Source organism: Acinonyx jubatus, chromosome D3 (assembly GCF_027475565.1).
Source record: "Acinonyx jubatus isolate Ajub_Pintada_27869175 chromosome D3, VMU_Ajub_asm_v1.0, whole genome shotgun sequence".
Lineage (NCBI taxonomy): Eukaryota > Metazoa > Chordata > Mammalia > Carnivora > Felidae > Acinonyx > Acinonyx jubatus.
This window is the reverse complement of record NC_069392.1, coordinates 21,858,286-21,925,556: the sequence shown is the minus strand read 5'-3', so window position 1 is coordinate 21,925,556 and position 67,271 is coordinate 21,858,286. Positions and strand designations below refer to the sequence as shown.

Genomic DNA, 67,271 nt, shown 5'->3' with positions numbered 1-67,271 from the left:
TCGGACAAATCTGCAAGCCATATGTATTATCTAATAAAAAGAGCAAGTTGCAGAATAATTCTTATAATATATTAAGTCATGTGTTCTTGGTATTTCTATTTTATTATATTGTTGATATTCTATCTATACTCTTAAAAAATCTTTTAATGTTTATTTATTTTTTTTTGAAAGAGAGATAGAGTGCGAGTGGGGGAGGGGCAGAGAGAGAGGGAGACACAGATTAGAGGCAGGCTCCAGGCTCCGAGCTGTCAGCACAGAGCCTGACACGGAACTCAAACTCACGAACCACGAGATCATGACCTGAGCTGAAATCAGATGCTTAACCAACTGAACCACCCAGGTACTCCTATTCTATATTATATTTTGTATATTTATATGCATATTTCTGTGTGTATGCATGGAAATGTATTGAAAAGAGTATGCAAGATACACAGAAACTGGTGACAATGGTTATTTTGAGGGGCTCAGGAGGCTTCAATATTATCAGAAAGGTTTGGATTTTTTATAATGAGAATATTTTCAGATATTCCCTGTATAATTAAACTTTATTTTTTTAAAAATGGTTTTTTTAAATGTTTATTTTTGACAGAGAGACAGAGCATGAGTGGGGAGGGGCAGAGAGAGAGGGAGACACAGAATCCGAAGCAGGCTCCAGGCTCTGAGCTGGCAGCACAGAGCCCGACGCAGGGCTCGAACTCACAGACTGCGAGATCATGACCTGAGCCGAAGTTGGACGCTCAACCAACTGAGCCATCCAGGTGCCCCATAAACTTAAAAAAAATAATAATAACGTGACAATAGAGCACTTCACCATTGCCAGCCACTCTTCAGTTGTCAAATTTATAATTCAAGAGGTTCATGGAGCAGATGGAACCAGTTCTGTCCAACTGAAAGTCGGGCTTCCAGGAAGGGAGCATTTAAATCAATCACATAGAGTCACCCACTGGAACATTCTGCAGCCTTATAACTATACTAGAGAAGAAATATTTTTTAAAATTAAAAAAAAGGGTTTTTTTAAGAGAGAGAGAGAGAAAGAGGGAGGGAGGGGAGCAGAGAGAGAGAGAGAATCCCAAACAGGCTTCATGCTGGCAGATGCAGAGCCCGATGCAGGGCTCGATCTCACAAACCCTGAGATCATGACCTGAGCTGAAATCAAGAGTCAGACTCTCAACAGACTGAGCCACCCAGGTGCCCTGGGAAGAAGAAATTTTTTAATGACTTGGAGAGAGGTTCCTGAAATTAGCAGTGAACAAAACAGTATATAATATAGGAACTCAATTGTGTGAAAAAATAATTATATGTAAATATATAATGGTGATGGTGGGATTACAGGTTATTTCTATAACCCTCATGGTGCTTCTCTTTATCTACACTTTCCAGATTTTCCATGATAAGCATGCCCTGATATTATAATCAGAAAAACATGGATGTTAGAAACAAATGCAAATCAGGTCTTACTTAGCAGTCCCTATAGGCTGGCAACCCAGGTCTTCGCCCCAGGGCCAACCCCAGCTGCTGCAGTGATCCCCTGGCTCTCTTGGCCCAGAATTGTTCCTCTGGGCTCACACTCCTGCTTCTGCAGCACTTCCACTAAGTGCCCCTGCCTGATGAGAACTGAGTGGTTTCACTTGGTCTGCAGAGCCCCAGCATTGATCACTGCATTGACTTCACATGGACCTGGTGGGCAGACAAGAGAGTCTAGTTTCTCATGAACAGACAAGGAAACTGAGGCGTCAGTCACCTGTCCTGGGTTCCACCCAGCTAGTAAGAGGCATGGATGGGATTAGACTGGGTCTTTAGGACTCCAGGAGGGATTCTTTTCTGATTTGGTGGCCGTCTGAGGGGCATTGTGGGTGGAGGGAACTGTCCGAGCAAAGGCTTTGCGCTGAGAAAGTGTCATAACTTGGATAAACTAGACTACATTCAGAGGCAAGTGGCCCTCAAAGATTTACAAAAGCTGTTCATCACATATTAAGTATTCCATGCATGCTTGCTCCATTAAGGGATGGGAATTTTTGTGTACTCAGCAATAGTTGGGGTATGTGTGACCATCAACATGGCTTATATTGGCTTCCTCACAGAAGCCAAAAGTGATTCCAGCCCTATCCTATGGAGAAGGAGTCCAAGAACTCCTGCCCCATTCTCAGGGCCAAGGACAAGGGGTTTCCTTTGTGTGCATTCAGATTCCTGGGATTCCAATGTATATCTCAAGAGCAAACCTCTTCCCTATCCTTTTCTCCAAACTCTTTCTCTGGGAGGATGTTAAACAATTGGCCTCTAACATCAGACTGACCTGGCTTTGCCACTTGCTGGCTGAGTGACTTTAATCAAGTGGTTTAACATCTCTGAGCCAGTTACCTCCAATGAAAAATGGGGCTGATAATAGTATCTTCCTCACTGGGTTGTTGTGCAAAAAAAAACAACAACAAACAAACAAAACCAAAACCAGAACCAAAACAATACAAAACAACAATATGACAATAAACAAAAATTATCTTCCTCAGTGCCTGGCACAGAATAAGTCCTCAAAAGATAGCAGTAATTATTATTACTCCTTGCGGTAGCCACCTCCAAAATGGTTCCCAATGATCCACAACTCCTGGTTTTCATGGCCTTGTTCAACCCCCTCTGACACCAAGCAGGGCTGACCTGTGTAATCAAGAGGATATTGCAGGAATGATGTTGACCCTTCAGACGACTGCAGTGCTGGCTGACATCTCACCTGTAACAATGGAGACCCTGAGCCGGAACAAGTCAGCTCTACCATAATTCCTGACCACAGACACTGGGAGATAAGAAATATTTATGGTTGTTTTAAATAAATGGCTATGTTTTGGAGTAACTTGTCATAACAGATGTAGATATAGCAATAGATACACAATACACTCCTCTTTTTACCCTTGACCTCATCCCACTCCACCCTCCATCCTCACTTTGAGCCAGAGTAGGAAGGAGTAGTCATCAGGGTGGGCAGGACAGATAGCACATCCTGGATATTATCCTAGAATGAGGGACAGATTGGGAAAGACCAAGGCCAGAGGGGCTCTGTAGTGCCAGCACCCCTCAGGCCTTCAGATCTCACCTGCCCTTAGGAGAGGACCCATTCCTGCTGGAGGAGCCAAGGCTTGGGTCAAGTCAGGCATTAGCTTTCTCCTTCTGTGAAATGGGATAATAACAAGCCAGTTTCCCAAAGCTTCAGAAAGGATTAAATGTGGATTAAATGCAGTTTGGAGTTATGTGACAGACTCTTCCCTCAGGTCTATAGGGGCAGGGAGGGGCCCTCTTTACACCTGTAATCCACATCTTCAGAGCAGATTGTGGTGCTACATGGAATCTGAGGCTCAGAGAGGTCATGCAATTTGCCCGACCATCATCACACAGCCAGCAAGTAGCAGAGTTGGGAGCCAGATCACACATCTGGCCCAGAGCCCATTGTCCAGGCCTGAGTGAAGGGCAGTTTGACCTAGCCTGGGAGAGGATCTTCCACAGGCAAGCCCAAGAGTTGGTTGCTGACTGTGGGCCAAAGACAAACTTCAATAGTGATGAATCTGGTGGTGAAAGAGCACTGGACAAGAAGTCAGCAGCTCCAGTGTGGCCTTGATTGGGTCACTTCCTCTCTCTCCGGGTCCCAGTTTCCTCAGCTTCTAAAAGAGCGTTCAAAGGACTTTCTCTGGGCCCCCTACCCCAAATAAGCTGTTAACCTTTGTCTTCAAGGACACAAAGGAGTGTTTGGCTCTGGACTAAGCATTAAATTAACCCTGACATGATACTGCTTTTATACCTGTTCCCCAGGTGAGGAAACTGAGGCTTGAACTTGTGACTTGATTTGCTCAGATGAGATCTGGACCCAATTCTTGACCCCAGCTGTCTTGTAACAGGATTTATTCCTGTCCTGGGAGGAATATGCCCTCTTTCTGATGGAACACTTCGAAGGCAGGAGTCGGGACCTCCACTGCCCAGTCACTCCCTCAATGTTCATGAAAGTGTGTGAATTTCACTGGAGCCCACACTTGCCATTAACAACCACAAGGGAAGGACCCTAAGATCCTATGAGATACTCCTCCCAGTCTAGAGACGAAAACTCACACCTGCTCCTGCTTCCTAGTCACAGCTAAAGGTCGTGACCTGCCATGCCAGGCTCCCCTCACAGGGCTAGCAGTCCTTACCTGTGCCATCCAATATGAGCCACTCGATGTGGCTGGTCCAAACTGAAATCTGCTGTGAGTATGACATACACAAAATACACATAGGATTCCAAAGACTTGGTACCCACCCCCCAAAAAATCTCAGTAATAATTTCTATATTGATTACATATTGAAATGATAATAATTTGACTGTATCAGGTTAAATAAAATATATTATTGAATTTATGTCACTGGTTTCTTTTTACTTTTTTGAATGTGGCTACTAGAAAATTTGAAATGACACATGTGTCTTGCATTTGTGATTTGTGTTATATTTCTAATGGATAGCACTGGTGTGGCCTCTGGCCACCAAGACTCTCAGAGTTGGGAAGAAACCCAGAGCTATAGAGCTCAGAGTGACTTCAGGGGCCTTGGGTGCTGCCTTTTCTGGGACAGAAGAAGAAACTGAGGACAGTGTAGGCCAGAAGAAGAAACCAACTTACCTGGCCTAAAGTCTTCTCCCGTAACACAAGGTGGCCAGGCTGGTGTCTGAGTCTCTGGTCTGGGGTCCAGGTCCTGCCCTGTGACCTCCTCCAGACCTCCTTTCTTTTACCCAGTGGCAGCCCGCCATGCCTACCCCTCCCCAGAGAGACAGCTCCTTCCTGCCGGGCCTCTATTCTCTACCTCAAGGTGACTTGTAGGGCCCATTCCTTGCTAGATGCCTGAGGCACTGGCCCCTAGACTTGCTGCCCTGGGTTCAAAAAGTCATTTGTAAAATGAGGACAGTGGTGCTTTCCCCACGGTGTTGATGTGGGTGTGTTGGAAGGACACCATCTGTTGTCACACACATACATAGGGGCTGCTGTCCATCCTGCCTCAGTTCCCCACTCTCTACTCCTGTGGTCCCATCAGATGCCTCCTTGAGCTGGGTTGGCCTCTGCTCACCCCCAACAAAGGCCTGGAACCCATTGTCATTGTGTCCCAAATTGTCCCAGGCTCCATCTACCATCTGATGTGTCAGGTGCAACTGTCCATGATTCAAACAGCACGTGGCTTCAGGGCGAGGAGAGACGTCCCAGGTCCAGACCCAGCAGGTGAATGTACAGCCTGACCTTTGGGTGAGGGGTGATGGGGGACTCCTGGCTATAGTCTGCCTCCATACCCTCTGGACAAGCAGAAAGCCAGAGCCCAAGACAAGGACACATGACACTGTTACTGGCAAGACCCCCTGACTCCCTAAACTCAGGAAATTCCTGGAAGCTTCTGCCTAACTGTCAATTTCATCTTTTGGAAACTAACTGACAAATTTCTGGAACAGGAAAAGACACATCTGAGGACCATGCCTATGCAGGTGATTAAATGCCCAACAGATAGCCTCATTATAATGTTAAAATCTCTTTCTGAATATTCACCCCAAACCCTAATAAAAGGAGCCTGTTTACTCCTGTTCAGGGAGTCACTGCTTTGGGAATTATTCCCTGTGATCTTCTTATTAAAAATAACTTTGAGGGGCGCCTGGGTGGCTTGGTCGGTTAAGCGTCCGACTTCGGGACTTCGGCTCAGGTCATGATCTCACGGCCCGAGAGTTCGAGCCCCACGTCGGGCTCTGTGCTGACCGCTCAGAGCCTGCAGCCTGTTTCCGATTCTGTGTCTCCCTCTGTCTCTGCCCCTCCCCTGTTCATGCTTTGTCTCTCTCTGTCTCAAAAATAAATAAACGTTGAAAAAAAAATTAAAAAAACCCCAAAACTTTGAGAAGCAAGGCCACCTGGTGTAGTCTCTTCCTATAGCTCACCAAGGAGCGGACCTACTTCGGTCAGGTAAAAAGATCATGCTGTGTGCAGGGGGTCTTGCACACAGTAGGTACTTGTCTTAGTCTTGTTCACCCAGAGGCAGACCCTGAGACAAGGGTTCCAGTGTAGGGAGTTTATTCCAGAGGTGATCCTGGAAAACCCAAGTAGGGCAGTGGAGGTAGTGAGACCAAACATGGGAGGCAGGTATACAGGGAGGGTAACCAAGGATATAAAGCAGAGCTCAGTCCCAGCGGGGACTAACGTGAGTGAGGGGCAGAGAGAGAGGGAGAGAGAGTGAGGAGCTTGGAGCGGAGCTCTCCTGAAGCGGGGCTTGAACTCACAAAATCATGAGATCATGACCTGTGCCAAAGTCAGACACTTAACCAACTGAGCCACCCAGGCACTCCCTGCCCTCCCTTTTCTGCTCTTCTCTTCCACCTTCCCTCCTTTCCTTCTTTCCTCTCTTCCTTCCTTCTTTCCTTTATCGCTACGTTCTTTCTTTCCTCCTTTCTTTCTCTTTCTTTCTTTCTTTCTTTCTTTTTTTCCTCTTTCAATATTTATTGAAAACCAACTGTGTGCCAGGCAATGGACTGGGCACTAGAGGCTGATTGTGTTAAGACAAACAAAGATCCTGTCCTGGAGGAGCATACCATCGGGGCCTCGCAGACAAACGTATCCATAGTTGTGGCCCTGAGTGAGCAGGACTGAGATGGGGGAGCCCAGAAGCCCCAGGCTAGCTTGAGGGCTAGGCTGTCAGAGAATGTCCAGAGGAGGCAGCAGAGCTTGCTTTGAAAACACTCAGCAGTGTTAGACCTGCAATGGGAAAGGGGCCTTATAGTAGAGGGAACAGCACGTGCAAAGCCGCAGATGCTTGCAGTTGCATGGCTTCTCCCCGAGGGAAAGGGGGACCATGGAGGGCTCGGAGCAGAGGATGGCCTCTGGTTGCAGGTGAAGGGTGGATCACAGGAGCAAGCCTGGGGGAGGGAGCCGGGGAAGGAGTCCAGGTAAGGGGCAGAGGCTTGACCTAGAGCAGGGCCCTGGGCACAGAGAATGTATTTGTGTCCTGAGGCTGCTGTAACAAAGTACACAAACTGGATGGCTTAGAACAACAGAAATTTATTCTTGCACAGTTCCGCAGGCTGGGAGTCCAAAATCAAAGTGTCAGCAGGGCCTTGTTCCCTCTGAGACTCTGGGTAGAATCCTTCATTGCCTCTTCTTAGCTTCTGGAGGTCACCATCAGCCTTTGGCTTATAACTGCATCATGCCAATCTCTGCCTGTCTTCACGTGGCACTGTCCCTGTGGTCTGTATCTTCACATGACATTGCCACTTCTTTTAAGGACACCAGCTATGGCCATATTGGATTAGCCCCCACCCTAATGACTTCATCTTAACTTGATTACATGTACAAAGACCTTATTTCCAAATAAGATCAGTCATAGAGAACTGGGGGTTAGGACTTCAACATATCTTTTTAGGGGATACAATTCATCCTATAACAGAGAGGAACAGGGAGTTCCACTGAATTTCTCCCAGGGAACAGCACCCTCACCCTGGCTTTCGCTTGTAGGCTCAGCCCTAACTGTGGGTGCCCTCAGCCCCCACTGCTGGGAATGTCTTGACAGGCTGAGACCAAATTTGGCACCATGGCGCCCTCTGCTGCCAGGTGTGGCTAGAGCAGGCTGGTTCCTGCGAGCTATGAGCTGCAGAGCCCCTCGGAGACCTCATACATTTTCAACCATGGAAAAAACCTCGGTCCTGAGGCTGAGATGGCTGGCTGGAATGGCACTGAAGGTCTGGAGCCTGCAAACACCAGCCTTGGTGTCTGACAGACCTGGGTTTGCATCCTGCCTCTATGGCTGCCTGGCTGAGTGACCGTAGGGCTTGTTACTCAGCTTCTCTGAGTCTTGGCTGCCTCCTCAGGAGAGCAAAGGGAATTGTCCATGTTCCTGTATGGTTCAGAGTGCTTGTTCAGTACCACGCAACTACGTATTGTTAAATATTAATTATGTTAATAAATGAGTTAATAACTATAATGTTCGTAAAACAAATCAGGCAGATAGTAAATGCTAATGGGACAATTTATATTCTTGGCATCTATTATTTGCCAGATTTATTCTCCTTGGATCCCTAAGGGCTTAGAAGTGCCAGTATTAATAATAAATAATTTGATGACATATAATATTATTATTGGCAGTTTTAGGCCCCTAAAGATCCAATGAAATAAAATTATAGGGTTCCACAAACCCAAGATACTATCATATTGCACTAAGTCACATCTCTTTTTGATTACTAAAAAGGGAGGGGGATTATCTCATGAATTTGGAGTCAATAATAACTTTTCTTTCTTTCTTTCTTTCTTTCTTTCTTTCTTTCTTTCTTTCTTCTTCTGCTTAGTTTTCTCCATATGATTTAAAGCCCTCAAAGATGTGCTTATTGCTTGCTGCAAAGAAACTTTAAGAAGGTATAGACAGTAGCTCCTGGGGGCTGGTGGGGTCAAAACTGTTCCAGGCTGAGCAACCATCCTGGTTGCCCAGGACTGAGGAGTTTCCTGGGATGTGAGACCTTTTGGTGCAAAAACTGGGACAGTCCGAGGAAATTGAGACAGCTGGTCACCCTAACTTCTTCCCAGCCTGTTTGGGCCAGAAACTTGCTCCCAGGAGAAACAGTGACTCAAACTCAGGGAGGGCTTAAGATAAGAGCTGACTAATCTGGCTTTGAAATGTGGTACTGGCACTAATTAGATGTGTGGCCTTGGGTAGGTCACTTAACCTCTCTGAGCTTTGGTTTATAAAGCTGGGATGTTGTAGATACTCAGATAAGGTGTGCAAGCATGTGGTTTGGAGCCTGGTACAGACAGGTCTCCAATAAAGTCACTAGGCTGTGGTTTCTGCCTTTTGTGTCTGGCTGCTGGCTCTTAGTTAGAGATCTAAGAGTCCCGTGCCCCAGAAAGGGCTGTTGTCCCCCTGGGGAGGCCGAGGGAGACAGATGGTTAGAACTGACGCATCCCCACCTTGGTTGGTCATACTCAATGTGACTTGATTGCTTGGCCTCTATCTTTGTCTCTGGACCTGAGCTCCAGGAGGGCAGGGATCAACTTGCTGACTGTTGTATGCTCAGGGCCAGCTCAGGGCTGGGGGGCACAGCAGCTATCTGATAAATGCCAAATTTTTTTGGATTAATTAAACTGAACCCCAGGGTGGAAGGGGGAAACCCAGAGCCTGGGCAGGGTGGAGTACAAGCAGATGGTGAGGCAGCCTGGAGTGGTCAGTGGAGAGATGGGGTAAACAGGGACAGGGTGCACAGGCATTGAGGCAAGGCATCTGGGGTCCCAGGGAGAAGAAGGTTTAGTTTTGGGTCTAATGTGTACCTGCAAGATCTCGGGAAAGTCCCTTTTGCTGTCACTCAGAATGTCAATTCCCACATCTGTAACATGGGATGGTAACTGTGCCTACTGCAAAGGGTGATTGTGAGGATTAATGAGATTACACAAGGAACTCAGCCTGGGCCCGGGGCTTGCTGCTCAGCGCTACACCAAGTACTCCCTGTCACACACACACACACACACACACACACACACACACACCACTTGGACGGTCTCAAATCTGGCTGCACACACCATCCTTCCCGGCCTCTGTTCCAGTCCTACCACTTACTTGCTGTGTGATCTTGGCCAAACGACTTTCTCTCTCTGAGCTCCCTTCCTCATCTCTGGCATGAGAAAGTAACAGTTCCCACGATGCTAAGTTTTGACGAAGATGAACTGAGATAACCAACCCACTTAGCCCAACGCTGGGCACATAACCAATGTTCAGTTGGAGTAAGTGACTGGAATAGTCCCAGGATGATCACACACACACACGCTCTTCCAGGTCTTGGTAAATCATGGGAGTCCTTCAACCACTCAGGGCTTCAGCATGTAACAGGTGCACATCAAACCCCGTCACGTCAAATGGGCTCTGTCCCACAGACACTCTCAGGTACCCGCCATGCTCTCTTGCGGGTCCCCCCATCCTCAGTCACCTCCCACCCAGGGCCCCATCAGTCAGCACCACTGAGGCTGATTAACAAAAAACACAACATCAAATTCTTTTACTTCTCAAGTCTCCCCTTTAAGAGGAGGCAGGAAACAGAACATTCGTTTTTGGAGGGGAGGAGATTTAACTTTTAAAAAAGCTATAACTAGTCAAATACTGATCTCAGGCCCTGTGTGCCTGGGCCCAGTCCTGGCTGGCTGCGCCCCTGCAGCAGCCCCACCTTACCCCCAGAGCCGGGGTGGCACCAGGAGGGCATAGGGGAGGCCAGCAGGCCCCTGCCCGGCCCCTCCTCAGCGATGCAGCGGGCAGAGGGGGCTGCCGGTGGGCCGGATGTCACCACTTGAGAAAGTCCCGGATGAGCTTCCAGAGCTTAGTGACCCACAGGTTGACACCGAGGTCCATCAGGTACTGGATCTCAGGCGTGAGCATGCGACGGCAAAGCTCCGCGTGCCGCTGCCCGATGCTCTTCTTGAGGTTGTAGCCCAGGATGGACTTGGCGCCCAGCGGCTGCCAGGGTTGCATGGCCGAGTCCTGGATGGCGGCGGCATCCACGGCTCGGCCCCCGTCGATACAGATGTGCCGCATGCGCTCGTTGGCGCGCCGCAGGGCGGCCACCTCGCGGGCCATGCGCTCCCTCCCGAACGCCTCCACCTTGCGCCAGAAGCTGGCGTTGAAGTGGCGGTAGAGGCGGGCGTCCAGCACATTCCAGGCCGTGGCGCGCTGGTACAGCTCCCCGGAGAGGCGCGGCACGGCTGAGGCGCGGCGGGCATTGAGCTTGAAGTAGAGCACATCCTCCAGCTCCCAGCACAGCAGGTCCTTGAGCAGCACCAGGGACTCGTCGAAGTACTCCTGCAGGAGCACCAGGTGGAAGCGGCGCTCCACCTCCAGGATGTGCTCCTGCACCTGCGGGTTGCCCGGGTCCAGGCCACTGTCGTAGCCCAGGTCGAAGAAGAGCAGGTTGCGGAGGTAGTGGGCGTTGTAGCCGTTGGGGTCATAGTAGCGGTCTGGGTCCTGCAGGAACTCGGCCAGCTTGTCATGGCCCGAGAGCTTCCACGTGAAGGGCACCACTGAGCCGAAGTAGTGGAAGGAGGACTCGAAGAGGCGGGCTGGGTCACGGAGCACAGTGATGAAGGTGGCGTTGGGGGGCACCAGGCCCCGGACCTCGTCGTAGTGGAAGCGCATGTGGTTGCAGATGATGTTGAAGCAGGCCCCGGGCCGGTAGTCCTGCACCAGGCTGCGGGCGAAGAAAGCCGGGTAGTCGAAGTCGTTGCGGCCGTTGGGGAAGGCGAACTTGAGTCCGTGCTTCTGGCCAAAGCGGAACAGGATGTTGAGCAGCGTGCTGCTGGCCGTCTTGTGCGTCTTCATGAACACGATGTCGCGCCGAGGCTGGCACCCTCCTGCAGAGCCGTTGGCGAGGGTGGGCACCTCTGGCTCACCCGGGGCTGGGGAGCAGGGTGCTGTGCCCTCTGGGGTCCTGCTGTGGATGAAATGGTGGGGAGAGCCTCAGGGTCTGCTGGGGCCCTCAGGACTCAGCACCCCCTGCCCACTGGTATCTAAAGATCAGGGTTGTTGAGGATGGTGATAGCAGGAGAGGCAGGCCAGGGGACCAGACAGGCCTGTGTCCAGGCTGTGATGCGTGGGCAGGTGGTGTGGTCTCTTGGGCCTCACTTTCCTTATCTATGAAATGGGGAAAATAACAGGCCCCATTTGCGGTGTTGGTGTGAGGTCAAGCTTGCTGGTTCTTGTCTCATCCATGGCCACCACATCCTACATTTATCATGAACTAGGATTAGGTTGAACCACATATTTTGTAGGTCAGTTTTTGACCAGAAAGTCAATAATCGGTAATTTCCTCTAGTTCAACTTAATACCACCAACTAAGAGCACAAGCCATGCCAGGCCTGGCTGAGCAGCCCCACGAGGAGGTGGGAGAGCCTCATGGCTAAGAGCCAGGCTTGGAGGCAGACAGACCGCAGTCTGAATCTCGGCCCTGTGCCAGTGAGTTCTCTTGGACAAGTCACCCCCGCCTCCCAGTCCCATTGCAACCTCAGATGATAATCCCAGCCCTGTACACAGACAGTGTTATTTTCTTCACATGATCCACGAGGCAGGCTCTATTATGCCCACTTCACAGATGAGGACACTGAGGCCCAGGATTACACAGCAAGCTCTGCCCTCAGTACAGTTTCTGCCCAGCACAGCATGGTGCAGGGTACAGGGTGCCCCCTCACCCCAACCCTCCCACCCCTTGGCCCTCCAGGAGGGCCACTCACGTGGAGGCCAGGCCAGCGTGCAGCGGGGGGACAGCATAGGAGTACAGCAGCAGCAGGAAGCTAGTGAAGAGTGCTCCTAGCACCAGCCCCTTGGCCATGGACACCCAGCGCTTCTTCTGCGGCAGCGGCATCTCAGACAACTGAGGGAGCAGAGAACAGGGCAAGCATTAGGAGACCGGCCCCAGGGAGCCTCCACTGCTACCCCAGGCCTGGCTGGGTTGAGGGGAAGCCTTTGACATTGGGACTGGCCTCTGCCAGCTCTGTGGCCCCAGCAAGGTCTATACAGGGACAGAGTGACAAACACATGGAGAGGGAGAAACAGGGTTGCAGATAGAGACAGTGGGCAAAGCCAATGCAGACAGAGACCCGGGAATGGGACAGGGAGAAGGGAGAAGGTTCTACTGTCTGGTTTGGTTTTAAAAATTTTTTTAGGGGCGCCTGGGTGGCTCAGTTGGTCAAGCGTCCAACTTCAGCTCAGGTCACGATCTCGCGGTCCATGAGTTCGAGCCCCACGTCGGGCTCTGTGCAGACAGCTCAGAGCCTGGAGCCTGCTTCCGATTCTGTGTCTCCCTCTTTCTCTGCCCCTCCCCCGTTCATGCTCTGTCTCTCTCTGTCTCAACAATAAATAAACGTTAAAAAAATTTTTTAATAAAAAAAATTTTTTTTTAAATTGATGACTGCCTGGGTGGCTCAGTTGGTTAAGTGCAGACTTCAGCTCAAGTCATGTTCTCCCAGTTGTGGGTTCGAGCCCCATATCGGGCTCTGTGCTGACAGCTCAGAGCCTGAAGCCTGCTTCGGATCTGTGTCTCCCTCTCTCTCTGACCCTCCCCCACTCCTGCTCTGTCTCTCTCTCTCTCTCTCTCAAAATTAAATAAACATTAAAAAATTTTAATAAAATAAATATTTTAATTGATTAATTAATTAATTTTCATTTTTGGGGGGGAGAGAGAGGGTGAGAGTAAGCAAGGGGTCGAGAGAGAGAATCCCACACAGGCTCCACACTGTCAGTGAGGAGCCTGAAGCAGGGCTCGAGCTCACCTGATGTGGGACTTGAACTCGTGAACTGCAAGATCATGACCTGAGCTGAAGTCGGATGCTTAACTGACTGAGCCACCAAGGTGCCCCTTGGTTTTAATTTTTAAGCTGAGGGGTAGGGTGGTGGATACCTGGGTGTTCATCAGTGTATTTCTTATACATTTTTGTGCTTCATAATGAAATCATTTTCTAAGATGGAGAAGAAGACCGTCTCCCAACGCCCTGTCCCCCCAGGCCTGGGGCCAGGGACCTCCCAGGGCCTGGATGTCTCACCTTTCAAAGGACCTAACCAGTCCCACCTGTTCCCTGTGCCACCCTTCCCAGCTGCCTGGTGAAGAGTTAAGGCTCTTCTGCTCCTTTCGCTGGCCCCTATGTCCCTGCATCTGTAGGGCAGGCAGATGGAGAAACTGAGGCTCAGAGCGAGGAAGGAGAGGGTTCAAGTCACACAGCACAGCCTCTGCCCACATGCCTACCTCTTCTCTAATTTCCAGCAGGCAGGTTTGCCCAGGTAATCCTGAATTTCAGATAAACAATGAATAAAATTTAATTTTAATATTATATAGGACACAATAAAAATTATTCAATGTCTATCTGAAAATTAAATTTAGTTTGGTGTCCTGGTTTTTTTTTTGGGGGGGGGCGGCGGGCTTGGGGAAAGTTTTCAGTCTAGTTTTGGTCTAATTGTGCCAACCCTAATAGCAGAGGAATGAGGCATGAACTGTAATGGAGGTAGTTCATGCTGAGGGATGGGAGTCCAGGAGAGAGCTGGGGCTCAGGATGCCTTCCTACCTCCCTTTAGCTATAAGCCCAGGGCATGAAACTTTCCACTCCTGTTCTGACACAAGCTGCATGGGGGCCTTGGGCCCCTGAGGCCACAAGAAGTCATGCATGCTGCCCCATGACCACACGCATGGCACGTTCCCACCATCCCTGGGGCAGAGGCTAAATAACCAGCCTGGAGGGGGACCCCACACTCCCCTCTGGGAAAGTTACCCAAGGCACCCATAAACGCTTCTCAGAGAAGGAGCACTCCAGGCCAACCCCACCAGCCAGCACCCATCCCTGAGTCTTCTGCTTATCTAGAAATTTCTCGTCACCGGAAAGGACATGAAGAAACAAGTTGCAGAGGAAGAAACTATGTGAGAGGGAATTTGGCTTCCCTCATGACAATGACATATCCCTGTTCACTCTCAGGTGGGCAAGGTGGACAGGTCAGGAGTAAATGAGAATGGGGGAGAATGTTTCCAGAGAGCCATTTATTCTATCAAAGGAGGAAGGTATAAGCTCTCCAAATTCCAACTATTCTACAGAAACACTTGGACAAAGTCACACATGTAACGGTGTTCATAGAAGCTTAGTCAGAAATTTGAAAAACTAGAAACAATCTGTGTCCATGGGGGGGGAGGGGGAGGACTGTTACACAAACCAAGGCCTTTTCCCAGATGGAGTCATCTGTACCAAATAACAAAACAAGGCAGAGCTAAGTGGACTGACTCAAAAAACATCATGATCTGGGGCACCTGGGTGGCTCAGTCAGTTAAGTGACTGACTCTTGATCTCAGCTCAGGTCACGATCTCACGTGAGATTGAGCCCCAAGTTGGGCTCTGCACTGACAGCAAAGGGCCTGCTTGGGATTCTCTCTCTCTCTTTCTCAAAATGAATAAATTTTTTTTTTAATACTAGAAAAAAAAAAAGCACATGATCTATTAATGTGAAAAAAGAAAGTTCCAGAACTTTATGCCCCCACATCCATATGCATATATAGGTAAATATACATGCAGGCCCAGAAACAACTGGAGGGCAGTATTCTCAATTTGAGCCATAGTATCCTCTACATAGCTTGGAAAGGGGTACATAATGGAATATTTTTCAATATTATGCATTTCTGTAACAATTACTTTTTTAAAAAGGAGTTATATATTTTTTTAAGTTTATTTTGAGAGGGAGAGCACACATGTGCAGGGGAGGGGCAGAAAGGGAGAGAGAGAATCCCAAGCAGGCAACCAGTGGTTGGGGGATGGAGGTTGACTCCACAAACCATGAGACCATGACCTGACCCGAAATCAAGAGTCAGACGCTTAACTGACTGAGCCACCCAGGTGCCCCAAAAGGGAATATGGATTTTTTAATAAAAAGGCAATAAAATATATTTAATATGTTTAAATAATAGGTCATAAAGCTTGCCAGGTGGGGTAAGGTCATAAAGCTTGCCAGGTGGGGTAAGGTGACTAGACAGTATGGTAATGGAGGGGGAGGTGCCGACCTCAGGCTCTGGAAGCCCCAGGCCTGTGTTTCAATCACAGGAACCTGAGAGCCTCAGTTTCTCATCTCTGAAATTGGGAAGCTGATAGACCCCCTCACTGGCTCTTCCAGAGATGGGAGTAGGCAAAGCAATTAACACATAGGTCTCTCTCAAAGAGTATTAGCTGTTTCCCTCCTGAGCTCCTGGGGACCTGCTCCTGGTCTCTGTCAGGGTGAGCTCTCCTGAACAAGGAGTGGCTGCTAGCCCCCCGCCGTCTCCCCCCCCTTTCCCTGTCCCCCACCAAGCACAAACTGGCCCCATGCATCAAGTGCCCCATTTGGCCTCCCGCTCCCTGGGGGCCCAGCGAGGAGGTGGTTAGGGGGGAACAGGGCAGAACCCTGGGCCAGGCCAGAGCCTCAGACTCGGGCCCAAACCCTGAATGAGGCCCTAGGCCTCAGGTTCTCTGACTTTAAAACAGGGAAGGGTAAAATTCTTGCCCTCCCTAGATCCCAAGGGCCCACCCTTGTCCCAGCAGCGCAACTCACCAGGGCACTTTCCAGAAATCTGGAAGCTGAAGGCACAGGCTCTGGGGTGGAGGCCCAGCAGTAGGGGGCAGACCAGCTTCCCAAAACCACCAATCAGGCTCTGCCTAGACTTGCCCAGGACAGCGCCCCCAACCCTCCCATCACTGCGTCACTACTTCACTCCACCACTTGGGCTTCCTCAAACCATGCCGGCCCTCAGGTTTCACTTTTGAGCCCCTGCTATGAGGCAGGCCCTGGACAGGGGTTTCTCTAGAGCATCTCATGGGTTCTGCTCAGCTATCCTGCCAGGCAGACCCCACTGTCACCCCCATTTTGCAGATGGGGAAACTGGGGCTCCAGGAGGTGATGTGACTTGCCCAGGTAAGGCAGGGGGCAGGGCCGGGATTGAAGCCCAAGTCTGTCGGCCTCCAATATGCAGTTTCCAGCTCTGTCCATGACAGCCTCTGCCTGGCACGTCCCAGGCCTGGTCCCAAGCCTGCAGGAAGTGAGTGTGCAGCCAGAAGATCCACTGCAGGAGGCCACAGTGTGGCTAATGGGGCTCTCTCTCAGCAGCACAGCAGATTCTGGCCTCTGTGGGCTGGGCTAGGGCAGCCAGGATGAAGAGTGGACAGACGGGGGGCCTTGGTGGCTGGTCCCTACTGTGTCAGCCTGAAGCATTCAAGGCTAGTGGTTTCCTTCCTGCCTGGCCTCTGTGAACTTAGGCATGTCGCTCACCCTCTCAAGAGTCTCAGTCTCCTCACATGTACAATGGACACACAACAGCAAGATAGGGGCAAACAGGGCCCTTGGTAATCACAGGCAGAGCCCCTGGGTAGACCGAGGCCCAGAGAGGGGCTGGCTGGCAGCCAGGAGCCTGGCAGAAAGGAAATAGTCATGAGACTGAGATTTGAATGAGAGAATGCATGCACACGAATGGAGATCAATCCACATTAATTATTATTATCACTATTGACCAGGGCCCAGTCCTGGTTCGCAGTCCCAGGCTTATGGAAGGAGAGATCTCCTCTGTGCCCAGCCACACGCAAGCCTGAAGCTAACTCATCCCTGAGCTCTTGGAGCCTGGCACCTGGTAAATGTTTGATGAATGACCCCCCTGACCTTCAGAGCAGAGCATGGCCAGGGCTAATACAAGTGTGAGAGCCACATATGTGAGTCACACATATGAGAGGCACCTGGAGCCAGCACCTTGGGGCCAAGGTCCTGGATTTGAAACCCAGTTGTGCTGCTTCCTTTCTGTGTGTGTGCCCTAGGCAAGGCTGTGTCTCTCTCTGGTTCTCAGTTTCTCCTCCAAAATGATGCCACCAACTCTCCATCACAGGGTGCTCTGCAGAAAGCATCCCACAAGGAAAGTGCCCAGCACAGGGCTGGCACAGAGCAGACACTCCCTGTGCAGGAGCTGCCACCATTATTATTATTATCATCATTATTATTACCCTCCCAGGTCCCAGTCACAGGTGCTTCAAGGTGTGTGCTCACTGGCCCGTGATGGAGGCTTGCAGTCAGCTAAAAGCCCCAGGTCCAAGGCCATGGGGTACCAGGCACAATTTCAGTGTGGCCCAAGCCTCACAGCTTCCAATCTGGAAGACAGACGGCAGAGAGGCTAAGGCTCAGAGAGGACAGGGCCACCCTCAAGGTCACACAGCACAGCCATAGCAGAGACAGAACTAGAACCTGGGTCTCTCTTCCTCTGCCTATGGTCGTGACAGTTCCAGGCACTCAGGGTAGATGGCACCCCCTCCCTAGTCCACCCCATCTATTCCTGTCCTTCTTGGTTACCCTAGCCACATCACCTTCCATCTGTGCTGACAGCTGGCTCCAGGCCAGGCCCAGCAATCCTCCTGTTTGGTTGGACCAGCATCCTCTAGAGAATGAAGGAGAAACAGGACTCATCCCCACAGTGTGCACATAGGGAAACCGAGCCCAGGATGGTAAACCTTCTGTCCTACAGCATCACTACTGGCAGGCCTTGGTTCCAGGTGTCCTGCTCTCCCAGGGACCTAAATGCAGGAGTGGAGGAAGACACACTCACCTCGGGCCGTAGCTGGTTGCCCCTTTCCTCTCCCTGTATGAGCCACGTCTGACTCTCAGGCTGCCTCTGCGGTCACTGGGAAACAGGAACGCTCCAATGACACCCAGCAGTATTCTGGCTGGCTCCCTCACGCTCCAGCCGGTGTGAATATTCATGAGCTCCCTCCCTGGGGATAGCAGGTGGCATGTGTCTATACCTTGCAGGTGCTGCCTTGGCCCTCTGCCAGGAGCACCCTCTGGGTGGTCCCTGACTGTCTCTAGACCTCAGCAGCCAGGCAGCTCCTTCATCCAAGGGCTCAGCAAGGTCTCAGGTGTCCTTGGATAAAGGACACAAGCAGCCGCAGAGCCCTGCAGAGAGTCTGGGATAGGCTCAAAGGCCATGGAAGGGACAGGAAGGCAAGTGGGGCAGGGAGGTTAATTGCTCCTCAAGCTGCACCTCATTTAAGTTGCACGCCTGCCCTAGGCAGGAAGCACCAGGATTAGCCCACTCACAAGGTGAAGAAACCAAGGCTCAGAGAGGTGAACTCATCTGTCCACGGTCACACAGTTAGCAGGGGGCAGTCAGAGCCAGAGTCCAAATGCAGACTTGCCAAACTCCAAGGCTTCAAGATTCTAAGACACAACCAGAGACCAAGGTTTGTCTAAAATCTCTGGGAGCCCAGAGAGCAAGTAACCCAGCCTGGGAGGCCTCCTGGAGGCGGAAAACCTGACCAGCTCTGGGAGGAGGTATCTGATGAGATTTCACCTCTCTGAGCTCCAAGTCCTTCATCAAAGAGGCAGTATGGATCATGCCTGTCCTGACTGCAGTTGCCAATACTTCCCAAGGTCTTGACAGGAAGAGGCAGTTCTAGGGGCCCTAGTCCCAAACCCCAGTGGCCCTCAGGCTCAGCCCAGGCACTGAAATCTCTTATACCTCGCTCTTAGCTGGGTTCAGGTCTGTCTTCAGGTCTGGATTCAGCCTTGCCCATGAACAGAGAATGCCCAGAAAAGCACCTCACACCCTTCCTTCAGGCATGGGGGGCTCTAGGGACCAAGGTGTCACTCTCAGCTAATAGTAACCATTATTGTGACAATCATGTATCCCACACTGAGCACTGTCATAAGTTGAGCGGCTGCCAGCTCCTCCCAGGGAACAGCAGGCATCTGACACTGCTCTGACATTTTGCTCTTTCCCCCAGAGCCCCACACAGCCTGGGAGCAACCCTCAAGTACCCATGAAATACCAGAGTTTAAACAGCCACTGGGGAGGCTGAGAGTCCTTATATCTGTGAGTGCTGGATTGGTCCAGGGCATGGAGTAGAGTTGTTTTATCTGTCCTGGACCAAGCTAGTCTGAAGACAGATAAATGTATGGGCGTGAGTCAGGGCAGAGCGGGCATCAAACAGCAGAGAGGTGGTTTGTGAGTGTGGACTTTTGACCAAACACAGTCTGGTGCCTGGGACTTCCCATGCATCACACACACCCCTAATCCTTGCCACTGGGAGGCCCTGTTACCACCTCTAGTTTATAGAGGAGGGAGCTGAGTCTCAAGGACCAGATATGACACACAAGGTTAAGGACCTCAGGCAGGTGGGAGTGGAGCTCAGGCTCCTGAACCAAAGGTGAGGTCATGGGTGGGGTGGGAAGGCCAGTAAAGAAGAGCCTCATGAAGGAAAGCTTTCTAGAGTAGGAAGCATTGATAGCAGAACCTATGCTTCCAGCCCTGCCAGAGGCTTCTCTTCTCAGAATATTGATAGTGACACCATCTCTGGCCAGTTCAACCCCTAAACCCTGGCAAAATTTATTTTAATCATAAAAGCAGTGCATGCTCACTGAAAAAAAAAAAACAGACAATTACAGAAAAATGTAAGGAAGACCATTAAAGGAGGCCACTGTCCTTAAAACTTTAGCACAAGCCTCCCCGTATTTTTTCTGTCTATATTAACCCATACAGATGACAGAAGGGTCTCTTCAGGGAAGCACATTTTGTTTTTAACTTGCTCCCCAGGCTCCTCCCACATATCAATAGATTGTGGATATCTTTTTCATGACCACAATGAGTTTTAAATTGATCTGTTCCACAGATACTTAGGGAGCACCTGCACCATGCCCAGTGCTGGGGTTCATGTTGTCCTGTGCCAGAGCTCTGGCTCACATTCCTGGGGGTGAGAGGAGCAGACAGCTGCAGGTTGTGATGGAGGACACATTGGTGGGCCTTGCTGGAACACAAACACCTGATCCAGCCTGGGGAGCAGGAAAAGCATCGTCAGGGAAGCTTCCTGGGCTTACAGGGCCCTGGTAGCAGAAGCTGCTGCATGTTTTCCAATTTAAAGGCAGTTAGTTCCCTTTTCTCCTGGAGTACATGGCCAAACTACATCTCCCATCCTCCCTTGCAGTTCAGTGTCCTTATGTGACGGAATTCTGGCCAATGGAATGTAAGCAGAATAATAACTGTTGATGTTAAGCGGACAGGCCTTCTCTGTGGTCTCCTTTCCCATAGGCTGGATGAATGAGGTGGTCTTTAAGGATCTGGAAGTGGGCAGGGCTACGAATGGGAGGAGCCTGGTATTCGCTTGACCACTCTCCTAACACCCATTTCAAAATGACAACTAAACTTCCAGTGTGTCAAGCCTTTTGGAACTTGGGGCTTGTCTGTTACAGCAGCTAGCATTAATTAATGCACTTGTTACCCTAGAATGAGCCAGGAGGCAGACAGAAAAGCATGTGCAAAGACCCAGGGGACTCGAGAAACTAACAAATGTTCAGCTTGGCTGGCCTGTCCAGTATGTGTGTATGTCAGAGGTTGGGTGTACAGGGGAGACTGGAGGCACAGCCAGAAAGGGGGCAGGGGCAGGCAGGAGATGCAAGACTTTGGGAGGCATGCTAAGGAATCTGGGCTGGATCCTGTGGGCAATGGGGAACCCTGGGAAGGTCTTCAGCAGAGGAGTGAGGAGATGGGATTCCCATCAGGCTGCTGGATGGAAAACAAACAGTAGAGGTGGGGAAGGACTGGGAGAAGCCAGCAGACCTTGACAATGGTTGTTATAGCTGTCCAGGTGTGAAATGACCTGGACCAAGGAAAGCACTGGGAATAAACTGGGACCATCTGTAGGCCATGGAATAGACAACATTTGGTGAGTGATAGGGTGTGGAAGAGGGGAAGGAAGAACTCCTATTGGGTGACTGGCTGGCTGGGGGTGGAGCTAGTCCCTGAGTGGGGGGCAGATAAGAGAGCCGTATGTTTACTATTGGAGTTGTGTTTCAATTTTCAGTTTCCATTTAGGACCAGTTAAGTCTGGGGTGTGTGGGGGATGCTTGTAGAATGTGCAAAGAGCAATAGGATCCCTTGCCTGGAGCATAAGAGGGAGACCTCAGGAGAAAGAGGTTGGGGGTCATGGGCACAGAGGTGGGGACTGAGGTCGGAGGGGCAGATGGGATCATCAAAGAAAGGGTGAGGAAGGTGAAGAGCCCTGAACTTAAGAGAGCAGGGAGGGGAAGAGCCCCCCAAGGAGATAAAGATAAAGGTTGCCTCTAGAGCCACTTCCTGTAGAACATTCTGTGGAACACTGCTCCCCATGAACCATTCCCTGACTGTTGGTCATCAATGCTGTTTGCTCAGTGTGCATAGCAACAGGGCTCTGGCAGAGAAGCTGAACGGGTGAGGGTGTCCTAGGGTTGTTTCTTGTAGCTGGAAGGGAATCTCATGGGGAGGACACTTCAAAAGTGGAGCAAAAAAACTCTCCCTACAGTGCTCGGACTGCAGGTTTGACAGCAACTTATTACAGTTCTAAAAGTGTCCAATCTCAGACCCAGCAATACCATCTGTGGTAATTTGTTCACAGAAGATAATCTAACAGGAGATCTGAGATGGGTGCAAAAGTTTAGCAAAGAGGAGAGAAACAACTTAAATGTCCAATGATAGGGGATGGTTAAAAATATTACGTGCCATTAACCCCATGGTTTGTTATGTATTCATTTAAGTGGTGTCCACAATACATAATGAAGTGAAAATATATATACACACATATATAATTTTGTTTTACCAAGAGTCTGTATTACTTGGGGAAAAAATTAAAATGAAAAATAAAGATATTTCCATTTTGAAAAACTAGTCTGACTGGTGAAGGAGGGAGAAGTGGCTAGTCTGAACCATACGCCACCTTGCTGTGTGACCATAGCCCTCTCTGAGCCTCAGTGTCCTACAGTGGGGAAAAGGCAGCAGGGGCATGGGACAGAGAATCTGGGAAGTGTGGGCTGCACAGTTAAAGGTGCAGATGGGAGAGGTTGGCCCTCCACCCGGGAGTCCTGGGGCAGTGACCTGCAAGGACCCAGAAGCTTCCTCACTCTGTCCCTCTGGAGTGGGGTGCTGGAGTAGAGATGGGTAGGATCGCCCAGAGAGGCACTTAAGCTGAACCCCAACTTGCTGGCTTGCAGGATCCCCCCCAAACTGTCAGCCCTGACATCTTGCTCCTACTGCCCCCTTGGCTGGGGGAATGGCTGCCAGTTGGGTACCAGGCCTGGCAGCTGACTGAAAAGAGGGCAATGTCTTTGATGACTCAGAAAGCAGTTTTTGAACTTGCAGGGTCACCTGTCTTTACTGTTTCAAATGGCACCCATACCTGGGACCTCAACAGGTTTCCCAGTGTCACCTGCTGGCCCATGTGACAGGTGGGAAAACTGAGGCCCAGAAACTTGTGGAGGGGCTAAATGGGCAAAGTCAGAACTACAGGCAAGCTCTTCCTGCTACACTGCCTTGCCTGGGCAAAATCACCACCAGACTGGAGTTGCCCCAAAGTAGCTTCAGAGTGGCAAAGAACAGGTTAACCAAGAAGTCAGTCATTTCTTTATTGGCACCAAAATTACTGAGAACACCAGAGGTGAGTATGTGGAGGTTGGTAATATCATTCTCTGTATCTTCTAGCATGACTGAACTGTTTTCACTTACTTATTTTTTTTTAATATTTGAGAGAGAGAGAGAGAGAGAGAGAGAGCATGAACAGGGGAGGGACAGGGAGAGAGAGGGGGCCGGAGGATCCGAAGCAGGCTCTGTGTTGACAACAGTGAGCCTGATTCGGGACTCAACCTCAGGAACCACAAGATCACGACCTGAGCCAAAGTGGGACGCTCAACTGAATGAGCCACCCAGGCACTCTGACTGAAATGTTTTTTAAAGGAATGCCATGCACTTGTTTGCATAAAAATATGTAACAATATAAAGGTTTTTCCAAAGTGCTGAGCAGTTGCTCTGCACCACGTCCTAGGTCCGCCCACCTGCCTCTCCCCTCCTGGAGAGGCTGAGATGCTCTGGCTATGAAGTCTGGCTCCATCACTCCCCAGCTGGGCAGTCTTGGGCAGGTGACTTCACCTCTCTGAGCCTCACCTCTTAAAAATGGGAATACTTTGACCCTCTCAAGGGCTTGCTGTGAGGATCAAATGAGACGGACGAGGCATGCAGAGCCCTTTGCTCATAACTCAGATTATTATCATGACCCTTCTAGACCCACTTGGCAGGAAAAACAGAACCCACCAGTGCAGACTTCTGGGAGGCTACCCTCCTCATCCAAACACCCGTACTTCCCATGCTCCAAACCCAAGTTCCCTAACCCCCAGGTTTCACATCGGGGGAAGCTGAGGCACAGATAAGAAAAGACTTGCCTAAGGTCCCATGACAAGTCAGGGCACTGTTGGGACCAGGCCTGGGAGTGCCCAAGCCACCTGGAACTGGCAGGTGGGAAAGAAGGTATTGTCTGGGACGCCAGTTCTTTCCAACCATCACTCCTCACCTGGGGATTCCTCCAGCCCCCAGCCCACTGATCCCCATGGGCACCTCTGCTCAATCCTGCCCTTCCCGTCTGGAGTAGAATAAGGCTCACAAAAGGGGTTGTTCTTCATATTCCTCACTCAAAGTGAAGCAAGAAGCCCTTCACAAGCCTGCTGCCATGCCTGGAATTCTACCATCTGTGTCTCATTCTCCCAGGTTAATCACTGCCTCTCACTGGGGTGACACAGTCTGTTAGGGCCCAGAGTGGGGACTGTCAGGGATACACCCCTTTCTTGCGGGGTGACAAGAGGGCCTCCAACCCATGCTCTCAAACAGCAGACCCATGTCCATTGGACAAGGGGATATGTGGGAAGCAGGCAGGCTTCTTTGTCCACAGGGAGCTTCCTTCAGGCAGGGCTCTGCCTGAGTGAGAAGCAGGGAATGAAGCAGCCCGAGGTGGCAGCTGGGAACAGGGCTCTGTTGTCTCTGCTCCCAGGGTAGCAGCCTGCCCACCCCCTGAGTGTCAGGCAGAGCTGGGAGCTAGGAAGGCAAGGAGGGGGAGGGGTCCTGAGCTAGGGGTTTGGGGCAGCACAGGCAGATCCAAGAGCCCAGGACCCCAGAGCAGCAGAGAGGTCTTGAGCAGGGCTTTGGTCCTGAGATGCAGGCTGGGACAGGACTCCTGTGATCTGTAGTCAACTCAGCCACCTTTGAACTATGTGACCTTGGGCAAGTCACTGAATTGCCTGGAGCCTCAGTTTCTCCATAAGGATAATGGGGATGGTAGCAATGTCTCCGCTGCAGGGCAAAATACAGTGCAGCAGTATTGGGGCTGCTCTGGCCCAGGCCTGCTCGTGCCTTACCCTCCCTGGACCTTGGGTCACCCCCTTGGTAAAGGAAGAGGTTGGATTCTCCCAACGGGATTGTCCTCCTGAGGATTTTCATGGCACCTGTCACCTTGGCAACACAGGCGATCAGGTGTCAGGTCTGCAGCCCTCTCTCCCTCCCCCCCACTGGTGTGGGTTACTGCAGCCAGATGTGTGATCATACCCTCTCCTGCTCAAGACAGGTGGGGAGAAGGGCTCCACTGGGAAGAGACCACAGTCTTGCTCTGTGCTGTGACCAAATACTGGCTTGATACTGAGGGGACAGACCAAGCTGGACCCCCTCCTGGGCACTGGTGCTGGAAACTCAACTGGCTGGATTTCCTGTGGGCCCTTCCTGGATATCAAGGTTTGTCCTACTCCCACATGCCTCTCTTTGGTGGCCTTGCCCCCTCTGTGGTTTAGGACAGGGCCTTCCCCAAGCAGAGGGGACCCATCCCTTCTCCTGGCCCCTAGCCCCTGGTCGGATGCCCCTCCTCCTTGGGGAGAGTGCTGGTGGGAACAGGGGAGATCCCTGCCCTTCCTCCTCCAGAGCTCAGGCTGCTGTGTCCAAGATTAATCATTAATGGACTTCCAGCTCCAACCCAGCTCCACCCACCCCACATCCAAGGACTGGGAAAACCCTGGACAGGGGTCTACGAGGAAGAAATCAAGGGCAGGGCACACACCAACCTGCCCCCTCCCTGCCCCCACCTGCCCACCCTCTGTCAGCAGCAGGGGCACTGGGACCCTGGAGCAGTTGTGCAGCACTCCCCAAACACTCAGCTGAGTCTGAGTCTGACTGCGGTCCCAGTTTGGAGGTTTGGGGAGTACCGGCCGAGACCCCCGGCAGGGCACAAGCTGGCGGTGGGTCCTGGGCCCCCAGAACATACCTTGGCCCCGTTCTCCTCGGGCTTGGCGTGGCTGGTTCGTCCCGGGCCGCGCCGCCCGGGGCCCTTACTAGGCGGCGGGGCGTACCCGCCCGGGCCCCCGACTCCACCGGGCCTGGACCATGCTCCCGCCTCCGCCGCCGCCGCACTTACTCCGGCCAGGTGCGGCCGCCTGGCCCGTCCCCCCGTGCTGCGGCCAATAGGCGCCCTGGCCCCGGCCCCCTCCCAGCCCCTCCGCGCCCGCCCGGAACGCACAGAAGCCGCATTCAGCGTCCCAGAGCGCAGCGCCGCGCCCCCGCCGCCGGCTCAACAAGGCGCGTTTGTCTCGGAAGCGCCAACGGGGCCATTGTCCCACCGCCGGACCCTGAGGCTGGGCTGAGCTCCCAGCCCCGGAAGGGGATTCGAGGGTGCCTGGGAAACGGGGTGGCGTGGTGGTGGTGATGAGGGCAGCCCAGCTCTGGGAAAAGGGAGGTGGCTAGACCAATTGGTGAACTTTTATTGGGGGTTCCGGAGCCCTAAAGATCCAATGTAAGGTATGGGCTCCTGGTTCAGGAGTCAGGGCAAGCTGGGGACATATTTTTGGGGTCCAAAATGTGGATGAGAGGGGTGGGGGTCGTGCCAGAATCCCTTGAGGGAAGCTCAGACAAGGGACCTATCTGCAACCAGTCATGCCTCTAGGAGGTCTCAGCTGTCACACCTCTCCAGGGTGCCCATAAGGGTTGAGCATAGCACAGGCTGCAGGTGCCCCATCCCCATCCACCCTTTTTCAGTTCCTGGCTTCCCTCCTCACCCTAGAGGACCAAGGATAGGAAGTAATGCCCGCCTGAGTTGGGAAGGCACAGCTCCAGCTGTGGGCAGTGCAAAACCAGCTGGCCACTCAGTGGGGCATGGGCCACGTCAGAGCCCCACTGCCCCCACCATTATGGGCGACTCTGGAATGGGGAAAATTCCACATCATCATGGCTGCCGGGGATTTTTCCATATCTGATGGGCTTGCTTTCCAGCCTTGCCCTGGCACTCTTGCCATGGTCCTGGGATGCACATGCACCGAGGCAGGCCCAAGGCATTCCCTAGGGCAGCAGGCTTTGGCTCCAGAGGCCCTGACCCCATTCCTGCCTCTGCACGGACATATACCACCCTATCCCCATGAGCATGCCAGAGTAGAACATAACCCTCCCCACCCACAGCAAGACCCAGCCAAGAGGGGGGCCCTGGGTTCTTTGGTCCCTCTGCCAGAGCCTGCCAAACTCTGGTCTTCCCCCCTGCACACGGTGAGCCTGCAGCCACTGCCCAAAACACTTTGAGAGAGCCTGGGCACAGGCCAAGGCCCTCAGGTGCCGATTGGGGGGACATGGAACCCCAGTCCAAAGCCACACTCCACCACCCTGGCCCCAGCTCCTGATAGCCTTGAGCACCGTCCTGAGCCCTGGTTTCTGGCCCTGGCTCTGCTGTGGGGTCCTAGCAGTCTAGGCAAAGGCATGTTTCTCCAGGCCTCAGCAAGGGCACTGTCAGGGTCAGGTGGGAAGCTGTAAGGCTGTCCCAGCAAGGGTCACAAGTCAGACTGGTGGCAATGCCCACACTGGGGGTTACTGGGTAGTTCTGACCATGAGCCAACAAGGTAAAGCTAGGTACCCCTCAACTCAAGCCTCACAAGTCCTTTAGGCACTGGCTTTCACCTCTGGTCTTACTCCAGCAGAAAGCTATGACAATCACAGTTGGTATTTATAGAGTACCTTACTTTCTAGACCTTGATACTAAGTCTGCATAACATTATCACTGAACCTTCCTCACCTACAGCACTCCTGGCTCCCCAGAGAGGCTCCAGAATTTCTACCCCTAATTTACACACAAGGAAACAATGTTTATAGGGGGAAAGTACCTGGGCTGGAATGTGAACAAAGGGTAGACTCCACGTCACTAGGCGTCCCTTCTCCAACCCCAAGAAGGCTAATGGGACACAGAATTCAATCGTTCCAAAACTCCAGCTGTTTAATAACAAATGCTTCCTCACCCTCACCCCATCACAGCAGGAGGAAAATCACCAGTCCAACCTTGGAGGGAGGGGTGCGCTGCAGAAAACCAGAGAACAGGGAGCAACTGGTGAGGGGCTGGTCCTGCCCCCCATGTCACAGATTCCTGGGAGCATCAAGTTGGGCTGGGCACAAAGGCCTCTCCTCTGCCCAGCCACCAGCAGGGAGCTCCATCCAAGGGAGGCTGGGGATCCAGCCAGAGAGCTTGAGAGGAAGCCAGGGCTGGCAGGGGGAGGAAGGGGATGAAAAGAGAAGAGACTCTGGTCTGCCACCGAGCCTGGGTCCTCTGGCCTGCCTGTGCCAAGTCCAGCTGCCAGGAGCGGGCCTCGCCCATCAAGAGGCTGCCACCACTCACACGGGCCTGGCCTTCTTGGCTTTCTTCTGAGACCTCACAGCGTCGTCGTGGGCTTTCCGCTTCGCTGCCAATTTGGTGGCCTGTGAGGAGGAAAGGGGGATCAAGCTGTGATTGTAGGGTACTTCTCCTACTCAAGGCCATCCCTTAAAAGCAGAGCTTCCGCAGAAACTAAAAAAGCAAATTACCAGGAGAAAAAACAATTATTTGAACACCTCAGGTCATTAAACATGCCTTTACCTTTGCCTTTATGACTCTATTATGTTATGGGCCCACAGCAAGTTAGTAGGATCCCACGTTCCTAGAGCCGGAGGCAACTGCCCCATTTACCCTTCTCCTTGGGAAAGCTGAGTGCCAATCAAACCTTCACCAGGCTGCTGGGGAGGTGTCAACCTGGAACAGTAGTCTTTTCCCCTGGGGAACATTTGGCAATACCTACTACAAAACACACATAGGCCTCTCAACCTGGCAATGACATGCCTAAGAATTTACCCTGCAGAGACTTCAAAGGGATGTGCTCAAGGATATTTTCTAAGAATGCCTCAAAATGAAAAACAATCCAATCCTATCAGCAGGTAACAGGCCACTTGTATAAGCTACAAAAGGGATGGAATCAGCACAGAGGAGAGCAAGCTGGCCCCAGAGTTCACATGTGCAGCCACATCTGGTGGCCATACCTGGAGTCTCAGGCAGATGGCAGGGACTCACCTCTCGGATTTTGCGCCTCTTGCCAAACATGATCTTGTTATAAAGATACTTCTCCCGCTTCTTCATCATCATGATGGCCAGGCGCTTGGCTTCATTCTCCTCCTCCTGGGCCAGCCGCTGCTTGTCCTCCAGCTTCACAGTGCCTGCCATCACTCTGGGCTTCTGGGGACACAGGGTCAACACTTGCGGATGCCCCACCCCCACCAGTCCCCTGGCTCTTGCCCTTCTGGCCCAGGGCTGGTACCAAAGATGGCCAGTGGAGCTGCTTTCCAGACTGCACCCCCAGTCAGCTTCCCAGTACCTTCCCCTCCATCCTCTCCTCCTCCAGGGCTGTCAGTCGGGCCTCTTCTTCCTTTTCTGAAATAGCCTCCACATCTTCTTCCTCCTCCTCTTCGTTTTCTCCCCCTTCATCACCATCACTATCATTGTCTTCCTCTTCATCCTTCTCTTCAGATTCATCCATACTTCCTGCAAATAACCAACGACTTCTGAGCTTGCTCTTCTCCTTGCAGGGTGAGAACTGGGGCCAGGCACCACATTCCTCAGCCACGAAGACATTCCAGAGACGGTGCAGCGCTGCCCCAACCACAGCTCCTTCCGGCACCTCTCCCCACAGCCCCCAACACCTTCAGAGGAAACTCAAGGCGCCTCCTCCTGAGCTCTGCCACCTCCTATATAAATACTGATGACAACTTCCAAACCACTCGTGCTCAGTTACTCTCAACATCAACAGGTGATCATAGAATGCAAACGTTGCCTTCTCCTAAGCCTTACTCCAAAGGTAGGCTTAAAGGGCTTTGTGCCCCTGCTGCCCACTCTCAGGAGTTTGCTATCTTTGTAGCCAAGAAGGGAAACAACCAGGTGGGGCTGAGGCCAAAACCAGCCTGGAGGCACCCATCCACCCCATCTCCTGGCCCACTCACCTGGGTGCTCTCCCCGCTGCAGGGCCAGCAGCTTCAGCTTCTCAGGAGGGATGTAATCTCCTTCCTTCTCTGATACGAAGGGTGAGAGGTGTGGAGGCAACTGCACTCCAGGGAAGTAGTCCGCCACGGGGAGGAGGAGTCGAGCGTTTACACAGTCAAACACCCACTGGGGCTGCACATAATACCTGGTGGTGGAGACAGGTCATGGAAGCAACCTGAAGCCCCACTGCATCTGCGCTTGAGACAGACCTCTACACCCAGAAACCCAAACAGGAGGAGGAAGATGAGAGCCTTGGGGGCTTACCTGCCAATAACAGGTGTCTGCTGCCCAGGCCGGTCCACAATCTGGTGGGTGATGCAGGAGTCTGTGACATCATATGTGGCCCCAATGCACAGAGACTTGTCCCAGGACACATCCCCCCCAAAACTCCTACAGGCACAGGAAGAGCCCACAAGAGTATTCAGTATGAAGTGGCTGTCCTGGGACCCACTGGCCCACAAGCTCACCCTCCCGGGACACTCCTGTCCCCACCCCACACCAGGATCAGCCCTGTCGTCAGGCTAACATATCCAGTGCCAGCCCAGTGGAGGCCTGCCCTAAGCTGGTGAGAAAGTGGTGCCAGCTGCCCTCTGACAAGTGCTTGCTGCATACTCCAGAGCGAGCCAAGCACTCTCCAAGCCCACACAGGTGAATCTGCACAAGCGCCCTGAGGGGTGGATGCTGACACCACCCTGATATTACTGTCGGGCATCTGGGGCGGGACGCAGCCCAGAGTGTGGCAGAGCCAATGCCATCAGCTTCCCACCTGATGACAAAAGCCAGGGCCTCGCGGGGCACCTCACGGTTCAGGAAGAACTTCAGGCCCTCAAAGAGCTTCTTGTGCTTTTCCTGCGCCTCCAGCTCCTTCCTGCGGTCCTCCTCCTGTGCCGTCATCTCCTGCCACAAAAGGGGCCATGGCACCATCAGACCTGCCCACACCCGCACTGGAGGGCAGAGGGCGGAGATGGTCCTCAGCTTCCATCTAGGTCCCTCAGTCCCAACGCCCGCCACTACCCCAGCACGCAGTCCTCACCCCATCAGCAGGAAACTCGTCCACCTCGGCCTCCTCCTCCACAGGCACTACCATGCGGGCCAGACTGGCACCGAGGGCCGCCAGTTTCTATAGGAAAGAAGCAGGGCTGTTGCTTGCAGGTGGGAGATCTTGTCTGGGTGCATGGTCAGGGTGGAGAAGGTGGAGCAGCAACAGTTCTGGGACATCAGTGGGCTTGCGTTGCAAGGGCAAGCCCCAAACCCACTCATCTAGCCACGCACAGTCCCACCCCCAGGCCAGGACCCACCCTTCTGAGGGGATGCAGGGCCAGTGCTCTGGAAGCTTCTCTCACCTCCATAGAGCTCTCAGAGTCCAAGGCATAGGTGTCCTCACTGGCCTTCATCTCTGCATGGGCCTGACCCTCCAGCTGCAAGGCAGGGGGGAAGATCAGAGGGAGAAGATGCCACAGCCCCCTACATCCATGTGGGGAGAAGGGCCACAGCCCCTGCACACTGAGAAAGACCCAGGCTGGGACCCTACCTTGGGCGGGTAGTGCAGGTTGATCGACTGGTAGAGGCGGAAGTTGACGAAGCCCAGTAGGGTGGTGTAGAACTCGGTGAAGGTGGCCATGACCCTGTAGTCAACATCTGTTGGGTGCTGGGGGGCACACAAGACCCGTTGGCAGTGCAGGTGCAGGTACAGGGGAAAGACAGCACGGACAACCCACATGGGGCAGGGGACTCCAGCCTGCCTGAAGCTCTACCATGGTAGCTCTGCCTTCAGAGCTCTGTTCCATGAGAAGGAGCCATGTGGCATGTCCTACCCGGGAGCATTTTGGCTGAGGCTCTGGACAGGGGTGCCAAAGGTTAGGGGCATCCTGAGGTCAGTCCAAATCCCTGAGCCAGAAAGGGGGAGATGAAAAGGAGAAAAGGGAAAGTTCTGTCATGCTGCTCCCAGGACTGGATGGAGCTCCCCTGCCCCTGCCCAAGCTCCCCAATCATCCTATAAATCCCAGCTCAGACCAGACTTCGGTCACAGAGGTGGCCTTCCAGGGCCAGTCTGGTCACAGCTCATTCCTATGCATCAGTCATCCCATAATCTTCATTAAATGTCTTCTCCAGGCCTAGGCTGCTAGCCTCCCAGAGCCCCACCCCATCGCCAGTCCAGCTGGGAGAGGCGGCCCTGCAGCAAGCAGTCTGTCACCCTGGGTGGACAGAACTCAGCATCCTCAAGCCTTGGCAGGAGGGATGGAGACTCAATTCAGCAACTCAGCCCCAGCCCCAAGCCAGAGACAAAGGCACAACTTAAGGATCCAAGATAGGGTGGAACAGCTGCCTGGCTCAGCCCCAGGAAGCTCTGGAGAAATGGTGGGAGAAAAGCTGCTTGCTTGGGGCAAAGGCACACAGCTACCCTCAAGAGCAGCCAACCCAGCAAGTAGGGAACATCAAAGGACTCATCTTTGCCCTTGAGGAGTTAATAAAGCAAAATACGGAAAGGATCTGAAAGCCAGAAAAACAGCCTCGTCTCTTGAGCAGCACTGCCCCCAACAACCCGGGAGGCTAGCCCAGCTCTGCTGACCTCCGGGACCTGGATGGCAGGATATACTGAGCAATGTCAAAGTTAGTAGTGATCACAACGTCCCTTTTTATGCTGGCCATGCCTGTGACTTTGAACTGTTTCTGTATCTTGCCACTGGGCAGTGTGAGTGTGAGGATGCAGGGACCAAGAGGTACCCCACCTGTCCCCCTACTCACACCTCCATCTTTCCAAGAGCATCTGAGGACAACTCCATTCTGAACCGCATAGTGCTGAGCAGGGTCCCTCCAACCCCCACCCCCCATCCTACTGCCTGCCTGGGTCGTACTTTGAAGAGCCCAGCACTGGCTGCTCAGGGAAAGAGGACACAAGGGCCTTAGCTATGACCCAGGACTGGTCCCCCATTCTCCTGCTGAGAGGAAGTAGCAGTAAGCTGGCAGGGAGGAAGGAGGAATGGGCAGTCTGTTCCCTTCCCCCAGGGTCAGCTGTGTGGAGGCTGGCCTCCACAGGGCCCTATTCACTACCCAGAGGACATACAAAGACCAGTCTGAGCAGCACGGGGGTGGGACATCAGAGAGAAGGAAGGAGAGAGAGGGCCAGAGAGGAAGGAAGCATGGCAGGAAGACAGGAAGGAAGGAGGAGGACAGAAGGGAAGGAACAAGGAAGAGGGAAGGGCCAAAGGCTTTGGCACACAAGTGCCTTGAAGAGTGGGAAGAGGGGATTGCTGAGGACCAAGCTACCTCTTACCCACAGACTGCAGCCTACCCCCAAACACCTCCACTGCCCTGTGGTCAGAGTGGGTTCTGGCCTCGGACCCCTGCCAACCCAGAGAAAAGGGGAGGGGCCCAGACCCCCAGCTCAACCTGGAGCACCCAATAACTTGGCGGGTGAACACACTGTCCAGCCAGGCTGGTGCATTTGCTGCTCAAGGCACAGGCAGGAAACTGGGTCAAATGCAGGCCCACAAGATGACAAGTCAGGCAGAGGGACAGCCTGGCCGAGACTGTGGAGGGGAATAGAGGCTAATGCTGTCCCACGAGGAGGCAAAACCAGGATTTCTCTCTGTGGATCCCTGCCAAAAATTCCCAGTTTAAACCAAAATAAATAATTAGTACCATGTGCTAAAACCTTCTCATGTGCTCATCCTCCTCCATCTCTCCCAGTACCCCCAGCCCTGGGTAGCAGTCAGGGGAAGCTGAGGAGTTACGCAAAGCAGCCTGGCCAAGGTCTGGCAGCCACTAGCGGCAGAGTGAGATGACGACCCCATGGGTCTGAAGGTAGGGTTAGGCTCATCCAAGCCTTGGCAGTTGCTCACTGTTCACTCAGCAACCCCAAAGGGCCAGGCACCAAGCACTTTGAAAGATTTTATTTTTTCTTAAATCCTCAGGACAAGGCTTAGAAAGTGGAAGCACATCAACTGAGGCACAGAGAGGTGCAGGAACATGTCCAAGGTCACCCAGCTGGAGGATGCTGGAGACAGGCTGACTCCAGTTCTTACTATGATGCTGTGCAGTACACTCCTCACCCCACATCCTAGCCCCGGCCACACGCAGGAACCCAGCACATGCTGGACTATGCAGGACAACAAAATCCCCCTCTGCCCAAGTCCTCATCTCTGTGTCGGAGCCAGAGAAGGAGCAATGGCCCAGCACAGGCCCCTGCCTTCCCCATGAGCATACTCACGTCATGGGAGAAAGCATACGGTGTGATCCACACGATGGGCTGCCCCAGCACTTCAGCCTGGTAGTAAATGCCTTTGATGGACAGGAAGACCTATGGGGAGAGACAGTGTGGTGAAAAGGACAGGCAAAGGAGGGAGCTGGGCGGTCCCCCCTTCCCCAGGAGGCCCTGGGCTTACCTTGCGCAGGGCACGGGCAGCAATGACATAGTGCATAAACTCCACAGTGAGCCGGCGGCACAGATGAATGGTCTGCACATGGCACTTGCCAGTCCGCGGGAAGGTGGAGAAGAGGAAGCACATGGAGAGGGCGTCGTCCAGGTCCCGTAGAGCGTCTATGAATGTGGGGTACCTGCAGGACCAAGAGGACAGTGCCCAGAGGCTTGGTCAGTCTGGGTTTCAAGGGGGACCCTGAATCCCTTGCCCACCCTGTTAGTCACCCCAGAGGCCCCATTCCCAATCAGGCTTTGCCACTCTCATCTCCTGACCACAAAGTTGGGCAAAGCCCAGGGGCCTGGCAGTGCCAGCTTCCCTATAGCCTTGGGAGGAACCATGGAATGAGGAAATGCCCACTTAGCTCTGAGGATCAGAGAAATCCCAATGGAGGTTCTGAAGACACCCACTGCTCACCAGTCTCCGCCTGGACCCATTTCTATTTGTGGCCAAAGAGGGTAGACCGAGTCAGTGGCTCGCTAACTCTTTTTCAAGGTGGAAACTGCAGTTCAAAGCAAATATATCTGGATGTCCAAAACAGAAAGCAGAAAAATGTGATGCTGACCTAGTGGACCAAGGGGGAGGGTGGGGCCTGCCCACACTCAGCAGCACTTACAGCTTGGCCCAGCCACAGGTCACCAGAGTGGGTTATGTCTTGTGCCTCACCACCCAGACCTCTAAGTTTGCAGAACCAATTAGAATCAGATGATAAAAATGCTGGAATTTTTTCAGTCCTGGGGCAGGAAAAGTCAGAGGAAGAAAGTGCCTCCAGGAATCCTGTGGTAAATTAGGAAGCTGACGAGAATGAGCCATCCATGGCGGTGGAGGATCCACTACTGCACATCTGCCCTGCTGAGGGATGGGGGCCTGGGTCATGGAGAGGACACTGGAGTACATGTAAGGACACCTGGATTCGTCCCAGCTGTGACCCAGAATGGGTCACTTTGCCTCACACAACCCTAGTGATATCATTTGGAAAATGACATTGTTGGAACAGACTATTGGTTTAAAGCTGGGCTCCTGCAGCTGCCTGGAAACACTTGGGGACAAGTGGACAGACAGGGCCTCAGGTCTCCCTCCCCCAGCCAGAGTGGTTGTCAGGGCCTCTGGCACCCTAACTGCCTTCCAGGAAGTTTTCTTTTTAAGAAAGGGTTCTGCTGCTTCAAAAAGGAACTCTGAAAGCCACGAGACCAGAGGTGGCCATAGTCCTTCCAGGGCAACACTCCTTGCAATGCCTCAGGAGGAACCTGCCAGTCTTTGAACCATACCAAGATGGAAGAAAGGCTGCAGGGGCCTCTCCAAAGACAACAGGAAGAGAGGCATCTGGTTTTCTTGTGTGGAGGTGGGAACCTCAACTGGCCCCCTCTGGTGCCTCAAAGTTTTCCTCTCTACACCTCATTGACAAACCCACCAATCCAGGGCCTTTGTAGAAATAGCACCTGAGCCACCTGCTTTTTTTTTTTAAACGGATGGCTAAGGAAATGGGGGTGACACACACTTGGAACACCACAACCACACAGCCACCTGGTGTGGGCATGAATCCAGACACTTGATTTTTTTTGTGTGTAATTTTACGTTTGCTCCACACAACAGCTGTGTGTCACAGGCAGGACAGGAGCTATCGTCTCTCTCTGAGAGAACTTGCTCAGAGCAGGAACTGTTCTCAGGCCACCCAGGCTGCAGAGCTATGGTGAGGACACATGTTGGGCTCCTAAGCCAGGGCTCTTCCCATGCTAGCCCATGGCTGGCCTGACTCAATGAGCCAAGTCCATCCGGCCTGGAACTAAGTGTTCCCAGGCCATCAGCCCCCAAGAGAAAGCAGACATTCACTAGCCCAGAATTTCAGAACCTTACCACTATTGACAATTTGGGCCAGGTTGTTCTGTGTGGTGGGGACTATTTAGCAGCATCCCTGACCTTTACCCATTAAACACCAGTAAGACTCCTCCCCCGCCCCCCAAGCCCAAGTCACAAGAACCACAAGTGCCTCCAGACATTGCCAAATGTCTCCTAGGGGCCAAAACTGCTTGGTTAAGAACCACTGACTTTGCCAATGGATGAGTGGGACTGCTGAGTAGGCTGGGCAAAAAACACTTAAGATCAGAGGCAGCCGGCCATGTCTGCCAGGTGTGACCATGTGCCTGGTGTGCACTCCCAGAACTCTGGCTCTCAATCACCACAGGGCCTATACACCTGCTGTTTCCTCTGCTTTGACCAGGCTTCCTTTGGCTGGCTGAAACGTCTGCCCCCAAAGACTTATCTGACAAACCTGTAACTAACGTATGTCCCCCAGATCCCTTTACATTGTTAGCATCCCACATGGCTCTTGCTGTGACTTGCAATCATTATAGCAATTTGTTTGTTTGGTTTTTTTTTTTTTTTGGTCGGCTTCCTCCAAAAGGATGCCAGCAACATAAGCAGGGTCCTCGTCTTAATCCCAGTGCTTGGACTGAGTCCCCAACTCACCGCTCCTTGACAATGTGATCAAGTTTGTAGTTTGGTTTGTTGTCCTTCAGACGCTCTACCGTGTTCCACTCACTCTTCCCATAGGCCTTCCGGAGCTTCCGGACGAACACCTGGATGAGAGAAGATCACTGATGCTGGGACCAAAGGCTCCTAGAGACCCCTCTTTCATCGAAGAGGGATGCATGGGGCAGGAGGACTCTCAAGGCCTTCTGAAGCTGACCACAGCTGTCTGATTGTGTCATCTGACCCCCTCAAGCCCAGGATGTATAAAACAGCAAACTCCAAAAAACACCAAAACTGACCCACACTGATAATCAGAGCCAGCTTGCTGCACCCATGATGGATGACCAGAGATAACCACTTAGAAGGCTGACTCCTCACATTTACATGAAAACATGTTTTCAGCTCTATTTTCCAACTGAGGCCAAGTGACTCGCCAGCAAAGCAGCTCAGGGCCAGGAAGGCTGGCCTTCATTCTCAGCACCAGTCTGTACGGGCATGAAGCAAGCCACGGGCCCACATATGGGGCTAGGTCACACAGGAAAATGCAGCTGAGGCCAGGCATGGGCCCGAAAGTCCTCCAAGCCAACTGATTTCTTCCCTATAAGTACTTTTGGTCAGGCCTGCCCCTGGTGCTCTTCAAAGGCTCTAAAGCTGCCTCTGCTAGTGTCGTGAACAGCAGCTCCAAGACAGCCATTTTCCACAAGAGGGCCAGCAGCAGGCGCTGGCCAGTCTCCTGTGGCCACCAGGCGGCGCCTCACCCTTCCTAGCACAGGGCCTCAGCCTGGTCCTGCAGCTCAGTGAAGGCTTCAGTAACAGTAGTCTACTCTCAATTACCTGCATTTGGTCTATGAAGTTTCTACTTTCCCTGTGGCATTTAAGCATTTAATAGTTTCTATTCGTGGAATAAAAAGCTTGGTCTCCTGGGAGCAATTCCAGAACGAATTCAAAAAGCAGTGGTTTCTTTGGGCAAAGAAGAATACACAAAAAAGCCCCTCAAATAGTACCACCTTTGCTTCAAAGGCAATAAATTTATTCTTCCAAAAGACCCAGGGGAAAGGTACAACAGGTAAAGCATTAATCATTTGCCAGGTTCTGTGCAAATGATTTCCACACATGTGATCTCATTTGGTTAATCCTCAAGACATTCCTTTGAGGTAGAATTACTTCACCCTTCCATAGGCTTGCTCAGAGAGGTTAAACAATCTGCCCAAGGTCACAGGTGGTGGGTCACAGAGCAGCGATGGACCCCATCCAGACACTAGAGCCTAGGCCTTACCTTGTACTCCCGGAACTTGTTGACAATAGGTTCGTGGAGGAGGAACTTGATGTCTTTGAGAAGGTAAAAAGTTCGGGCTGCTGTGGAGCCCTTGTTAACCTTCTTCTTATGTTTGGGTTCATGGGGATAAATGCCCTTCAGGATGCACAGCCGCCTGGAAGATAAAAATTATTCCTTCTGTAGGTAAATGTACTAAGCACTGGCCACATCAGGCCAGCAAAACAGCAGTGAACAATGAAAATGGGGGCCTTGCCCTTAGAGAATTCACATCTTAGTGCAGGATCTGACAATCCCAAGTTCCCCCAAAACCACCTAATGTAGACTGTCACAAGCACCAGAAAGGAAACAATCAGAATGCTAACAGGGGCCAGATGGCAGGTATCCTTTTTTCACAAAGGGAATCAGGAAAGGCCTTGCTGAGAAACTCACACTTCAGCCATATAAAAGGTAGAGGGAAAGGCATCCTAGGAAGGACAGAGGCTGTAGGAGCGAAAAGTGCTGTGTGACTAAAAGTGGGCCATGTGGCAGGGCCCACAGGCTGTGGAAAGATATGATTTGACTCTATGAGGAGTTGAGAACCCCTAGCTGCAGGATCAGGGGTCTCTTCTGCCAGAACAGAGGGAATGGGTGACAAAGACCCAGCCAGAGAGTAGCAATGCCTTGTACCAGTGGACCCATTCTGATGATTAAGGGTGGCATGACCCATTCTCCAGCTTCCCTAGAGACCACACCTGGCAAAGCACAGCTCACTTACAGCAAAGCCAGATGAGGAAGAGAATGAGAAATGTCAGAATTCTGGACAGAGTTTGTGGTGGCACAGGGAAGATAGGGATGTGGCTGAGTTTTCACCGTTACTGAGCATGATTCATTGCTCAGGAACCCCCGTGGCCCCCTTATGCCACTCCTCTCCAACCTCACCTGAAGTCGGCCAGGCTCAGCTGCAGCTTCTTCCGGGCTTTGTTTCGGGTGATGTAGTTGGTGGCAGAGCCTCGTTCATACTTGGGGAGAAAAAAACCCAAGTGACCATTAGCAATGATTGCAGTGACGGCATCAATCTCTGGGCATGCCTCATGCTAGGGGCAACTATCACTGTGCATAACCAGCTGATAGGCTTCTGGGACAGGAAATGCTATAGGGAGGGAGTCCACCCACCTGAACAAGCTCTCCTGTACTGTCCTTGCAGTACTCAGCATAAAGGACACACACATCTGCATGATGCTGGGGACCATGAGGTTGCTATGGATCAGGTGCTATACCAAAAGCACTTAGTAGTGGCTCTAAGTATTGGCTACTTTGATCAGCAATTATTTTATTTAATCCTCACAACAACCATGGCTTGTGTCCAGGTCACACAGATTTTTAAGGGCTGGGATTCAAACGTAGGTCTGAGTCCTGAGCCTCAGTGCCTAATCCCCTAAACTGGTTTTTTCAACTTTTTCACTATAACCAACCCTTACCACCAGAAGGTTTTTTAGACCTCCCCCTTAATCATCCCCTCTCACAGCCCCACGAAATGTTAATACTACAGACATACCAAGATCTGTTTAATGTGGTCTTTTAGAGGGCCACAAACCATGGAAATATCTAAGATCCCTTCAACTAATTTTTGTTCCTTTGGGGGTGATAGCTGGTTGGAAATGCATGCCCTAAGCTAAAAAACCTCTCCCCTCCATCATTCATTCACTTAACAGAAAATAAGAGGATCTCTACTATGTTCCAAATATTAAGCAAGATGCTATGAGGGCAGGAGCATACTGTCTGATGCAATCATGTGGATGTCTGTAGTGCCAAGATGCTGCCTCATGCTCATATCTCTGTATTCCTGATAAAGAGTAGCAGTTCAAGGTACCAAGCGTGTCCTTTCCAAACAAGATCATCCTCTGCAGTAAAACAGCAGGGACCTGACGGCCAGGTCCAGCTCTAAAGAGATAAACCTATAGCCCCTCAAGAGGTTTATAATCACCCCCCATCATAAAATACACCTTCATTTATTCTTTCCAGACATTGTCCACTGGGGATACAAAGATGAGCTTCAGACTGTCTCAGAAAGTTGGGTTTAAAAGTGTTTTCCATTACATATATGTCTGTCATTATGCTTATCCTTTTAAATAGCAAGTGGATAAATAGTTCTCAACTGGGATGATTTTACTCCCTGGGTGTGTGTGAGATGGAGGGAAGGGAATTAGGCATTTTGGGTTGTTGAGTGGCACTGACATCTAGTGTGTAAGAAGTCAGGATGATACTAAACATCCTACAATGCACAGGACAGGTCTTTCCACAACAAAGCATTAGTCCTTCCACAACAAAGCATTATGTGGCTCAAAATGGTTGTGAAACCCAGCTTTAACAACTGTCGTGACTTGTTTACATATCTGCACCTGTGCTGCAAGGAAAAATTTTCTATCTCAAATCTTTGTGATTCTAAACACTAGCACTTACTGGTTGTTCAACAGTGCATTGGGTTAAATATAAACAGGCAACAGAAACTTTCAATCTGAAGAAAACACAAGACAACTACATCTTCCTCACCTTCATCCCTTCCCCCATCTTTTCATACCACTAAGGTGATTCTCCATAGGGCAACAAGAAACCCTTGAAAAACTGTATCGTGGTACTTTCCCTTTAGCTGAGTTGTACTGCACTTGGAATAAAATCCAAGCTCCTCACTGTGGCTCACAGGCCTTATACATCTGGTCCCTGTCTAACCTCAACCTCACCAAATGCCATTCTTCCCTTCCCTTGGTTTACTATACCCTAAGCCATCTTGATGTCTTAATTCCTCGCGCACAGAAAGCTTTTCCCACCTGAGGGTCTTGGCACTGAGTTTCCCCTGCCAGGTTTGCTCGCTAAGCACTCCCATGGCCCAGAACCCATGTGAGATCTTCTGAACTTTCTGATTGCGGCTTAAATGTTGAATAGGAGAGACCTTCCAAGACAACACCAACTAAAGTAAGTAGCTTTTTCTATCCACCAGCCTTATCTTTCACATCACATTTAACAATCTGTGATCGTTTTGTTGGGTGTCCACATCCATTTGTTTACGTTTCCCTCTCCAATGTCAAGGGCAAGTCTAACAGAAAAGAGAATAACAAGTTTTGGAAATGATAAACTTGACTTAACGATAAACTTCTCATAATGTTTATTACTGTTTCAGTAAACAGTTGCCTTTCGACCGGGGCTGCATTTGGGGTGCTTGGCAACCCCAACTTTGTTTTACAGCCCTACTCCAAGGTTCTTTCCTGAACTTCATCGGACGAATAGCCGTCCTCGCCTATTCTCGGACCCCATCTCGTGGCTGTTTCTCATTGCGCTGATCCCAGCCGTTTCTGTACGCATGAAGGGCTGAGGCCGGGAAAGGCGCAGTCCCCTGGCTCCGTCGCTCCCACCTCCCACCACCCGCCCCCCCCCCTCAAGCGCCACCCCGCCTGGTCATATGCCCCACTTACCTTCTTCTTCTCTAGGCCTCCCATGGCTCCACGTTGAAGGGTCTACTAGCGCCCCGTGGGCAGACGGCGCCACTTCCTCCCGCAACGTGCCCCGCTTAGGGTCCCGAGGCCCCTACGCCGCGGGTCTGAACTCATCGGGGCTGCCCGATGAGGTGCCTGAGCGAGTCTGGGGAATTATTTCACTTTCCTCCTCGAAATTTACTACTGAACTTTCTGGAAAAAAAATTCACTGAGACCTCTCTTTAGAGTTCTTTTCCATCTGTGGACCTATTTTAGACAGTTTTAATGTTTCAGCGAACGCAGATTTTCAGGCGTTTCTATAGACATCCTGATGACGATCGCTTGACTTTATGAGCCCCGTTGCATGTTGGGATGGAGGGAGGCGGAAGGCCCTGCGGCTGCAGCGCAGTACCTTCTGGGATTCCAAGAACGGCTACACTCTGAGGTGCGTGAGCTGCAGTGGCGTTGTCCCGGTAACGGTTGCTAGGCGTCGTGAGAACTTGGGAATTTGGCCTCCGTGGAGGAAAAGCCACCGCCAGGGGCGCTGAGTGAAGCTGGACTCTGTTCCCCGCTGGCCTGTGTGGGTTTTCCTTTGGTTCTTTGGCTCTTAGTGGGGATAAAGTAGATCAAAAGCAGACTTTTCCTCACAGAAGTATAGTGACTTGAGAAGCCACTCATATATACCGAGCCTTAGCGGTGGATTGAAAAATGACAAAAGGCCAAGTAGAGTTATGGAACTTGTGGTATTTTAAATGTACATTCAGCACATTTGAGCTTTTTAAATGTACATATGTCTTCCGTATGTGTTCCTCAAAGGATGATTACAAGGTTTATACAAATATTCACACCACCTTCAGATGGTGTGTGATGTGAAATGTTGGGATCTGGGAGCCAACAGTCAAGAAGGAATTCTTGAGATGTCTCTGGTGCAAATAGGTGGTTTTATTAAAGCACTGAGCTAGGACCCATGGGCAGAAAGAGCTGCACTGGGTTTGTGAGGAGTGACTGATTATATACTTTCAAGTTGGAGGCAGGGATAGTGTAAGTCTCTAAGGAATTTGGATGCAAGGTTTCTATGACTGAGGGGCTAGCTGCTCTTAAGACAAGGTCATTTACTACTGTCTAGTAAACCCTTAGTCATGAGACCCTTCAGATGTGTATCAGTGGGCCATATGCTTGGAGGATGATTGCTAACATATATCTTGGGGCAGAGGGTAGAGAAAAAGGCAGTTTCCATAGAGATTTTTACATATTAAAGAAGACTTACAGGATCCTGGAGATTTTGGGCTAATGTTAAGATAAGGTTGCCTTTTGTCTCTAGCAAAGTATTAACATCGAGGCAGTTGAGTTCCTGGAGAATGGTCACTCTGCCTGTCTCAAGTACTTGTCAGTAGGCTGTAAATCATAAGGAAGTTTAATTTTTTTTCTTTTGCCTTTGTTCTCCAAATCATTGCCCCTCCCCTCCGAATAATCTTGACCCTAAAATCTTTAAGGTTGCTGAGGTTGAAGGTCTTATCTTCTGTAACTTCTTGCTGAATAGGGGTGTAGAGATGTCCCTACCTATGGTCACTTGGAGACATATATATAGGAGTTATGAAAAGTAGAGACAGCTGAATCTAAGGGAGACTGCATATGTGGATCTCCCTGAGTGGAAGGGATCATCTGCCAACTTGACGATATGGCAGTGAAGGAGTCTGGTCACCAGGTGGGCGGTATGGGAGAAAACAGCAAAACATGATTAGAATAACAAAAAGAAGAAGAAGCCCAAGTAAGAGTCCTTTGATAGTTGACAAAAATCATCTCCAGTCTAGGAGTTTAACCAATCATTAAAGGAAAGAGAGGGATCGTTTATAAGTGCCCATTTGAGGGGCATCTGGGTGGCTTAGCTGGTTGAACATCTGGCTCTTGATTTCAGCTCAGGTCACAATCTCACTGTGACTCTTGGCCCCACATCAGGCTCTGCACTGAAAGGAAATTCTCTCTTCCTCTCTCTGCCCCTTTTCTGGGCACGTGCTTGCTCTCTCTCAAAATAAACTTAAAAAATAATAAAGTGACCATTTGAGTATTCATGCCAGTTAGAAACACAGTAACATTTTTGTTGCCACAGAATGTGTCCATGGTTGTTTTAAATTGGGAAGGTTGGCTGGGTTGGTAATGGTTTTAATAATGCATCTGTGCATCCAGGCAAAACCCAGAGTACAGCAATCTATCCAGCTTGGGGGAAACCATGACCACAGGTTAGAGCTGCATAGACATTGGGTCTCATTAGGAGGCAGCCATCTAATTCTGGGCCTCCTCGGGATGCAGTCAGGATATCAAGGGTCATTCGGTTTTAGAGGGCCAACTTTTGAATTTGTGGTTGACAACGAGTTGGGTCTGGTTAAAGGCGGCTGTTGTATGCTTGGCTGAAGCCTCTACTTGCAATTTTATATCATTAGAGGGAACTCCTGGGACAAATATGGCTAAGGGATAAAACCATCAAGAAACCCTCTTTGTTTGATGTCTAACTTTAACAATATCCTAATTATGAGGAATCACTGGCAAGTAGGAGAAAACTTGTCTGGGGATATGGGCATCCCCAAGTGCAATATCCAATACAGTCATGAGGAAAGTGGGGCCATCCATTATCTCCACAAGTCCATAGTTAACCCCATGGAGTGAGGTGCACTCTGGCTTTTTGTGGGGAATAAATGTAGGAATCCCCTGGGCTTCACCAGTACGTTAACAAGGCATAAAGAAATACAAAGCCATAGGATGCTTACACCCGAGTTTGGGTAAATAAGATTGGCAACCTGGAATAGGGAGGTGCAAAGGCACCCCCAAATAGAGGAGGTACAGAGCCCCCAGAATAGAGAGGAAGGGGCATAAAGGCACCCAATACAAAGGTATATGAGGTAAACAAGATTAGGTGTTCAGGATGGAAGCATCCCCCAATTTAGTACTATAGCAAAAAGCTGCTTTCACAGGAGGAAAGGACGAAGTTAGGTAAACTGGTAAATTGAGCTACAGACCTCTGCACTGCAGGTGAAGCAGCCCAGAGTGGAAATGGTTAACAAAAGAAAAGTTGTCTTGTTAACCCTCAGGTTATTCCCCCTATCTGCCTTATCCCCTAGGCTAACTAAGATAAACAGACAGGGTGCCTCCTGTCTGCTGTTAACAGCAATCTGCCCATCTGCTTGGTGCCAGGATTTTGTTTTATATTGACCCAAACCCCAAACACCATATATCTTCAAAACCCCCTTTCCCCTCACATCCCCAAGTTGATGTTCCTAGTTTCTTTGTCTCTTTATGCACATCCATCACGTTTGTAAGCCTTCTGATCTTAATAAATAGAGGGCAAGGACCCTTATTTGGGGCTCTTGTCTTTTCCAGGACATTAGCCATCTCTCACTTTTAATCCTGTGTTCTGCTCTCTTGCTAGACAAGAGAGAATTTTAGACCCAGAGTCTACAACAGCTTTTAAGAAGTGATTTTTTCATCCCAGCCACACAGAATTGGTCAAGATGATAGTTGAGTTATGCAATTGTTGAGGAATCCCTCCCATTTTCTGGCTATTCAAATAATCATATGCCCATGGGGTCCTGTTATTATCCCCACAGAATAACAAACATGAAGATTGTCTATACATGAGCTATTGTGGCAATTTTTTGGAAGTTTACCTCAAGTTGTCTACCTTAGACAACTAACAAATATTCAAAGACAATCAAAACTAGAATTTAACATCTGCAAAGGTATGTTCCTGAAACATTTTTCTTTAAATTCACCCTTATTTCCAGAGATAGCCAAATCAAGACTAATTTGTTTGTAAAACAAGTCCAATTTTAACCAACTTGGCCTAATTGTTTACATAAGTTCGGCAAGAATAGTGATTGATCATATAGATCTTTCAAAATCTGTTTGGCTGGAACTTTTTTTCTTTTTCTTTTTTTTCCTTTTTTTTTTATTAATCAACTTTTCTTATTTTCTATTTTTTACAGTATATTTATTTTTGAGAGAGAGTGACAGTGCGTGCATGAGCAGGGAAGGGGCAGAGAGAGAGAGGGACAGAGGATCCAAAGAAGGCTCTGTGCTGACAGCAGTGAGCCCAACATGGGGCTCAAACTCATGAACTGTGAGATCATGACCTGAGCTGAAGTCGGACACTTAACCAACTGAGCCACCCAGGCGCCCCTGGCTGGAGCTTTAATAAGGAATCTAGATTAAACTTTTAGTAGCCCCTCTAGGCCAATAGCCAAGCCGAACACTTGCCATCAGACATACTTGAAAGAGCTGTAGATTTGGGCAAATTCCTCTTCTCAAGATCCCCACAATATCCTGAGGTTTCTGTACCTGCCAGGAAGTGGCATTCTTTACTTACCTGGTAAGTCTGCTGGGAACTCTATAAGCAAGGTATCAGGCCAACATTTCTAAGGGCTTTATTGACTCCATAAAGCCAACCTTAATTCCTTAAAGCCATCTGGTCATATCTGAGTCTATGCATGTCTCTCTCAAATATGATAGTCCAGTCAAAGCCTTGGTTTAAAAACAACAACAACAACAAAGCAGTGTTTCCAGTGGTGTCTTGTTACAAGGAGAACAGCTTCTTACTGAACTTATGCAAAGGATTATAATTGCCATGGGGGAAAAATACTGAGACTTTTTGAATTTCAGAGGGTTCAGGTAGGGAGAAAAAGTGCTTCCATTTGTTCACAAATGAATACTTTCATTACATTTTTGTAAGTCATAGTTATCTTAAGAGAAAGTTTCCTTAATCAGGAGGAGCCAACATTAGAGAACCAGCAGTGTTTCAAACAAGAGTCACAACAACTATAATCCTCTTCCTTAATTCATTTAGTCCCATGTTACTAATTCTTGTTCAGTTTGAATGCAGCTTTTTAGTTAGTTCTGGAAATTATTCCCCACTTCAGTTTTAGGATCATAAAGATACCAAATACCTGTATTTGTCAAAAGACCTTTTTATGAATCTCCTTGGAGATTAAACACGTTTCACAAATAACAAAAGGACTATAATGCAATTGACAAGGAAATTCAGTTATTGATATTCTTCAATAATCAGAATATCAAGTGCTGACCTTATACCAGAACATAACATACCAAATAAACAAGCCTAATTAGTCAGAGACTGAGCTTAAGATTTAAATCTTGGGGAAGTTTGTTTAAAAACCTCAGAACGTTTTAAAGCACAAGCCTAAGTAGGATTAGGAATCATCAAAGACCTGATAAAAACAAAACATAGAAACTGGTTTTTCTGGGCAGCCAAAGAAAAAACAACTTTGTTTACATTTTCTTGCCAAGAGCAGATCAGTAATCCAAGAAAACCTTGTCTTTTTAACAGGAGAAAGCAGATTTTCAGTCTTATACAAGTGTACTTTTAAAATCTATTCATTTCATGGGAGCCTGGGTGGCACAGTCCGTTGGATGTCCAACTTTGGCTCAGGTCATGATCTCACGGTTTGTGGGTTCGAGCCCTGTGTTGGGCTCTGTGATGACAGCCTGGAGCCTGCTTTGGATTCTGTGTCTCCCTCTCTCTGTGTTCCTCCCCCTCTTGCGCTCTCTCTCTCTCTCTCTCTCTCTCTCAAAGGTAAATAAAGATTTTAAAAAATTGTTTTTTAAATCCATTCATTTCAATCTAGTCCATCCTGACCACACGTAAAATTCCTTTCCAAAGATTTGCCTTCACAAACCTTCTACAAGTTGCTTTTGTATTCAGATTTTGCCCCAATCCATTTCTCTCCAAACAGCCAGTCTCATTTTAGGACAAAATTACTTTCTTTTTCCTTCAACAAAAATGTATTCCTATTCCTTATATCTTTCTCATACATCTCCTACTTTCCCTACATACAGAGTTGTTTCCCTTATATCTATCAGTCTTAATTACATTTAGCAGAATTTTAACTCTTAGAAATCTTAGTCTCCAGTGAAAACTAAGTACTAATCAATTGTGAACTGTCTATTGTGCCAGAATTCTTTAGATAGCAAATTTATGAATACATTTAAGCACAAAGCATGTTTTCCAACAGACCCAAATATCCTTAGTTTCTTTGCAATAAGAAGCCAAAAGCACAAACCTACATGCAGGAATCAGTGCTTTAGCACTCCCTCCTATTTGGAAAAGGTCTAGATGTCCAATGAATTCAATCCAATTTATCACCGAAGCAAAACTTTAAAGTTTCAGGTTGCCAAAGACTATCTTAATTACCCATGAAAACATTGAGACAGACAAAATTAACCATTTTAAGTCACTGTTTTGCTGACAAATTGCAACAGGTAACATGAGCTAATTTGACCTTCAGTAAACCAGGGTAGAATAAAAGTTTCAAATTTAATGCTGATAACTCCAAAGACATGTCTATCTTAATTAAACCAACAAACTTAAATTAGTTTAAATACCAAATATGTTCCACCTGGGTCTCCTTAAAAGTCAGTCAATTTGTTCCCCAATGTCAATTTTACCTGGGGCACCAGTGGGGAAATCTGAAGTGGGTGGAGTTCACCCACTTCAAGGGGGTGCTCTTCACTCCTTGACAGTGAGAGTAGGAGGAGGAGCCCATGGTGCCAGAGGCATGCAGAATGGTACAGGAGCCAGTGATGCAGACTACACCCAACGTGGTACAGAAACAGGAAGAGGGGGAGAGGGAGGCAGAAGAAGTGAGGGGCTGCCTGAGAGCCAGAAAGAGGACTTCTGGTTCTAAAGCTTATCATCTCAGACAGATGAGCAGATGCCATGTTTTTTCTTCCAACAAGTAAAAGTAGGCGGTCTATGTCAGGCCAGAGAAAACAGAAAACTCCCCTGATACAAGGAGTTTCAGCAGCTGCTTGGGAATATTCTTTAAAGTCCCCATCCCAAGGTAGACTAAGCACAGTTGGCTCCAATGATCATAGCCATTAACCCAGAAAATGATTGAAGAAGAAGCCCCCACATCTACTAGGAGGAACAGTGAGAGAGGGTCAGCATCCCCTTCATTAGGGATGATCTGTGTTTCCTCCAGCAACCTGGGTTTAGGAGGAAACCTGTTTAGATAGTTACCCATTGTCAGGAGGGAGTTTACCAGCCTGGTTAGTGGCCAAACACATTCTGCAAAATGCCCTTAGATCAGGGTTCTGATTTGGGGCCATGCAGGGTTGGACATAGAGTACATTCCATCCATTTACTCTGTTTCCTGCAGAAGAAATCTAACTGATTTATTGAAGCTTAATGTTCCTTTAATGAACCATTTTTCCTCGTCTCCTAAGGAGTATTAAAGCCATCCAATGTTACAGAAGAAGATCAGGCTTTTCTTAAATTTTGCAATCTGAATTGTTTCCAGTGCATTAAAAGGAAGAGTCCTTGGGAACTGAAGAAGATCCTGGAAAAGTAGAGAAGGTCCATTACCCAAAATATCACCTCCAACTCCCAGGTGGCATCCCATGCAGGATATGTCAGAAGTTCCTGGTGTCAAAGTGACCTGAGGTGTCCCTCAAATGAAATCACTATGATCAGTGCCCTGACCTGTAGGAGGGATGCCAGCAGTCCCCTCTTCCCTATTGCATTCTAGACTACAAATGGGTGCTGGTGTATGGGCCGAGATACTGTGACACACTGCACCATGCCATGCCATACCATGCCTTAAAGAACCTACCCTTTTTAACCCATGGAAAACACTAGAAAAGTTTTAAAAGGGGAAATTACCCAATTTTGTAATTTAAGTAGTTAATAGGGAGCATTGATGGGAAACAGTAAAGGTAGAAATCCATTATGGTCTGAAAAACTTTCTAACACATATTTTAAAGCCACGTTCCCTAAGAAATCGTTCCTGGTTGGGTTTTAATTCAATTGGGTACTAGTTTGGGCTGGCTCCGAGTGGAGGTCTTGTGGCCAGAAGTGGCTAAACCAGAGATGTGGAGGGGATCACATTAAACCAATTAGGAGGAAACCTCACATGGGAGTCAAGATTTGCAGTTGTCCTTGTGACTTAGGTGGCTGTCCTGTGCCCAAGACAGACACCTTTGTATAACGACATGAATGAAGAGAGGGGAACAAGTTTCTGGGTCTTATTATCATTCTGGCCATGGTACTAACTTCGAGTCAAAAGGCAGGCTTTTAATTCCTCCCCATAAAGCAGCCAGGGGCTAGAGCATTGCAGCCTGAACAATTGACATGAAAGTGTTCCGATAAGACCATACTCCTTGAAAAGCTCCTGGAATGAAAGTAAAGGAGTAGAAGAGGAGATACTCATGAATCTTGCACCTAGCCTCAGAGTCCAGATGAGAAGACTCAGGCCCCACGTTGGGCCCTGAAAGATGTGAAATGTTGGGGTCTGGGAGCAAATGGTCAAGAAAGAATTCTTGAGATATTTTCAGTGCAAAAAGGTGGTTTTATTAAAGCATGGGGACAGGACTCATGGGCAGAAAGGGCTGCACTGGGTTTGTGAGGAGTGACATTACATACTTTCAAGTTGGGAGGCAGTTAGGGATAGTGTACGTCTCTAAGGAGTTTGGAAGCAAGGTTTCCAGGACCTTGAGGGGCTAGCTGTTGTTAAGTAAGGTCATTTACTACTGCCTAGTAAACCCTTAGTCATGAGACACTTCAGATATATATCAGTGGGCCATATGCTTGGAGGATGATTGCTAACATATATCTTGGGAGGAGTAGTAGAGATAAAGGAAGTTTCCATAGGGATTTTTATATGTTAAAAAAGACTTATAGGATCCTGGAGGTTGGACTAATGTCAAGCTAAGTTTGCCTTTGGCCTCTAGCAAAGCATTAAGGCAGTTGAGTTCCTGGAGGAAGGTCACTCTGCCTGTCCCATGTACTTGTCAACGGGCTATAAATTATAAGGAAGTTTAATTTTTTTTCCTTTTGCCTTTTTTCTCCACATCAGTGTGGTCTTGGGAAGTAGATAAAAATTTTAAGGCCTCCAAACTCCCATTTAGATATTGCCTTGAAAGTTTAACTTTGATGCTTTTGTGAATCTGACCTAGCCCAAAGTCATGGTCACAGAGTTCATCCTTTAGAGGTAGAGACAGACGTTAAACACTGGCTGATGTTTGTTTTGAACTATGTGAAGTCTATTATCGACCTTAAACTAAAGCTAAAATAAAGATCCAGCAATTTCACAAACAATGAAAAATAAAAACCAGGTAGGGCAAAGTGAGCTGGCAAAGACTTTGAAGAAACTTGCCAGAGAGAAGTGTGAGGAAAACCAGGGACATGTGATGTTAACAGCAGAAGACTGAGGAGTGTTTCACAAAGAATCTCAGGACAATAGGAGTGGAGCAAGGATGAAGGAGAAAGAGACTGCCCAGGCCAGAGGCAAAAGTTTGGGTGATTTGAAGAATGACAGATTGCAGAAGTCCATTATGACTGGAGCCTGGAGGGTGTGACTGGACAAAAGGAGATGATGGACATGAGAGGTCAGTAGTGGCTGGTTCCTAAAAGGAAGATGGGAGTGAGACCTGTATGAGACATGTGACCTGGGCAGTTGTTCCTGGCCCTGTGCTTGATCCAGTACTCTCTCCATTGCTATCTTGAAATTCTCTCTCTCTTTTTTTGAGAGAGAGCATGCGAGTGGGGGAGAAGGGCAGAGGGAGAAAGAGAGAGAAATTCTTAAGCAGGCTCCATGCTCAGCATAGAACCTGACACTGAGCTTGATCCCACGACCCTGGGATCATGACCTGAGCTGAAATCAAGAGTTGGACAATCAACCGATTGAGCCACCCGGTTGTCCCACTGTCTTGAAATTCTTAACAATTTTTTAACAAGGTACCCTGCATTTTCATTTCACACTGCCCCTGATAAATCATGTAGCTGGTGATATGATGTTATGGGGGTCAGGAGTGAACGGTCAGTAAAGAATTCTTGAGACGTCTTTGGTACAAAAAAGGTTGTTTTATTAAAGCATGGGGACAGGACCCATGGGTAGAAAGAGCTGCACTGGGATTGTGAGGAGTGACTGATTATATACTTTTTAGTTACTAGGAATTAGGGATAGTGTAAGTCTCTAAGGAATTCGGAAGCAAAGCTTCCAGCACCTTGAGGGGCTAGCTGCTATTAAGTAAGGTCATTTACTACTGTCTAGTAAACTCTTAAGTCATGAGACCCTTCAGAGGTAATCAGTGGGCTTGGAGGATGATTGCTAACCTGTATCTTGGGTGGTTAGAGATAAAGGAAGTTTCCAAGGGGATTTTCATATGTTAAAGAAGACTTACAGGATCCTGGAGGTCAGCTAATGTCAAGCTAAGGTTGCCTCTGTCTCTAGTGAAATATTAACGTCTAGGCAGTTGAGTTCCTGGAGGAAGGTTACTCTGCCTGTCCCAAGTACTTGTCAATAGACTGCAAATTGTAAGGAGATTTAGTTTTTTCTACATGTCTTTTGCCTTTATTCTTAGTATCAGTTGGTCCTGTTCACAGGAGGGACCTTGTTTTGCTTACATTGATCTTGAGGGGTCAGTAGAAGACACAAGTGGAGGTATCTAGGAAAGCAGTTGTACATTTAGGTGCAGAGCTCAAAATCGAGGTCATATAGGTACCAGATATTTATAGGTATCTGAGTCTCAGGGAAGTGAAAGGACTTACCCAAGGTCACTGCACCCAAGGTAAATTGGCTGAAGAACCCACTGCTGAATGCACATTCCACTGCCTGAAGAGCTGTAGACAGGCTCAATTCAGGCATGTCAGTGCTCATCCCAAGTGCCCTCCTCAATGCCCATCACCCACTTTCCCCACTCCCCCACCCCCCTCAACCCTCAGTTTGTTCTCAGTATCCAAGAGTCTCTTATGGTTTGCCTCCCTCCCTTTCTGTAACTTTTTTTTCCCTTCCTCTCCCCCAATGCTATGGGCACCAGTGACAGTCACAACAAAGTTTATTGCAATGAGAGGCAAGGCCAACTGATTGGGACCGACACTCTTGACCAGAGTGCGGTCTCGAACAGCTGGGGTACAGAGTTTTTATAGCTGACCACATCGTCTTATCATCACCTGGTAACAGAACAAAGAAATAGTTCCCAGATGGGGGTGGAAACAGCCCCAATCCAATCAAACACTAATCCAGTTGATTTTGCTTGAACTTTTGTTCCCTTGATTGATAGGACAAGGTTGTTATCTCTTAATCTACAGTGTTAAAGCTGTTATTTCTTAAGGCTACAGGTTAGCCCTACACTACAATTTAACCCTTACACAAGGTCTTCTGTTAAATTTCTCAAGATCCACATGAGTGAAAACATACGGTATCTTTCTCTGACTGACTTACTTAGCATAATACCCTCCAGTTTCATCCACGTTGCTGCAAATGACCAGATTTCATTCTTTCTCATTGCCAAAGTAGTATTCCATTGTGTATATAAACCACATCTTCTTTATCCATTCGTCGGTTGATGGACATTTAGGCTCTTTCCATAATTTGGCTATTGTTGAAAGTGCTGCTATAAACATTGGGGTACATGTGCCCCCACGCATCCTCAGTCCTGTATCCCTTGGGTAAATTCCTAGCAGTGCTATTACTGGGTCATAGGGTAGTTCTATTTTTAGTTTTTTGAGGAACCGCCACATTGTTTTCCAGAGTGGCTCCACCAGTTTGCATTCCCACCAACAGTGCAAGAGGGTGAGGGAAGAGGTTTTTAATCTTTAGATCTGTCTGATGTGATATGATGTGGGCTCTGGGAGCAGATAGTTAAGAAAGAATTCTTGAGACATTTTCAGTGCAAAAAAGAGTTATGCCCAGAATTCGTGATCCCCAAAGACCACCAGGGAGCCGAGTCCGATGCAAAAGCAAAGAGCCTTTATTCGAGCTAGTTCGAGCTCAATCCCCTACCGGCACCGATGCAGCAGTAAGATGCCGGGGGGGGGGGGGGGGGGGGGGGGGGGGGGGGGGGGGAGAGAGAGAGAGCGAGTTTCAAAAGCACAAAGGTTTTATAGGGATCTAGGGGCGACTGGTGGGGTAATGGTCGTGGCCTTAGCTGATTGGCTGGGGAAGGGTCAGAGTCCCGTTGCGCAGGTTGTCAGGTGTGGTTTGAACGGGAAGTTTGAACGGGTGAGCGGGAAGTTACTCAAGGGGAGGAGGCGTGGTCTGAGGTTTCAGCTGGAATTTCTTTCTGTGGTTTTCCCGGAAAGGGGGCCATGTCGGGGATATAGTCACTCAAGATGGAGGACACAGAACAAAATGAAGTCGGCCGGCCTAGGTCCGCTCTTTCAAAAGGTGGTTTTACTAAAGCATGGGCACAGGACCCATGGGTACAAGGAGCCACCCAGGATTTGTGAGGAATGATTGGTTATACACTTTTAAGTTGAGGAGGGACATACAGAAAGGAAGTTTCCAAAAGAATTTCCCTATGTTAAAGAAGACTTAACAGGATCCTGGAGGTCTTGCTATCTTAAAGCTAAGGTTGCTTTTTGCCTCTAGCAAGGCATTAACTTTAAAAGACAATTGTCAGTTCCCGGATGAATGTCATACTTTGCCTGTCTCAAGTATTTGTTAATGGGCTGTAAGTTGTAAGGAAATTTAATTTTACTTACATTTCCTTTTGCCTTTATTCTCTTCCTCCTGTGCACTCACAGAATTCATTCTTCACCATTGTGGTTGAAGAACCCAGTCTCTGCAGGTAGACACATCTGGCTTTATCCCCAAGCTATGGACAAGCCACTTTACCTCTCTGTACCACACTTCCTCAATTGTAAAACGGGGAAAACACAAAGTAGTTGTTGATATAAATATTGTTAAATTATTTTTTTAAACAGACAATTGTGATCCAGCCACTTTGGAAGATAGTTTGGCAGGTTTTGTTTTTTTGTTTTTTTTACAAAACTAAATGTGGTGTTACCATACTATCCAATAACAACACTTTTAGGTATTTACTCAACTGGTGTGAATATTAAATGATGAGGTTTTTGGGGTGACAGTGGGGTGTGTGGGGTCCGGAGCTGATGACCAAGAAAGAATTCTTGAAGACATCTTTGGTGCAAAAAGGTGATTTTATTAAAGCACAGGGAAAGGACCCGTGGGCAGAAAAGAGCTGCCCAGGGAACATGAGAAGAGACTGGTTATATACTGTGGAGATCAAAGTCCTGGGGAAGTTTCCAATGGGATTTTCATATGTTATAGAGGACTCACAGGCTCCTGGAGGCCTACCTATTGTCAGGCTAAGGTTTTTCCCTCCAGCAAAGCATTAGCATTAAGACATAGGGAGTTCCTGGAGAAACTTTTTACTCTGCTGACCTCAAGTATTTGTCAATGGGCTGCCGGTTATAAGGAAATTTAGTTCTACCTGTCGTTTCCTTCTGCCTTTGTTTCCACATCACTATGGAGGGGTGATGTTGGGGCTCCAGGAAACGGAGTCTATAGTTTTCTGGAGATTAGGCTATTGATGAGATTGCCTTTTTCTTGTGATTTACTAAGATATTTGTAAATAGATGGAGACTCGGGTCCTGCATGACTGTGATCTCTCCCAGTTAACCATTTGTTTTTCCCCTTTCCTTTGTTCTTGGGCCGCCTGAGGAATATCACACATATCCCACCTGGGGGTGTGTGGGGGTATTTGCAGCCTGTCAGCTTGCCTTATGCTCCTTCATCACTAAATATACACATAAAACTTGCACCTGAATATTTACAGCAACTTTATTCATAATTGCCAAGATTTAAAAGGAACCAAAATATCCTTCAATAGGCGGATGGATAAACAAATCACACTATGATATATTATGTATATACCATACAATGAATATTACTCCACAATAAAAAGAAATGCGTCATCAAGCCATGAGAAGAATGGATAAATCTTAAATACACATTGCTAAGCGAAAGAAGCCAGTCAGCAAAGCCTACATATCTTAAGATTTCAATCTTGTGACATTCTGAAAAAGGCAAACTATAGACAGTTAAAAGGTCAATGGTTGACAGCAGTTTGTTGGTAAGGGCGAAAGAGGGTTGAATAGATGAAACACAAGGAGTTTTTTAGGGTGGTGAAACTATCCTGTGTGATACGGTATAGGAGGATGTATGACACTATGCATTTGTCAAAACCCATGGAATGTCACAGCACAAAGAGTGAATCTTAATGTGTGCAAATTAACCACTGAAAAAGAACCACTTAGGAGGCTGGTGGAATCCCAGCATGGAAGACAGAATGTGACAAAACAGTCTAAAGGTTTTACAAATGTATGAAACAACCTTGCTGAAATGGATGGGAAAAAAAGGTAATGAGACAAGTAATAAGTCAAAAATCATTTGCTATATATGCGAGGATTTATCTTTGGTCCCTCCATTCTATTACATTGGTCTGTATGTATATCCTTATACCAAACTATTTTTTAAAATTCTCTATGCTATACTTTTCATCTCCATGACTTATTTATTTTATAACTGTAAGTTTGTATCTCTTAATCCACTTTACCTATTTAACATGCCACCCCTCTGGCAACCACCAGTTTGTTGTTTGTATTTTAAGAGTCTATTTAGCTTTGTTTTGTTTCTTTGTTTTAGATTCTACATATGAGTGAAATCATGTGGCATTTGTCTTTTTCTGTCTGACTTATTTCATTTAGCTTAGTATAACCTAGGTACATCCATGTTGTCCCAGATGGCAAGATTTCATTATTTTTTATGGCTGAGTAATATTTCATTGTACACAACATATACCATATCTTCTTTATCTGTTCATCTATCCATGGGCACGTTGGGTTGCTTCTGTATCTTGGCTATTGTAAATAATGCTTCAATGAACATAGGGGTATATATATCTTTTCAAATGAGTGTTTTTGGTTTCTTTGGGCAAATACCCAGTAGTAAAATTACTGGATCATATGGTATTTCTATTTTTAATTAAAAATTTTTAAGTTTAGTTATTTATTTTGAGAGAGAGACAGAGAGAGAGGAGAGTACGGGCAGAGAGAAAGGGGGAGAGAGAATTCTAAGCAGGCTCTGCACTGACAGCACAGAGTCCAACATGGAGCTTGAACTCATGAACTGTGAGATCATGACCTAAGCTGAAATCAAGAGTCAGATGCTTAACTGACTGAGCCACCCAGGCACCCCTCTATTTTTAATTTTTTGAGGAACCTCCATAGTGTTTTTCATGGTGGGAAGTATAACCAAGGCTTTATGGGACCAGAGGGCACAAGTAAGCAAAATGAACAGGTAGCCTAAGGCCTCTCTATTACACACAACAGTTGCTCCAGAATCCCTCCTCACTTTGTACCAAAGGCTGTATGGAGGTCCCATTTGACTAGCTGAAGGAGGAGGAAAATACTCAAGCTTGATTTATGGATGACTAGGCTCAGTATACAGGTACAAGGCAAAAATAGACCATAGATGATACATCATAGCTACTTTCAGGGTTGGTCTTGAAAGACAGTAGAGATGGAAGATCTTCCCAATGGGTGGGGCAGTAACCAGTCATCTGCTCTATATGGAAGATAAAGTGGCCCAAGAGAAGAATACACATAGATTCCTGGGCAGTAATTAATGGTTTGGCTGTGGGGTAGATGTATGTTGATGGATGTGATGGTGAAAGTAATAGAGAAATCACTGATCCCCCAATATGCCACTATTCTTTGAGGCAGACAACTGGCCACTCAATGGCAGTTTAGCCACAGTGTACACTCTTTGTCCTGGAAAGGTCACTGGTTTGTCCTCACAGGGATAGATACATAATCTGGGTAAGGTTTGTCTTTTCTGCCTGGCGAGTCTCAGCCAGCATCACTATCCAGCAGCCTATGGAATTCCTGATACATGTCATTTCATTCAACCAGGGGACCCATTTCACATGTAACGCTATGTAGGAGTCAGCAGGTGGCCATGGGATTCAGTGGTTGTATCACTTATTGCACCATCCAGAAGCAGCCAGCATCACAGAATACTGGAATGGTCTTCTACAGGCATAGCTGAAGCATCAGGTTGGAGAAAATACTCTGCAACAATGGGAACTCATTCCAATTATACCCAATGACCCACTGGGAGGATATTATACTTCTCATCCTCGTAACTCTGGGCTCTGCAGAGCTGGAAACCCTGGTTCTCAAAGGGGACATGCTTTTTCCAGGATCCACAGAAAAGGTCCCATTGAACTATAAGTTATGGCTGCCACCTGGATGCTTTGACCTCTTGTTGTCCAGGGACCATCGGGTTTGAAAAGGAGTCACTGTACTGGTAGGAGTAATTGACTCTGACCAGCTGGAAGAAGAGGTCAGGCCACTTTATTCAGTGGGGATGGGGCAATATGTATAGAGCACAGGTGAATTGTGGGAGCTTCCTTGTATTCCATTGCCCATTGCAGCTGTGAGTGGACACATGGAATGCCCTGCCATGAAGACAGTTAGCATTCCAAGGGCTCAGGACCCTCAGCAATAAAGTTTGGATTACACCACTGAGTTAGCCATCAAGACCTGCTGAGTTGAAAGCTGAGGGTCAGGTAAATTTAGAATGGATAGTGGAAGACAGAGAGGAGGAGTACCAGTTGCAACCCCGAGAACAACTGAAACAATGGGGTGTTGTAATTTATTCCATGAACTTCCCTCTTTTAAAGTTCTGCTCAGGAAACGAGGCCTGTGGAGCTATTCCCTGAACCTGTGTGGAGAAGCCAATATATATAGCACAAGGGGTGGACTATAATGGCTGCAAAACACACCCCTTAGATCTCCTACTGTGGGAAGCACAATTGTCTGACTGCCCCAGCTGTGCTATGAAGTTTATCACATGTTAGTGCCAAGATGACTCTTCCCATGGGGCTGCTCTCAGCCAATGACTGAACACAGCAAGGATACAGACTTGTTCCTTAGGATCACAGGACTCCTCTATTGGGTGATTGTTTTGTGTCCATCTCAGCTATTGATAGTGATGCTCTCAGCTAGGAATGTGAGGCACTCCTCTGGGGCTGTACAACTTATGATGGGCCCCCACAGACATTGCCCAGACTGGAGCCAGTGTTGTGGTCAGACTGGCCCTTGTGCTTCCTATTATGATTGCAAAACATACCTTAACAATAACCATCAGGGAGATTAAAAAAAAAAAAAAAAGGTTTATTACTCACAGATTCTAGAGGGTACATGACATGCCCAGGGCCATACAGCAAGGTCATGGGTAGAGGGAGATAGAGCATGCACCAGGGGTTTTGCCTTTATTAGGGTCAAGGATGGGTTGTCTATGGTTTTGAGGTTTCACTCTTCATTGGCAAATTAAAAACATAAGAACAGGAAATAGGGCACCAGAGGAGAAAAGCAGGGTCGCTCAATGGGCAGACATATAGGTTATCCAGGGCTTAATAACACGGAGACTGCATGAATGGGGACTGCCTCTCTCCTTATCTGTTTGGTTAGCTAGTAACTGGATCACATAAGTTGGCAATATGTTTATTTCAGATGAATGTCCTTGAAATGGATGCCTTGGCAATCAAAAGTTTAATGTCAGGCACTTCTATTACAATTTTTAAAAAGCTAGGAGCGCCTGGGTGGCGCAGTCGGTTAAGCGTCCGACTTCAGCCAGGTCACGATCTCGCGGTCCGTGAGTTCGAGCCCCGCGTCAGGCTCTGGGCTGATGGCTCAGAGCCTGGAGCCTGTTTCCGATTCTGTGTCTCCCTCTCTCTCTGCCCCTCCCCCGTTCATGCTCTGTCTCTCTCTGTCCCAAAAATAAATAAACGTTGAAAAAAAAAATAAAAAGCTTATTTTCAGACACAGACACTATAGTGACTGATTTGAGGGCTCATTATCAGTCTTGTTAAAACTTTCTTAGAGCTATACACCAGCCTTTGATCTCCCTTACTTATTTCCTTCTTTCCCTCTCTCCTTCACAGGGTTTAGACCTGTACCCCAGGCTGATGGGTCCCCTGGCCTCCTCTGGCTCCCTCCCAGAGAATTCTCCCCAGTCAATCCTATGCACCCCTAATCTCATCTTGGCATCTGTTCTTGGAGAACCTGGACTAACATAGCCAGTCATAGGTTCATAGCTTGTTGATGGTTCAAAATAAGCATATCCATAGAACCAGCACCCAGATAAGGAAACAGAATGTGACCAGCAACCTGGAAGTCCTCCCAACTGTGTTCCCTTTTAGTTCCTATTCCTCAAAGAGAATCACTAATTTGACTTCCCAAATCATACCTTAGCATTGCCTATTTTTGAACTTTGTATCAATTGACTCTCGATTGTTTTGTTAAGAACTGTGAAGGGTCCAAGGTGTTAACCCACTCTCACAGATACGTAATTTTATATATAAACACTGCAGAAACATGAGGCCTCTGGGTCAGGGAAAGAATTTTTGCTTTATACCCACGACCAGATCAATAGCTAGAGTAGCACTGTAGCATTGGTTCCCTGCACCTAGACCCACAGACAATTCAGTAACAGCTAATGGAGGCTTTCTGTGTGAGTGGTGAGTCATACCTCATAAGTGAGAGATGGAAAACAATGGTTTTTCCCCACTTCTATATGTAGGAAAAAAGCAGCTGCCTTCTCCTTCCCTCTTGAAAGAGAAACATCTCTGTTTATTGGACACTGAATGCAAAAGCTCCTAGTTACTTACCCTAATCTGACAGATTGTAAATACATCCTTCCAAGAACTGGATAAGCCCCAGTATCTGGCTCTTATGATGTAGAGATGTTTGGGGTATCTGGGCTTTATCCATTTTGACAAGTAAGTACATGGGGAGAATAGCACTCCAGTCTTCCTGGAACCTTGGGAGCTTAAGCCAGGGGCCTAGTTAGATTGTACCCACGTGGCCTTCTCAGGGAAATAAGAGAAGTTTTATTATGCTTTTGGATAGGACTTAAATTAACTAGACAAATGGCTACAGATTAAACTCTCGTGATACCTGAAAAGTTGAATGTTGAATTGAAAGTGAGCATTGCCTATTTTTATATCATATACATGCCCACATCTTAGGAGACTAGGGTTTTCTATAGGAGCACCGAGACAGCCATGGACGTTTTATTTCCTTCCACGTTGTTTTCTTTTTTGTCTGGCTTCTTTCATTCAACATTATGTTTATGAAATTCATCCTTATTGTGTGAATGTCCATTCATTCTCATTGCTATACAGAATATGCCATACTTTATCCATGTTATTTTTGGTGGAGACTAGATAGTGCAAAAAGTTCACCAACTGGGAAGATAGGGAATAGTCCACACTTCTGACAATAATTACAAGTTCAGGGGTTCCTAAGATCATCCTCAGGTTTGATAATTTACTAGAAGGATGGATTTTCAAAACTCAGTGAAAGCTGTTATACTCATGTTTACAATTTATTACAGGCAAAGGATGCAGATTAAAATCAGCCAAGAGATGAGACATATAGGGTGGAGTCTAGGAAAGTACCAAAGGTAGAGTTTCAAATTATCCTCTCCTTGTAGACTCAAGACACTGTTAGTACATGGACTGTGATAGCTGATATATTTGGGTTTATGTCTTCTGTCTAACTTTTGTTCTATCTATTCACTTTTTCTAGGTTTCGCCCCCCACCCCTCCACTGCTTTTTGTTTTCTTTTGGATTCATTCTCCCCATACTAATTCTGTTTTTCTCTCTACTAGTTTATATACTGTTTCTGTTCTTCTAATGATTACCCCCAAATTTTAACTTACACCTTTGACTTAGCAGATCCTAAAGTTAATCATTATTTTATTCTTCTCAGGAAAAATACACAGACCTTTATTTCCTTTAATTCCAATCTGAACCCTCTACACTTATATACAATTGTACTTTATTTTTATCTTGATGTTATGCCTGTATATTAGACATTATTTGCATTGTTTTACATAGTCAATATTTGTTTACATTTGTCCTCAAGCTTGACATTTTCTTTGCTCTTGTTCTTTCTTACATCTTAGACTTTCCTTCTGTAAGGAAGTTTGGATTTGTTTATATTTCTCTGGCTTGAGATTCACTGGTATTCCTCATTCTGAGGATTTATATCTTTTCTCAACTGTAAAGTTGCTCTTCCTCCCACTTCCTTTCCATAGTGTACTCTTCTGAAGGAAGTCACTATGCATAGCCCATACTTGTGGAGTGGGGAGCATAACTCCCCACTTCAAGAAGGCAGAATATCTACACACATTATTTGGAGTTCTTCTGCATAAGATATTTGTCTCTTATCCATTTGTCTTAGTCTGTTAAGGCTGCTATAACAAAATACTGTAGACTAGGTGGCTTATACACAATAGAAATTCATTTTTCACATTTCTGGAAGCTGGAAAGTCCATGATCAAGATGCCAGCAGATTTGATATCTGGGGAGGACCTGCTTTCTGGTTTGTAGACAGTTGTCTTTTCACTGTGTTCTTCACATGACTGAAGGAGTAAAGGAGCTTCCTGGGGTGTTTTTTATAAGGGGACTAATTCCACTTATGAGGGCTTCTAATCACCTCCCAAAGGCCCCACCTCCAAATACCATCACATTGGTTGCAGATTGGATTAAGTTTCAATACATGAATTTTGGGAAGACAAAATGTGCAGCCTATGGCACCATTTGTTTACTTATTCAATCATTTATTAAATCAGTATGGACTTAATGATATTGTTGTTTTGGGAGTTATATTCTAATACTTCTTTATTTTGTTGCTCAGATTGTTCCAGCTTTGGCCATTAGGGGGTTCTTTTCATTGACTTCTCTATTCCCTTGGCACACTCCATCAGATGCATACATGCCTCTGTGTGTGTGTGTGTGTGTGTGTGTGTGTGTGTGTGTGTGAAAGAGAGGGGGGGGGCTGGAGTGTACACACTTCTTTACTTTCTGGCACTGTAAGGTGTTCCAGGCTCATCTTGTATATTTCTTGCCCCAGTCCTAGAATCAGGCTATTTTCCAGGGAGCCTTCCTCTCTCTTATTGGAGAATAGTATTATAAACCAAAATCTGGGCACTAGGTAATCTTATTGCTACTGTGGTGTCTTTGCTTCTAGGCCTTCACAGCTGATAGCAAAAAATATATGTATGTACGCTGTTAACCTTAGAAGTAAAAGTGCCAATTATTTTACCGGCAAAAGATGGCTTTACTTGGGAATAGCTGAGAATTGCAATCCAGGACAGGCAAGCTACAGCAAAACCGTAAGTGAGTCAGGAGAAAAAATGAGAGGAACACTTTTTTTTATAGAGAAAAGGGGGATTTGGAAGCGCTGTTGTAAATAGTCCATTGGAGTAGACTGGGAGTTCTAAGAATAGTGGCTTCTTATTTGCTGAACTTTGACTGTCTCTCATTGGCTATGTGGTTGCCAGGGGAGGAGGAAATCTTCCTTCCTCCAGCTAGGACACTAGGGTATCCACGTGCAAAGTCTCTTAGAGGGTCTACAACTGAAGACAAGTGGTAGGCCACGAGAGCTCCCCCTGCTGGCTTCTCAATGCCATTGTAAACAAGGTTTCCTTTTTTTAATTTTCACAATACTGTTCTGTTTTGTACACACAAATCTATACATATTCTATATGTAACCATCTTTGTCTACGTTAAGCTAAATATGACTTCATAGTGATGCCTCCAGTGCTAATCCATTATCATCTGGATCATTCTAACCTCCCCTTGCTTATCTGTAAATTCCCTCTCCAGCTGTGAGAAACCTACCTTCCATAATCTGCCATCCATTTACTTAATTGTTCAGTTCCAGTACACATGCCTAATAGTATCAGAATTAACTCATACCCTCATGATATACAACTTAGAGTACAGTGCTTATGTGCAAATCCTTTTGCCATTATTCTTACGATCCCACTCATTTTCAAAGTTTCTTAAGTCAGCATCCTTTCCTCCACCCTTTCAGTGAGGTTGTTTCATATATTGGTAATACAGACTGGATTGCTTATCACATTCTGCTTTCTATCCTGGAATCTCCTGATCTCCTCAGTCATTTTTTTTAATTTGCATGCACTAAATTCACTCTATGTGTTGTAAAGTTCTATAGGTCTTGAGAAATACATATATTATGTATCCACCATATTACTATCATACAGAATAGTTTTACTGTGCTAAAAAAATGCCCTGTTCTTGCTTTACCTATTCAATCCCCCTACCCTAGCTTCTTCCCCTCAGTCTCTGGGAACTCCTGATCTTACTATATCTATAGTTTTGCCTTTCCTAGAATGTTATATTACAATCATATACTAGGTAGACTTTTCAGACTCTCTTCTTTCTTCACTCATTAATAGGCCTTTAGGTTTCATTTGTGTGTCTTTGTGGCTTGTTTTCCCATTTCTTTTGATTGCTATTTAAATTTATACCATATTTCATTATATATGTGTGTGAGAATTTGTTTATCCATTTACCCATTAAAGAATATCTTGGGGGACGGTGCCTGGGTGGCTTAGTCAGTTAAGCATCTGACTTCAGCTGAGGTCATCATCTCGTGGTTCATGGGTTTGAGCCCCGGCTCTGGCTCTGTGCTGACAGCTCAGAGCCTGGAGACTTCTTCAAGTTCTGTTTCTCCCTCTTTCTACCCTTCCCTCACTCATGCTTGCTCTCTCTCTCTCTCTCTCTCTCTCTCTCTCAAAAATAAACACTAAAAAATTTTTAAAAAAATATCTTGGTTGCTTCCAGTTTTTGGTAATTATGAATAAAGTTGTTGTAAAGTTACACATGAAGAATTTTGTGTGGACCTCCAGTTGGGTAAATAGCTAGGAATATGACTGCAGGATCTGATAGTAAGACTATGTTTTGCTTTTAGGAAACTGCCAAACTGTCTTCCAAAGTGACTGTTCCACCTTGCATTCCCACCAACAATGAATGGCAGTTTCTGTTGATCTGCAGACTCACCAGCATTTGATGTTGTCAGTGTTTTGGATTTTGAGCACTATTGGTGTGTAGTGGTATCACTGTTGTTTGAATTTGCAATTTCCTAATGACATATGACATGGAGCATCTTTTCAGATGCTTATTTGCCATTTATATATCATCTTTGATGAGGTGTCTGTTCAGGTCTTTTGCCCATTTTTAAAATGGATTGCTTGTTTTCTTAATGTTGAGTTTTAAGAGTTCTTCGTATATTTTGGGTAACAGTCTTTTACCATAAATGTCTTTTGCAAGTATTTCCTCCCAGTTCATGGCTTGTCTTCTCATTCTCCTGACTGTCCTCAGCAGAGCAGAAGTTTTTAATTTTAATGAAGCTCAGCTTATCAGTTATTTCTTTCACAGATCATGACCTTGATGTTGTATCTAAAAAGTCATCACCTCAGGGCGCCTGGCTGTCTCTGTCAGTAGAGCGTGTGACTCTTGATCTTTGGATTATAGGTTTGAGCCCCATGTTGGAGGTAAAGATTACTTTTAAAAAACTTAAAAATCTTAAAAAATGAAAATAAGAAATAAAAAGTTATTGCCTCTTCTAGAAGTTTTATAGCTTTGTATCTTACATTTAGCTCTCATTTTTTAATAAGACATATCCCTACATAGACTTTTTTTTTTTTTTTTTTTTTGCTTATGGACATCCAATTTGTTCTAGCACATTTGTTGTACTAGAACACAAAATTACTATCCTTTTTCCATTGTCAATTTCCTTTGCTTCTTTGTCAAGATATCAGGGGACAATTTTTGTGTGGGTCTATTTCTGGGGTCTTTATTCTGTTCCATTAGCCAATCCATTGATTCTTTCACCAGTTCTATACCATATATATATTTGTTAATGTTTATTTATTTTTGAGAGACAGAGCGCAAGCAGGAGAGGGGCAGAGAGAGAGGGAGACACAGAATCTGAACCAGGCTCCAGGCTCTGAGTGGTCAGCATTAGCTCAGAACCTGACACAGGGCTCAAACCCATGAATCACGAGATGATGACCTGAGCAGAAGTCAGACACTTAACTGACTGAGCCACCCAGGTGCCCCAACACCATCTTGATTATTGTAGCTTTATAGTAAATCCTGAAATTAGATAGTGTCAGTCCTTCAACTTTGTACTTTTTCAGTAGTTGATTATTCTCGGTATTTTGCTTCTCCATACAAGCTTTAGAATCAGTTTATCAACATCCACAAAATAGCTTACTGGGATTTTGAATGGGGTCATTCGAATTTCTAGATCACATTGACATCAGTGTCACCATGACATCTTAACAATATTGAATCTTCCAGTCCATGGATACAGGATATTTCTCCATTTATTTAGATCTTCCTTGATTTCCTTTATCAACATTTTAGAGTTTTCTACGTATAGATCCTATACATTTTTTTTAAGTAGGCTTCACACCCAGTGTGGGGTTTGAACTCATGACCCTGAGATCAAGAGTTGCATGCTCCACCAACTGAGCCAGCCCAGAGCTCCAATCCCATACATATTTTGTTCAGTTTACTGTTCACATTGTTTTATCTCTTTGACTTTTGGAATTCTTTGAAGCCTAGGTTTGAAGTACATTCTTTTATTTTTTTATTATATTTTTTATTTTTTGAGGGAGAGAGAGAGCGAGCGAGCTGGAGAGGGGCAGAGACAGAGGGAGACACAGAATCTGAAAACAGGTTCCAGGCTTTGAGCTGTCAGCACAGAGACTGACTTGGGGCTCAAACCCACAAATGGCGAGATCTTGACCTGAGCCGAAGTTGAACACTTAACTGACTGAGCCACCCAGGTGCCCCTGAAGTACATTCTTAAAGACCTACCATTTCCTTCTGCCATGTGCTGAGATGGTTGTCCAAGCCCGTTTCTTATAAAATGGGAGTGTAATACTGTACTCCTAGGTTTCTCATTAGGATCAGATGAGAATGTTTGTGAACTGCTTAGCACAGTGGTAGGCATATGGTTCAAGCTCATTCCATTTTAGTGCTTATTAATGGCTAACTATCAAAATCCAGGAAAGAACGCTACAGGGGAAGAGTTAAATGTCCACTTAGCAAGTTTCCCATCTCCAAAGGTCTGGATTCCAGCTTAATAAGAGAAAACAGACTTGCACGTGACACAAGACTGTTAGACTATCTTAATCCATGCAATGCTGGGCAACATCAGACAATCTGAGTAATCCTGTCTGACAGCCTTTCCTTCTTTTTTTTTTTTTTCATTGTAGTTTTTTTTTCGATATATGAAATTTATTGTCAAATTGGTTTCCATACAACACCCAGTGCTCATCCCAAAAGGTGCCCTCCTCAATACCCATCACCCACCCTCCCCTCCCTCCCACCCCCCATCAACCCTCAGTTTGTTCTCAGTTTTTAAGAGTCTCTTATGCTTTGGCTCTCTCCCACTCTAACCTCTTTTTTTTTTTCCTTCCCCTCCCCCATGGGTTTCTGTTAAGTTTCTCAGGATCCACATAAGAGTGAAAACATATGGTATCTGTCTTTCTCTGTATGGCTTATTTCACTTAGCATCACACTCTCCAGTTCCATCCACGTTGCTACAAAGGGCCATATTTCGTTCTTTCTCATTGCCACGTAGTACTCCATTGTGTATATAAACCACAATTTCTTTATCCATTCATCAGTTGATGGACATTTAGGCTCTTTCCATAATTTGGCTACTGTTGAGAGTGCTGCTATAAACATTGGGGTACAAGTGCCCCTATGCATCAGTAACTTCTGTATCCCTTGGGTAAATTCCTAGCAGTGCTATTTTCCTTCTTTCACCTGAAACTCCCTCCATCCTCAAAGGCTGGTTGTTCTGACCAGGACCCTTGGAGAGAACACACTGGATCCCTGCTGGCAGGTCCCAAGAGAACTTCTCAGACAGATCCTTGGGACTGTTTTGAATCTGCAGCCTCCTCTGTGGAGCAGAGCAACTATGGGGGTCTGACCACACAAACAGAGAGGTTATTGAAGTATTTGGCAAAAGGCTGTGGTTAGATGAAATGTAAACCAAGCAGTGTTTCGATAGACTCAATGCATTGCAGGGCTGCATGAGAGGGGTCAACTTCAGACCTGGACAGCAAAGTGGACCCAAAGTCCTGTTCCCTTGGAAATTACAAGGATGGGTGTGTAATGTTGTGTCCAGAAACTCCTTACCTGAGGCTGCTTCTCTGTGTCAAAGTGACTTAGCTCCTCCAGGCATGTTTCTTTCTTATAATTATGATTTCAAATAGCAAATTTATGATTTTAGGGGGAAAACAAAGAAATCTCAGTAAAAAAGTAATAGTCACTCAAAGAACATGATTATTGGGACACTTTATAGCTGTAACATGACCTTGGGAAAAATGTTTC

The 67,271-nt window shown here is 47.8% G+C and overlaps 2 protein-coding genes across 9 annotated transcripts; both read right to left on the bottom strand.

The window, feature by feature from the left end:
* Positions 1-9,978: 9,978 nt before the first annotated feature.
* On the bottom strand, positions 9,979-25,749 carry GAL3ST1 (galactose-3-O-sulfotransferase 1). 7 transcript variants are annotated; one of them, XM_027050804.2, is made up of 4 exons: positions 25,569-25,708; positions 18,077-18,242; positions 12,225-12,364; positions 9,979-11,428 (listed from the first exon to the last, which is right to left on the bottom strand). In XM_027050804.2, the coding sequence occupies exons 3-4, from the start codon at positions 12,353-12,355 to the stop codon at positions 10,285-10,287; spliced, it is 1,275 nt and encodes a 424-aa protein (XP_026906605.1). In that variant the 5' UTR covers positions 12,356-12,364; positions 18,077-18,242; positions 25,569-25,708; the 3' UTR covers positions 9,979-10,284. The 7 variants fall into 7 exon arrangements, with proteins under 7 accessions (XP_026906605.1, XP_026906606.1, XP_026906608.1 ...); XM_027050805.2 differs by having other exon boundaries at positions 18,077-18,151; positions 25,569-25,687; XM_027050807.2 differs by lacking the exon at positions 18,077-18,242 and having other exon boundaries at positions 9,979-11,425; positions 25,569-25,749.
* Positions 25,750-27,528: 1,779 nt separating this feature from the next.
* PES1 (pescadillo ribosomal biogenesis factor 1) lies at positions 27,529-41,373 on the bottom strand. 2 transcript variants are annotated; one of them, XM_027050904.2, is made up of 15 exons: positions 41,228-41,373; positions 38,700-38,779; positions 37,782-37,935; positions 36,503-36,612; positions 34,004-34,175; positions 33,829-33,918; positions 31,150-31,266; positions 30,962-31,036; positions 30,652-30,738; positions 30,385-30,515; positions 29,883-30,008; positions 29,579-29,763; positions 28,957-29,123; positions 28,656-28,817; positions 27,529-28,030 (listed from the first exon to the last, which is right to left on the bottom strand). In XM_027050904.2, exons 1-15 carry the CDS (start codon positions 41,249-41,251, stop codon positions 27,947-27,949), a joined length of 1,764 nt encoding a protein of 587 aa, XP_026906705.2. In that variant the 5' UTR covers positions 41,252-41,373; the 3' UTR covers positions 27,529-27,946. The 2 variants fall into 2 exon arrangements, with proteins under 2 accessions (XP_026906705.2, XP_026906706.2); XM_027050905.2 differs by having other exon boundaries at positions 28,656-28,814.
* Positions 41,374-67,271: the final 25,898 nt, after the last annotated feature.

Excerpts from the sequence above, each read along its gene's own strand:
- GAL3ST1 (XM_027050806.2), bottom strand. The coding sequence starts at position 12,355 with ATGCCGCTGCCGCAGAAGAAGCGCTGGGTGTCCATGGCCAAGGGGCTG. Across the intron at positions 11,429-12,224 it reads CACGCTGGCCTGGCCTCCAC|CAGGACCCCAGAGGGCACAG; the intron begins GTGAGTGGCCCT and ends TTTCATCCACAG.
- PES1 (XM_027050904.2), bottom strand. The coding sequence starts at position 41,251 with ATGGGAGGCCTAGAGAAGAAGAAG. Across the intron at positions 34,176-36,502 it reads GATCACATTGTCAAGGAGCG|GTACCCCACATTCATAGACG; the intron begins GTGAGTTGGGGA and ends TTGGTCCTGCAG. Across the intron at positions 31,267-33,828 it reads CGTATGCTTTCTCCCATGAC|CACCCAACAGATGTTGACTA; the intron begins GTGAGTATGCTC and ends TGTGCCCCCCAG.